Source organism: Pistacia vera, unplaced genomic scaffold (assembly GCF_008641045.1).
Source record: "Pistacia vera cultivar Batoury unplaced genomic scaffold, PisVer_v2 Contig357, whole genome shotgun sequence".
NCBI lineage: Eukaryota > Viridiplantae > Streptophyta > Magnoliopsida > Sapindales > Anacardiaceae > Pistacia > Pistacia vera.
This window is the reverse complement of record NW_022196176.1, coordinates 754067-826155: the sequence shown is the minus strand read 5'-3', so window position 1 is coordinate 826155 and position 72089 is coordinate 754067. Positions and strand designations below refer to the sequence as shown.

The 72089-nt window shown below is 38.2% G+C and overlaps 2 protein-coding genes and 1 non-coding gene across 3 annotated transcripts; 2 read left to right on the top strand and 1 right to left on the bottom strand.

The window, feature by feature from the left end:
• Positions 1-6228: 6228 nt before the first annotated feature.
• LOC116139702 lies at positions 6229-6334 on the bottom strand. The gene has a single exon (XR_004129504.1). It is a non-coding gene; the product is annotated as a small nucleolar RNA R71 (small nucleolar RNA).
• Positions 6335-29409: 23075 nt separating this feature from the next.
• Positions 29410-31019, top strand: LOC116139665 (uncharacterized protein At4g06744-like). The gene has a single exon (XM_031425329.1). It carries the CDS (start codon positions 29410-29412, stop codon positions 30964-30966), a length of 1557 nt encoding a protein of 518 aa, XP_031281189.1. The 3' UTR covers positions 30967-31019.
• A 30015-nt stretch (positions 31020-61034) lies between these two features.
• Positions 61035-62267, top strand: LOC116139664 (uncharacterized protein At4g06744-like). The gene has a single exon (XM_031425328.1). The coding sequence runs from the start codon at positions 61035-61037 to the stop codon at positions 62265-62267; it is 1233 nt and encodes a 410-aa protein (XP_031281188.1).
• Positions 62268-72089: the final 9822 nt, after the last annotated feature.

Genomic DNA, 72089 nt, shown 5'->3' with positions numbered 1-72089 from the left:
GAACAAAGGACGACGCAACCATTCTTGAAGACTCAAGATATTTATTACAGGACCCCTAGGTATTCCTCTAGGCTCAAGGAAATCGGTTGTAGTGGGGCCATGTACGACACGTTTTATATATGTTTAGAAGCATGCTAAGGTTGAATGTTGAATCAATGCCAAACAATGTATTCTAACAAAGATAATAATCTGATGAGACATTAATAAAAACCCTCAATTAAAGTATAGTAAGTCACATAAGCCTTCCATCACCATGGGTTTAATCAAACACTGTCATCAAAACCTTGTTCGCCAAAGCGAAGGGTACACTTCTGCCAGTGGGAGGTTGAAATTCATTGGAGTTTTCCTTAATGGTGATGGGTCGACTTTAAATGACGGTTTTGCTTGTTCGCCAAAGCGAAGGTTGATAAACACGTCATAGGCATAGTAAGCAGTACCATTTATGTGTATGTGGTGACATGAGTGTCACTTACTGATACTAAGATCAACTTGAGGACAATGGTTGGAGCTATGGATGTGTGATTAGCTTGTTGGCTTTTCACATTTGAGGTTGATAGTAGGAGCTATCAATTGGTGTAGATTAAGTTTATTGGCCTACTTAATCAACTCATTTGGCTTGTTCGCCAAAGCGAAGGTTTGAAATGGGCAGGAGGATCTTCCACTAGGAAAGTCAAGGGCTTTCTTGAGTGTAGTAGTGAGTGCTATTGACTTGAGTAAAATAGTGGAGCATCGTTTAATAAAAGACCATATTAAATAATAATGAACTTTATAATGACTTTATTTTTCTGCAATTGTAGATTCACCAAAATAAGCATTATGAACCTGCGACCGATAATGAGAAAGAAAATAGGTTGGATGGATCCAATTTGTCAGAATAGTATTGTAATCTTCGGATATACTCAAGTCAGAAAAGAAATTGTATATCCTTGAAAAGTCATACATGGTTGAGCCTGATCCTGATGCCACTCAGGAAGTAAAGGATAATTATCAAAAGTTCCTTGATGATGTGATAGCGTACAATGCTTGATCTTAGTATCGATGACACCTATGCTGCAAAAGCAGCATGAGAATATGGATGCTTCTTCATTATTCTACACCTCAAGGAGCTTTATGAAACAAATGCTTGACATGAGAGGTATAAGGTGTCGAAAGCACTGTTTGGGAGTCGTCTGACTGAGGGAGCCCAAGTTGGTCCTCATGTGCTCAAGATGATCGAGCACATAGGCTTGAGACTTGGGAGTGGCTTGGATGCAGAATACAAATGGATTTAATTTTGCAATCCTTGCCTGATCTTATGCTCGTTCATAATGAATTTCAATATGAACACGATAGAGAAAACCTTGTCAGAACTCTTGAACATGCTTAGGACTGCAGAGCGGACATAGAAAAAGTCCAAGCTTGTTTACTGGTTGTTGCTGGTAAACAAAGCGTAACAGCAAGGGTAAGGCCAAGGCCAAACCCAAGCCCAAGCCTAAGCCCAAAAGACAGGTTGCTCTTGGGCCTGAGAGTGGCATAGGGAAGGGCAAGGTAGTTGCTTCTTTTGTGGCAAGCCTGGCCACTGGAGGAAACACTGCAAGGCTTTCCTCGCAAGCAAGAAGAAGTCAGAGGCTACAACTTTAGGTATATGATTGAGATTAATTTCTCTCCCTAACATCTTGGGTCATTGACACAGGATGTGGTACTCACTTGTATGATGTGTAGGAACTAAGGTAGAGTAGAGTGCTCGCCAAGGGAGGGGGACCTACAGAGTTGGAAATGGAGACATGTGGGTGCATTGGCTGTAGTGTAGGGACTTATTGTTTACCTTTGCCTACGGGCTTGTATTAGAACTACATAACTGTTATCAAGTACCTTCTTTCTAGAAATATTATTCCAGTATCTACTTTGGATAATATAGGGTATCATTTTGAGATATCTAATGGATTGTTGTCCTTTAATTTGAATGGTATTTCTTTGGAATTGCAAGGTTATATAATGGCTTATATGTTCTTGATTTAAATAATAAGATATTCTCAATATTGAAACCAAGAAAACTAAACATAGCGATCAAAACGAGACATATCTTGGCACTGTAGATTGTGTCATGTTAATAAGACTCGTATGCAAAACTCAAAGGGATGGAGTTTTGGCCCTTTGACTTTCAGTCATTTGAGGTATGCGAGTCATGCTTGTTAGGCAAGATGACCAAGTCTCTTCTCGCAGGACAAGGTGAAAGGGCTACTGAGCTGTTAGGCATCATCCATAGTGATGTATGTGGTCCACTAACAGTTGAGGCCAGAGGTGGATATTCATACTTCATATACTTCATCACCAAATGTCCGTAGCCTAGTATTATTCTGAAGTAAGGGCACAGAAATACGGTAAGGCTATCATAGTGTTGAACGACCCTGTCGAAAGGGCAGTGACTGATCTCACTTGTCAAGGTTGTTTGGTGACAACCTAGTGCAACACATGGGTGCTTGCTGTAGGCGGATATACCACAGCAAGTTCACTGCACTGACCCACTAGAGGATTCCATATGGATGGTAACCCCAGTGTCTATGGAACAAATCCTCTAACGAATGGTGGTGATGTGATCCTTAGACTTGAGATCACCAGAGCGCCTCGTGCCACCGATTGTGAGTTACACTAGCCTAACGCAGTTCTTTTCAGAGCTGTCAATACGGTGGTGATTGGCTGCATCAAGGAGTGTATCAAGACTATGGTGGATTGACAGAGGATTTATCACTCCCGGGTACGGGAGAAAGTTATCTCACGGCGCAATTCAGTATATGGCAATGACACTAAAACTGTGGCCACAGTGGGATTGAGTTGTTGCTCTATCCAGTTTATAATACGGGTCATTGGTCCAGAAACTGAATAAATAATATCGAGAGTAACCGAAGGTTGACACTATTTCTATGCCTTCGTCTTGTCGAGATAACGTATGATGAAAGGATCGAATTGCACGGTAACTATATCATTGACAGGTAGCTACTTTGCTGAATCCAAATCTATCGGGTGGCCATGATGCCTTGCTAAGGGCCAATCTTGGTTTGTGTATTAGTGAGACGATTAATTGGTGTTAATCACGATACTATACACTGTCGGTATGATGAGGAGCCTATGGGTCACACACATAGAAGATAATTTAAGAGCCAAGAAGAGAGAAGGGAATTTTCATCTTTTTAGGCAAAAGGGTATTTTGGTAATTTCACAGTGCAATTAAATTTGCTAAGGTCATAGCCTTTATTTATTTGTTAGAAAAATTAAATAAGTGAAATTACGTTTAAATATGTGTTCGCACATATTTAAATATATTATCATTATTGTTAAATGTTAATATATATTAATTGATTTTAATTGAGATAATGATGGAAAATAAAATATCAAATTGGGAGTGTTTGGTAACATGGGGTGTTTGGGTTGGAGCCTAAGCCTATTCCATATGGGAATAGGGCAACTTGATTTACTATAAAAGAACAGTGTGTGTTAATTGAAAATTAATTGATTTCTCTTTAAAAAAAATTATACCCTTGATCTTGGCTCATGTAAATGATCCTTATATTATATTTTTGTTTTCGCTGCGTATATGGGACCGTTTACTAACACGTTCCACATCTTTTGTATCCTAAATTACAAAATTGCAAACAAAACCATGATACATATTTGCGGGAATATAAAAACCACTAATTTTTTTTTTTTTTTTTTGAGATATGTTGAGAGTTTATCTGATAATTATATTTACACATTCATATTACCGTTTCCATATATTTATAAAAAAATTGATTGTATATTGTTTCTGCAATTGGTTTAGACATTTTTCAGGGAATGTCGGAATTGAGATAGATTTTCAAAAAAGTTGAGACCAATCTGGATGATCTACATACTGCAAGAGACAAATTCGCAGAAGTCATTGACCAACTGATACAAATCATGGAATCTACCATGGATGTTATTTATAACCTAAACAAAAGAGAGTATGCATATGCACTAGAGGAACTAAACAACTATAAGAAAAATATAAAATAAAGTCTATATTGTCCAAACTCACTTCACAATATAAAAAAATGATGTATTTATTTCTTTTATAATAAAAGTATTATTCTCTATATTCAATTTTATCTTGATTTTGGTGTTGCTCATTAATTGATTGAAAATTGTTCTATATTCAATTTTATCTTGATTTTGGTGTTGCACATTAATTGATTGAAAATTGTTCTCCATCGTAACACGTTACTTTTGATTTAATTCTTCCATCTTCACACATTGGATGAGTACTAATGATAAGTTGCATAATTTGAGAGTTTTTAGGGTTGTTTTAATGTTAGTTTAGTTAACTTCTCATTTGTTTCCTTTGTTTTGATGTTTGTTTTTGTTAAGTTTGAGATATGAATGGTTACCTATTGATTTGGATAACTTTTGTGTTTTTCATGGTTTGATTGAGTAGATTGGAGTATTGGAATAAAATTGGGACTTAAAGCTTAAAGAAGTTGAATTACCTAACATTCTTGAAGGCCACGACCATGCCTTGGTAGTTTACCATGGCTATGGTGGTGGAACAAAGATAAAACAAAGAGACCAGAAAGCACCACGACCTAGGCTATGGTGACTTAAATTTGGCCACGGCCAGGGTTATGGCTGAAACTATTAGGGCTTTTTTATTCGTTTTTCTTCCTTTCTTCACTTAGCACTCTTTTGGGTATTTAAGTATAATTAAGATTAGTGGTCATGGGACGAATTTTGCATATTTTTGATAGGAGAAGACGCATTCTTAGGGCTTGAAGATTGAAGATCAGATTCAATAGTTTGATTTTTGTTTCTTTTCAAGTCTAAATATGCTTTCCTTCTTCTCTATTTATTTCTCTGTTCTTAGGATAGAGTAAATCCCTTTTGTTAGGGGAGGATGGAACCCTAATTATGTTTTGAACAATTTTTATTCTTAATACTAGATTTATGTTTATGAATTTGCGCAAGAGTTTAGGTTTAATGCTTTATGAATGTTGGATTGATTCAATTACCTTAATAATGTTTCGAATAAAGAAGTTAGGGTTTATTGCTTAATTCATATTCATAATTGTTTTGTTGGAATAACATTGCACAGTGTATTAAAACTAGAAGTAATCGAATAGAGATTCTAGGATTAATTTGTTGTCCATCTAATTCATAACCGAATAGGGCGACTTAGTCGTAAGGGATTGATAAATTTATGCTTCTTAATTTCAGAGTAATCGAATAGTGATCTATATTAAGTTGAATATTATGCCTGAATAAGGATAATTGGCCTTAGAAGAATCCTACCAATTCATAGCACACACGGGTATTAAGAGTAGTTGTCAAGCATAATTAGGGGGAAATCTTTACCCTAACTCCATTAATACTGCAAAGTTTTTCACATTGTTTATTTGTTTAATTTAGTTATTTTTAATCCATTAGCTTTACACTCTAAAATTTTATTTTCTCAAATAACGTGTAGGTAGTTTTAGGTAATTACGAATATTTACTTTGATCTCTGTGGGACAATTCTCAAACTCATCACTTTATTACTTGAACACAACTAGTGCATTTGCTAGAGTTGATTTAGTTGCATCAAGTTTTTGGCGCCGTTGCTGGGGATCATCCGATTGTCTATGATTATTTTAAGATTACCTATTACTTTGAGATTTTTTTTAATTTTGTTTGTTTTTATTGGAAACTAATAGGTGTTTCTGCTAGTGTATGACCAGAGCTTTTGGAAAGATTTTACTAGCATTTGATCTTGAGATAGAGCGCACTTTCACGCAAGAAAGAGAGCGATCAAAAGGGATATCATAGGTGATCAGGATAACCAAAATAATAGAACACCACAGCAACTCGCACATTGAACGAGTACTCTACCCCATCTCTAAATGGAGCGACATCGAGCATTCGACGACCAGTGATCAATGCCAACACCTTTGAGATAAAGCTAGCAATCATCCAGATGATTCAGCAGTCAGTGTAGCTTGGTGGTTTGGCACATGAAGATCCCAACTTACATATTGCAAATTTTTGGAGATTTGTGATACTTTTAAACACAATGGGGTTTTTGATGAAGCTATAAGACTAAGATTATTCTCATTTTCATTAAGAGACAAAGCTAAGAGTTGGTTGACCTCATTACCAGCAGGCTCGATTGGTTGACCTCATTACCAGCAGGCTCGATTGCGACCTGAGAGCAAATGACACAAAAATTCCTGAGTAGGTATTTTCCTCCTACATAGACTGCGCAATTGCGTAATGATATTACTATGTTTGTGCAGGTGGATACAGAGTCACTATACGAAGCATGGGAAAGGTTCAAGGACATGCTCCGAAGATGCCCCCACCATGAATTACCAGTTTGGCTACAAGTCCAAACGTTCTATAATGGTCTTAATAGTGAAGTTCGGAATATGATCAATGCTGCTGCAAGTGGTACTTTAGGTAAGAAGACACCAGAACAAGCTTATGAATTGCTGGAGGAAATGGCTTCAAACTCTTATCAATGGCCGATAGAGAGGTTGCCTGTGAGAAGAACGTCGGGTGTTCATAACATAGATGCTATCACGACTTTGGTAGCATAAATGCAGGTGTTAAATAAGAAGATTGATGGACTTCAAATGCAAAAACATGCAATAATGGCTTCTATGTGTGATTTTTGTGGCGAAGATCACCCTCACCATGAGTGTTAATCAGGTAACATGTTTGCTGTTAATTCTATGCTTGATCAAGCTAACTGTGCTTCAAATTTTCGCAGGCCTAATAATAATCCATACAGTGAAACATATAATCTAGGGTGGAGGAATCACCCAAATTTCTCTTGAAGTAACAACAATCAAGTGAAGCCTCCACCATCAAGTTTTCAATCTTAAGAGAAGAAATCAAATTTATAGGAGATGATGGCGAAGTTCTTGAGTACTACAGAGACAAGAATTCAAAACCAAGAGGCTTCCATCAAGAATTTAGAAGCTCAAATTGGCCAGTTGGCCAATATCATTTCGGGTAGACAGCAAGGGCATTTACCGAGTGACACAAAAAAGAACCCGAAGGAGCAATGTAAGGCCATAACCTTGAGGGATGGAAAGGTGATTGGGGAAGAAGCATCACAAAAGAAGGTGGAAAGTGAAGAGTTGAGTTACCGGTCTCCATTGAAGAAAAGAAAGCGAATTCAGAAAAAGAGATAGAGACTATGATAAAGGAAATTACAAGAGATAAAGGAAAAGGTATGTCAAATTATGATTCTATTGTTGCTGAAAAAGATGTATCTAAATTTCCTTATCCCGATAGAATTAGAAATGATAAACTGGATCAACAATTTTCAAAGTTTTTAGAGGTCTTTAAGAAATTATAAATAAATATTCCATTTACTGAAGCCTTAGCATAGATTCTTAGCTATGCAAAGTTCTTAAAAGACATCCTTTCTAACAAGCAAAAGATCAAGGAGCATGGGACAGTTATGCTCACTGAAGAATGCAGTGCCATTTCGCAAAATAAATTACCTCCTAAACTGAGAGATCCAAGGATTTTTACTGTACCTTGTGCATTAGGAGATTCATTCTTTGATAATGCATTGTGTGATTTAGGTGCTAGTATTAATTTAATGACTTTATCAATTTTCAGGAAGCTAGGACTTGGAGAAGTGAAAGAGACAAACATGTCGCTTCAGCTTGCTGATAGATCAATCAAACAGCCTAAAGGCATTGTTGAAGACATTTTGTTAAAGGTTGACAAGTTTATCTTTCCAGTGGACTTCATAGTTCTTGACATGGAAGAGGACCAGGTGGTACCTCTAATTTTGGGACGTTCATTTTTTGTGACAGCTTGTGCTCTAATAGACATGCAATAAGGAAAATTAATTCTGAGACTAAATGACGAAGAAATATTTTTTGATGTCCATAAAGCGATGAAAAATCCTACTGCATTTTATATTGAATCTTGTTTTCACTCTGACAACTTTGGTGAGATTGTAGGTGATCACAGAGAAGAAATTCTGTAGAAGGACTCTTTGGAGAGATGTCTAATGGAGTCGAGCACAACATAAGATGAAGACCCATGCTTGAGAGAAGAAGCTGAAGCTTTAGAAATGAATCTCTAACTGATAATAATATGGAGCTAAAGGAGGGATTGCATAAAACTCCTAATGAGGCTCCTAAACTTGAACTTAAACCTCTTCTTTTGCATTTAAAATATGCTTTTCTAGACAAAGATGCTTACCCTGTGATTATTTCTGCATCTTTGACAGATTTGGAGGAGAAGTCACTGCTAGACATTTTGAGGAAGCACAAGAAGGCTATGGGATGGACAATTGCTGATATCAAGGGAATAAGCCCTTCCATCTGCATGCATAAGATTCTCATGAAAGAGAATTTCAAGCCAACAATACAACCACAAAGGAGATAAAATCATGCCATGCAAGAAGTGGTACGAAAGGAAGTGGTAAAATTACTCGATCCAGATATTATTTATCTTATCTCTGATAGTAATTGGGTTAGTCCTATGCAAGTAGTACCTAAGAAAGGGGGAATGACTGTAGTGAAGAATGAAAATAATGAGTTTATCCCCACTAGGATGGTAACTAGATGGCGTGTGTGTATAGACTATAGAAGATTAAATTCTGCCACTAGAAGAGACCATTTCCCATTGCCATTTATTTATCAGATGTTAGAGAGATTAGCGGGTAATAAATTTTACAATTTTCTTGATGGCTATTCTGGTTATTATCACATTCCTATTGCTCCAAAGGACCAAGAGAAAACAACATTTACTTGTCCTTATGCCACTTCGCTTATTGACGTATACCATTTGGTTTATGTAATGCACCAACTACTTTCCAACATTGCATGATGGCAATTTTCTCTTACATGACTAAAAAATTTCTGGAAATTTTCATGGATGATTTTACGTTGTATGAACTAACCTTTGAATCTTGTTTCCAAAATCTTGCGTTAGTTTTATAGCGTTGTGAGGAATCAAATCTTGTGCTGAATTGGGAGAAGTGTCATTTTATGGTACGCAAGGGTATCGTGCTTGGACACAAGATCTCTGAGCGAGGGATTGAGGTTGATAAAGCAAAAGTGGAAGTGATTGAAAAATTATCTCCCCCAACGACGGTTCGAGCAATCAGAAGTTTCCTTGGCCATGGGGGATTTTATAGAAGATTTATTAAAGATTTCTCAAAAATTGCAAAACCTTTATCTAATCTTCTTGCCAAGGATGTAAAATTTAACTTTGATTATGAATGTTTGCAGGCCTTTAATTTGCTGAAAGAGAAGCTAGTGACAGCACTGATAGTGATCGCACCAGATTGGAACAACCCCTTTGAAATTATGTGTGACGTGAGTGACTATTCCATTGGTGCTACTCTCGGTCAGAGGAAAGACAAAATGTTTCAGGTCATATCCTATGCTAGTCATACCTTAAATGGTCCGCAATTGAACTACACAACAACCGAGAAAGAATTACTAGCAGTGGTCTTCGCATTCGAGAAGTTTAGATCCTACCTCATAGGCACGAAATCCATAGTCTACACAGATCACGTAGCTCTACGACATCTCTTTGCTAAGAAGGATGTTAAACCACGCCTTATCAGATGGGTCCTTCTACTTTAAGAGTTTGATTTGGAGATTAAAGATCGAAAGGGGATACAAAATCAAGTTGCTGATCATTTATCCCAGCTAGATAATTCAATCCTTGAAGAGCAAGATATTGGTGCAAAATTTCCTGATGAGCGAATTCTATCTCTTAACTCTTCTTTTTCTAAATCTCCATGGTTTGCTAATTTGGCTAATTTTCTTGCAGGAGGCTAGATCCCAAAGTATTTTACATTCCAGCAGAGGAAGAAATTTTTGGTTGATGTCAAATATTATTTGTGGGAAAACCCTTACTTGTACAAACTATGTGCAAATCAAGTTGTTCGAAAATGTGTGTCGGAAGAAGAGATTGGAGCTATTTTGAGTCATTGCCATGATAGAGAAGCCAGAGGGCATTTGTTGCAATCAGGTTTTTATTGGTCCACTGTGTTTCGAGATGCTCAAAGGTATGTATCCTCTTGTGATCGTTGCCAAAGAACAGATAAAATTTCTAAGAAAGATGAGATGCCTTTAAATAATATATTGGTATGTGAAAATTTTTATATTTGGGGTATTGATTTCATGGGACCCTTTCCATCATTGTATGGGAACGCTTTTATACTTGTGGCAGTAGATTACGTTTCTAAATGGGTCGAGGCAATTGCCACCAAAACTAATGATTTTAGAATTGTACTCGACCTTAGGCGGAATATTTTCACTAGATATGGAACTCCTAGGGCAATCATTAGTGATGGTGGGAAGCATTTTTGTAATCACCAATTTAATGCTCTCTTAAAGAAATATGGAGTCACACACAAGGTAGCCACTCCTTACCATGCTCAAACTATGGTCAAGTAGAGGTCTCTAATAGAGAGCTAAAACGGATTTTAGAAAAGACTGTTATTACCTCTATAAAGGGCGACAAAGTTAGATGATGCTTTATGGGCATATAGGACAGCCTTAAAAACACCTATAGGTATGTCACCTTATAGGTTAGTATTTGGAAAAGCATGTCACCTGCCGATAGAATTATAGCACAAAGCTTATTGGGCTACTAAATTTTTGAATTTCGATGTGCAAAGTGCAGGTGCTAAACGTCTTTTGTAGGTGAGTAAGCTAGATGAATTTTGTCATTAGGCATACGAGAGTGCTAGTTTGTACAAGGAGAAGACAAAGAAATGGCATGATAGGTACATTGTGAAAAAAGAGTTCAAGTCGGGACAGCAAGTTCTTCTTTAAAATAGTCGTATTCGTCTTTTCCTAGGAAAATTGAAATCAAGATGGACGGGTCCATATGAGGTAATTCAGGTAACACCTTTTGGAGCAATTGAGATCCGCCATGGAAAGACAGGTGAGATGTTTAAAGTTAATGGACACCTTTTGAAGCACTATGTTGGAGGATGGTTCAATCCAAACACCGCGTCCATCCAATTTCTTGAATGAAGAAAGCAGAGAAAGTCAAGCTAACGACTCTAAATTAGAACTATAATTTTTTTTTCTCTCTTCTACAATTATTTTATTTTTGTTTGATTTTGTTTTGTTATCGTCGGAACAAGGAACAAGTTTGGGGGAAGCTTAAGAGATAGAAGAAGAAGACAATTTTGAGTAGAATAGAACACATGCTACCATGTGTTATTTTACACAGTCGTGGCAATGTTAAAGGATAAAAAGCTTGCAGAGTCTAGCCTTCACCATGGGGTACCCCGTGTCATTTTACACAGCCGTGGCCATGTGAAAAAAAAAAAAAAAAAACTCTTCTTTTTCAGGGATGTTTCTATCTTTTATTTTCCATATTTTTTGTTTTGTTTTTGTTTTTTATGCATTGAGGACATTGCATTCTTTAAGTTTAGGGGAGTGGGCAGTTTGATTTGTGTTGCATTGTTGATGATTTATTTTTTTTGTTTGGTGTGTTTGTTTTTAGGAAGTGTTTAGTTTATTTGTGTGTTTTTGGTTTGCATTTTGTATTTGCTGCATGGTGGTTATTATGCTTGTGCTTTTGATACAATCCCGAGCGAAACTTTGTGATATCCCCCCCGCCCAAAAAAAAAAAAAAAAATGCTTTTTGTGATGAACTTTGTAATCATTTGGAGTGGTGGTAGTATCAAGTCATTAAAAGGATTCAAAACATGCTCATATCTTTAGGAATGCTGAAGAGTATGCGATTCTAGATGGTTGTGCAAATTCTGGTTTATTACTTGACTTTGTTGTGTACTAGTTGAGCCTTGTCCTCACTCCCTACACAAAAAAAAAAAAAAAAAAAAAAAAAAAAAAAAAAAAAAAAAAAAAAAAAAAAATTGTATGTTCAATCTTGAAATAAATTAACTATGCTTATTTGTTGTTTTTAAATGAACTACTCCACTATTTCAAGCTATTCAGTAACTAGGAGTATTCATGAGACCCATGTTTACTTTTGTGTCAAACGTGGCTTGAGTATGAGTGTGTAAAGCACTTTATATTTTGTGACATTGCTAAGTAACCAGAGGCATTCATCCACAGTGTGTGCATTCGTGTAAAAAGGTGATGTGACAATCTAAGGAAGCCTATGAAAAAAAAAGAGAGAGAGAGAGAAAAAAATAAGCAGGGATTAAGTATAAAGTCTTAGTGAGGCATGACTGCGTTGGGGAAAGATTAGAGTTGCCAATTAGTTGGGTGTGTGTTTGGGATGCATGGAATTATTTAAAGCATGTTTGCCTTCTTCCGTTGTGGAAATGTTGCGAATTCTTGATGATTGTTGAGTTTGTTTTTCTGATATTTCTTTACTCGGGGATGAGCAAAGGATATAGTTCACTACAAGCAAAATTGACATTTTGCAACCAATTTTTTAGCAACTAACCAGAATTAGTTGCAAAAAGGCTACATTTACCAACTAATTGACATTAGTCGAGCAAAGAGAATTAAAATTTTGGGGCCCACATGTTCCAACATTTGGCATCTAAAGTTAATTTTTGTGACTATTTTGTTAGTCATAGAACCGGTTGCTTTAGTGACTAATAAATTTAGTTGCAATTTTTTCCGGGTGATTTTTCCCTCCAAAAATTGATAATTTGCATCTAAATATGGCTTTTGCATCTACATTTTTTGTTGCAAAAAACAATTTTTTGCAACTACTAATTAGTTGCGAATAATAGGGATTTATTAGTAACTAATGATTAGTTATAGAAAAATGAAATTACCAAAATATCCATATTTGGACAGTAATTATAAGGGCCCCAAAGTATATACAGCAACTAAATTTGATTTAGTTGCTAATTTAACTTAAAAAATCATATTCCCCCAAAATTATTTGTTCCCGCCGGACCTCAATTATGGGCAACTAACACTAATTCTTACTGACTAAATTTTAGTTGCAAATCGACTTATTTCCAAATAAAATTATATTTCCAAATATCCCATATTGGACAGTAATTACAAGGCCCCAAAGTATATACAGCCGGTTGATTTTGTCTCATTTTTTTTTGTAGGGGTCAAATGATTTATTTAGGGTCTACTGTCACTTTTCATTCATGTAGGGACCAAATAAATGTTTTACATATACCCAGTTATCCAAAAGCCCCAAATAATTTTACCCTAAACCCTAATGATCACTCCGTCGCATCTTCTTCTCCATTTTTCCCTAAAATCTGGAATTCTCCCGTGTCCTTGTTAGTTCTGACTGTCGCCATCGAACCTCATTGTTCTCAATCTTTTCACGGCGGCTTCTGACCCTAAACGCTCTTACAACAATGTTCTTATAAACGACGATGTCAGAAGCGTTCGTTCTTTCTTAACATTGCAGTTACAGTTGCACTAAAAATCTTCATTCCAATGCAAATACGAAGTCTTGATTAATTAGAGAAAAAACTGTATCAAAGAACCACAACCACATCAGAAATGTGGATTCGATCGCAACTGCTCCACCGCCTAGATCGCCACTAACTCTTCTTCGATCCATGTGACGCTCATCCTCTTTGGTTAAATCCAATCTCTTTCTCTCCCAACCTTTGACTCCGAATCCATATCTTGGAGCTCCGAAATTTGTGTCCCTTCGAGACACTCTGATCTAAGCTACATCTCATTTATCTTTCCTCAAGCATGAACTATCGATTTAATTGACAGGGATGTGCTGATTTCGTTAACTTGAAACACAAGCTCGTCGATGTCGACGCGGGCATGTACGGATGCAGGCCCCATTGTTGAGTTGAGGGAGAGAATCGAGGGTTTTAGAGTCACTATTGAAGGGTCTATTGGTGTTGCAGAGTGGTTTAAAGAAAAGATGGAGGCTGCTGCGGCTAGGGAGGCTTTTGAATTGTTGCTTGACACATTTCAGTTTGTTTCTAAGGTAATTCATTACTGCGTTTTAGAGCTGAATATTATTCGTTGAATTAAACTCAATTATTGATTGCGTTGATATGGGGTTGGATTATAGCTAATTTCAGTTTTGGGTGTTGTACTTGTTGGCGACTAGGGATAAAGACGAAAGAAGCATGGATCTAGAAGTTACAGAATTGGGATTTGTGGAATAGATATTAAGTTCATGAGTTCAATTTGATTGATAGCATCTAGCTTATAATTCCAATATTTTATTGATTAATCAGGTTTTCATGTGAGTTTCATGAATTGCGTGAGATGGGTATGCGTTAATTACGGTATTTTTTATTTTGCATTGCTCACCATGTGCTGAGGAAATGAGTCAAAGAATGAGTTAAAAGTGGAAACATGAGTACTTATTAAGTGGCCGTGCTCGGGGTAGTTTGATGTTCTAATCAAATTTTAATGCTGAATTTAATTATTGGGGTTAAAATTAAGTGTTATGCTTCTAGCTAGAGATCTGGACATTATCAAACTGTAAAGAAACAAGAAATCCCCAAAATGTGGATCTTCCACCTGTACTACCTAAGAGAAAGAAGAAGCCTTTCATTCCAATAGAGAAGATGACGCAGGCTGCGTAACGGATCATCAATGTGAGTTTTCAGTTAAACAATTCACAGTTCCTAAAGTTAGGAAAGTTGAGTCTGTGGCTCTACCATACAATTCTGTATTAATGATAGGTTCATTTGATCCTGGAAGCAAATTTAACTTCCAAAAATATTAAACGATCATTAGAGGATGACTTCAAGATAGTGGTGGGAGTAAGGTAATACTCTTTTTATAATGTGTTTCTTATTATGCTATGTTCGCAGTTTTCTTGTACCACTCTTGCCTAATCAATTACATATAGTCTATGTTTCTGTCCTGACATTTTTTTTCCTTTTTTTTTTTTTTTTTGTTATGGCAGGCTGTCTTGTGGGCATCATTGTGTCTTTCTTGCTTGTAAACGTTAATGGTGAGTTTATCTCCTCGATAATGCCTTTTGAACTAAATGATTCTGACCTTTAAATGAACTAGAAGTTGATATAGTTCATTAACATATTTATTTTCATTTTCAGGATGGCAAGATTATGTGGCATCCTTAATCCTGTGATTGTAAGAAATTTTTCTCTGCAACCTATCATCTTGACTTACTGGAAGAGTTGAAATTCTGAATACTATAATTGGTTGCAGATAATCTTAGCTATTGGAATGGAGCTTCAATCCATTTTGACACAAATGGCTCTTGAAATTACCAAAAGACATGCGGTGGTGCAAGGGATGCCACTTGTACAGGGCTCAGACAAATACTTTTGGTTTGATCGGCTCATTTAGGGCTTCATCTCATTCACTTTGCTTTGTTTCAGGTACTGAATGACCTCCTCTTTGCAGATAGAAGATCTTTATAAATATGATTAGGTGAAATTGGAGAAGTAAGATCAAACAAGTGAACTAAATTACTTGCTGTAGACTTTTATGCAGGGTGTCTAGATTATGATAAACGGAAGCTTCATTTTATAACTTAAAGAACATTCAAAGGGTTGTCTTGCTCTTCATCCCATCTGTTTCTTGTAAGAGATCCATAAAGTGAAATAATTTGGTTTGGATACCTTACTATTAAATGCATCCATTCAATTGATGCGGCCTAGTGCTACATTCATCTTCGAGATGTTAATGCTTTTTGCTTAGTTAACTTTGAAGTAAGTCCTGGTATAAGTTAGCTATATCTAATACCTTTAATTTCTTCTAAAATTAAATATTGTTCCGAGCTGAGAACTACAAATATACATTTATTAAGTGCTTTTGGGCAAGTAAAAATTTGTTAAGTGCTTTTGGGCAAGTAAAAATAATAGAAGGCTTAATTGTTAGTAGTAATTTGATGAATCATCCGTTACAACAATTCTTAATTTTTAATAATTTTCTTATAAAAAGTGAAGATAACAAAGTTTGGTTATGAATTATATATTAATTTTAATATCTATAAGATTGTGAGGATAAGGCATGCTCAACGAAAAAAATAATTAAAGTTGTAAAGCTTGCTTTTCCTGCGTTCTACAAGTCTGATCTATCATTTAAGACTTTATAATGTCTAATATGGTGTTACTTGTTAAACTCCTTGTAATTCTTACCTAATCTCTTTAATTAATTAGCCAGTTGCATATTCTTTTTCTTTTTTATTGCTTGCCTCCATAGCCATCTTTGTCTCCATGACTTCTACGGAGAGTTGACGTTTTTTATATGTATTTAATTAGGTACCAAAGAGAGACCTCCTACATTAATAATTTAGAGTGTGGTATTTCTTTTCATATAAGAAAAATGACATATTCTTGATAAATTATAAAATTAAAACCTAATTATTGTTGTAAAAGGTTTTTGAGGATTTTAAAGTTGACTTGAAGACCGAGGCTAAGAAGACTGCGGGCACCACAGCTACTACAACCATAACAAAAAGGTATAAGTTACGTAAATTGTATTTAATTAATTTATTGATCGTTTAGACCCATTTACATTATCACTAGTACTATATTCTTTGCATGGATGAATGTGGTTTAATTGGGTTGAGCATTGTCTTGTGATAGAACATATTTATGATACTGAATTTATGTTTTGTTTGGGAACCTAGAAGGTCACAATGGATAGAAGATTAAACAGTTGGAGGACCAGCTAATCTTATTTGATCAACAAAAAGAGAAAATAAAAAGCTTGAACACCAAAAATTGGTCCTGTTAGAGATGATGAAGACGCTAACTATAACCCTTGAACTAGAGAAATCTGATAAAGCTCTAACTCGACAGCACTTGCCTTCTCGAATGATGAAGACTCGTCCTCATCAACTACAGCTATTCAAACCGGAACTGGTGACACTTGACGTGCTAACAGTATTGATGGTTATTGTGTGTTGTATGGACAAAGATATTTTGACATGGGGGTAGAACCACTTTTTAGGATGTGTTGCATATATGTGTTAGATGGTGTACATGGGGTGGGCATTTTTTGTAGTTATGCACAGATAGATAGGTAGAAAAAGGAAAATGTGGGTGCATGTTGTTCTTTTTGGTTATGCACATGTGATAGTGCATTTTGGATTTTTATTGCTCATCGTGCATAAAAATCCATGTATTGACTACATATATATGTATGAAAATATGATTTTGATTTAGTGATCAAATTTTAATATTGTGTCCATTTTGTTCATGTTGAATGTATATGTAGGTCAATAAGAAATGCTCTAAAAAAAAAAACATTCTGCAACTAATATTTTAGTAGCAAAAAGACATTAGCATAGTTTCATTCCGCTGGAGGTCAATATGAAATGCTCTAAAAAAACACATTCTGCAACTATGTTTTAGTAGCAAAAAGTAATAGTATAATTGTTTCCATATTCAGCATCTAAAAATAGTCGCGATAACATTTCGAAATCACATTCAGCGTCTCTAAAATGATTACAATTAACCACTAAATTTTTGTCACTAAAAGATAAATTCGGCCACTAATAAAATAGTCCAAAAAACCTATTGGATTCCATATCAGCGTCTAAAATGACTATAATTAACTACTAATTTGGTCACCAAAAGATACATTCAGCCATAATAAAATAGTTGCGAAAAACCGTTTGGATTCTACATTCGAGTCTAAAAGAGTTAAAGTAGCCACTAAATTTTGGTCACAAAAAGATACATTCGTCGACTAATAAATAGTTGCGAAAGCTTTGACGAAATTACCCTTACACCTTTGGCGACTAATTTGCGTGGGATTCGCGACAAATTATTGACACTAAAACCGACATTTTGCAACTAATTGATTAGTCGCTATATAATTTTACCAAATTACCCTTCAACTTTTAGCGTTTAAGTTGGGGACTATTTTGAACAACATTTGCGACTATTTTGATAGTCGCAAAAAAAAAAAACTTTTTGCGCTCTAACCACAATATAGACGCGCTATGAATCTGCGACCAGCTACTGCAACTAAGAGGCCGACTACCGAATTTAGACGCTAAAAATGTTTAGCGTCTAAATGTGACTTTCTAAGTCTAATTTTGCTAGACGCAGAAAGTCAGTTTTCTTGTAGGGTTTGGGGTAGTTGATAAGTTGCATAATTTGAGTGTTTTTAGGATGTTTTGATGTTAGTTTAGTTAACTTCTCATTTGTTTCCTTTGTTTGATGTTTGTTTTTGTAAGTTTGAGATATGAATGGTTACCTATGATTGGATAACTTTTGTGTTTTTCAGGGTTTGATTGAGTAGATTGGAGTATGGGAATGAAATTGGGACTTAAAGCTAAAGAAGTTGAGATTACCTAGATTCTTGAAGGCTACGACCATGCCTTGGTAGTTTACCATAGCCATGGTGGTGGAACAAAGATAAAACAAAGAGACCAGAAAGCACCCAGACCTAGGCTATGGTGACTTAAATTTGGCCACGGCTAGGGTTGTGGTAGAAACTATTAAGGCGTTTATCAGTTTTCTTTCTTTTTTCACTTAGGACTCTTTGGGTATTTAAGTACAATTGAGATTAGTGGTTAAGGGACGAATTTTGCATATTTTTGAGAGGAGAAGATGGATTCTTGGGGCTGAAGACTGAAGATCATATTTAAGAGTTGATTTTTGTTTCTTTTCTAGTCTGAATATGTTTTCCTTCTCCTATTTTTCTTTGTTCTTAGGATGGAGTAAATCCCTTTTGTTGGGGAGGATGGAACCCTAATTATTGTTGAATAATTTTTATTCTTAATACCCGTTATGTTATGAATTTGTGCAAGAGGTTAGGTTTAATGCTTTATGAATGTTGGATTGATTTAATTACCTTAATGATGTTTTGAATAGAGAAGTTAGGGTTTATTGCTTAACTCATATTTTAATTGTTTTGTTGGAATAACATTGCAAACGTTTAAAACTAGAAGTAACGAATAGAGATTCTAGGATTATTGTGGTCTATCTAAATCATAACGGAATAGGGTGATTAGTCGTAAGGGATTGATGAATTTTTGCTCTTAATTTCAGAGTAACCGAATAGGGATTGTATTAAGTTGAAATCATGCGAATAAGGATAATTGCCCTTAGAAGATCCTACCAATTCATAGCACAAACGGGTATTAAGAGTAGTTGCCAAGCATAATTAGGGGGAAATCTTTACCCTTACTCTATTAATACTGTAAAGTTTTTCAACTTGTTTATTTGTTTAATTTAGTTTTTTAATCCATTAGCTTTACACTCTAAAATTTCGTTTTCTCAAATAACGTGTAGGTAGTTTTAGGTAATTAGAATATTGCTTTGATCTTTGTGGGACGATACTAAAACTCATTACTTATACTTGAACACGGCTAGTGCACTTGCTGGAGTGGATTTAGTCACATCAATTAACAATAATTATATAAGTACATTACGTAAACATTCCAAGAATCTACCATTTTCAAGAAAAATGTATTAAGATGGAAATAGTCAGTTTTCAAACCTTAATTTGGAAAGAATTTATACTGTGAAAAAAATAGTCAATATCAAACCTGAAAATGAATCAATATAAATTTTAAGTTCAAATAATTGATCTTCATAATATTAATAATCATAAAGGTATAATATTAATTATGCTAACATAATATGTACATATATAAAAGTTATATTTACTTTAAAACTGTACATATATAGAAATTATTTTACAACCTATTCTAAAAATATTAAAAAACATACCCACGCAATATGCGGACCCAATATCTAGTGGCATATACTTTGAAATAAATAATAAATATGGATCTCGTTCATCAACTTAAAAGATATGATGAGATTCAAATAAAAAGTTGGATTATTAAGTAAGAATTGAACCAGAAAAATTTGAATCACTCTGACCCAATTAATGATCACTCCATATCCCCGATCCATTCAACCTTAAAATAGAAATATAATTGCTACATAAATTCGAAGAAGAAGAAGAAGAATTGAGCTCCTAAAGGCATAAGAAATATCCAAATACCACTCCGCAAGTGGAAAGTCAGGAATTGCCATTAAATAAATCGATAGGATATCTGTTGGCCACCCCTGGCTCCATCAGCTTTTTATAGGAATTTATGTTTTATCCCTATAAATTTAGTTTTTGAACACCGGCTTCCTTTATTTGTTGAAATTTACACCTTTAACCCTAAAATAGTAAAATGGGACTAATCTTTAGTCTACAACTAATTCATGAAACTAAAATATTTGTTTCAATTTCACTATTGGACTGTTTAGTTCCAAGTTAAACCAAGATATTTTTGGTACCGAAAACCAAAGACATTCTCCAAAATCATTTCTTCTAGATCTTCAATCCTTTTTCCAAGAGAAAAAGAGACAATTCTTGTTTTCTCAACTTTCTTGCATGTAAATATCCTAATTCAAAATTTCTTGCATTTACTTTTTAGCGTTGGTTTTATTTTTATTTTTTTGGTAATTCTATATTTCATTCATGAATTAATATATGGGGTTTTAATTTATTATTATTTAGGTTTTAGGCACATATTCTTGTTTTCAAAAATTAGGTTTGAATGAAACTTGAGTTTCATGCTCTTTTTCTAAAAAGTATATATATAAACTCTTATTTTCTAACATAAATTTTGTTAAACTTTAAATTTCGAAAAGAGTGATTAATATGATAATTGAAACTCCTTAAAAGATATTAATCAAAGAGAAACATATACACTAAGAAACATGTATAAATGCTCAACAGTAGTAATGAGTAGTATGGATATGTAAAAGTTTATCTTTAAGGGGTGTTTGGATCATATAAGTTTTATTATGGGGGGATATTATATTAACGGAAAGAAAGATCAACTTGAAGATTACTAGGAATGTTTGAAAATGTGTTTGATGATTCAATAAATTAATAAATAATATGTTTGACTAAATGATAAATGGTGAATATGCTATATAGATTACTAAATTGCCCTCCTTTTTAAATATTAATATAATAATATTTTTTATTATTATTTTTTGAATCATTTCTTTAACCCCTATATTTGAAATTTTGCTAAAACACTCCAACCATATAAAACTTTAATTTGTAACAAATCAACCCCACCACACCCAAGTGACACGATCCATCCCGACCCTCCATATCCCATAAGCTCTAGGTGCCACCATGAGATTCAAGTGACCGAGAAGTGCTATGTGGGAAAACTATGAAACTTGTTTATGAATTAAAACATCAAAAACTTCATCTAGCTAAAACATTTAAAGTACTTTTTTTTGTTTCTTACAAGTAAATATAAACTCATTTGCAAATAAACAAATGCAGTTGAAATTTTTACAAAATGAAACATATGGTGTCAAATTTTCCATATCTTTAGAACCCAGAACATGAAATAAATACATGATGAAGAAACATAAACTTTGCAACAGAAAATAAAACACAACTATGGATCATATGATGAAATGAAGTCGCGCTTGGCCCAACCTTGAGTGGGATCCACTCCTTGCATACTCTCTTCTTGACCTGCTAGGGGGGAAAGAAAAACATTTAAAAAAGAAGGGTGAGCTAGAAACGTCAGTGAGTGGGAATGGGTTAATATGCAACAAAACATTTCAATATACAAAAAAAAAAAAAAAAAAAAAAAAAAAAAAAAAAAAAAAAAAAAAACATTCATCCTTGTAGAATCTCATTTCCATAAACACATTTTATAATATAAATCATCTTTCATAACCAATGCTGAATCTCTCATTGCAAAACTTCTTTCTGAAAACTTTTATAGTAAACAAGAATACACTCATGCTTCTCTAAAAATATCATTTTTAAAAACATTCATATACAGGTAACATTTACATTTATAAATTTCCATTTAAAAAAAAATGACATACATTTATATATCCAAACCATTTCTCAATCACATCTGAAAACTCTCACCTAACTAGTATCCAGGGGTAAATTTGTCCAACTCGACAAGATCTAACATCACGCGGGTTGAACCACTATATCCATCCTGCTAGGCGGAATCGGTCACTGCTCAATCCTTCAACCCAGTGAGACCAAGCATCACTCAGGCCAGCACAATCATATCTTGTCTAACGATATCTGCCTCGCTCGAGCCTTCGACCCACTTGGGCCGATAAATCAAATCTTGTGTAGCGATATCTACCTCGTTCGGGCCTTCAACCCACTTGGGCTGGCAAATCAAATCCTGTGTAGCGATATCTGTCTCGCTCGGGCCTTCGACCCACTTAGGCTAGCAAATCATCAATCGTACGCATGCGTAGAATCAAATCAATATTATGAGAGGGATGGGTACTACGTAGGGTGGTTTGAAAACTATTAACATTTCATACATATTCTCAAAACATTTTTCTCATAAAATAAAATAATTTCATAACATCTCATGTAACGCAAAAATATAAATGCAAGTTCTGAAATGTTTTCAAATCTAACAATTTCAACCCATTTTCATTTCTTTTCAAATTATTGCCCAAAAGCATCAAAATTCCATCTTTCTCATGTCAATCAACAATTTCCAACAATAGCATTGTAATAAAGCTCATTTATATAAAGAAATCAAACATATTACACAATTTAAAACAATAAACAAGTATAAATCATGGTTGTCAAATTGCGTATCGTATCGTGTATTGAAAATCTAATTTTTTGAATCATATATCACATATCATGTCGTATCGTAGGATACATTTTTTTCAAAAAAAATTAATAAAATAATAAAAAATTTCTAAAATTTAATATCATTCCAAAGATTAATTAAAGAATTTTATGGTATTATTGGCTTTAAATTATGGTATTACGTAATCAAAATTAATCGCAAAATTAAGAATCTATATCATTTCCTCCAAACCATTCATATCATTTCCAAGATCAATGTCAATATCTATATCTTCATTTGTATTATTATTATCATGCAAAATGGGTAACACATGTTCCTCTTCACTTTCTTTATCCAAAATGGGTAAATTTAGGTAGGTTTTAGTTAACCGAGTTGGGTGACTCGGATTTAACCCGAATTTTTTTTGGGTCTTTGGCCTAAATTAATAAAGTCGTATCGATATTTTTAAAGATATGAATGGATACGTATCATATCGTAGGATACATATCAATGTATCGAAAGATTTAAGATACACTCTCTAATACATATCGTTGAGGACCCATAGCGAATTGTATCATAGGATATGTATCGCGTATCGTAAGATACTAATAACCATGGTATAAATAAGCATTTACAGATAACTTTGTTAAAATGAAAGTTAAGGGTTTAGATTTTTCCACTCACATTTTGGAGGTCGAACCTTAAGCCGAAAAAGATTGAAATCCTCTAACAATGTCCCCGCTTGCCTCCCTATATACAAAATCCAATAAATCCTCCATACATAAGTCCCCCTAAGGTAACACTTCAATATTAAAATCATTGGACACTTCACACACCAAAATATTAACCTAACTTCTTCTTTAACAAAACTGTCTCATAACTGAACACCGGTCGCTCTCGGATTTTTCATAAAACTTTCATTCATCAATTTAAGCCATAGTTTTAATGGGGAATTCTAGAGACACATGAGTTGTTCCCATAATTTTCTCAAGTCATTCTAGAATCAATAACTATTTAAAACACAATTTTCTTTCAACTCATTCAAATCTGCCAACTGTTTCCAGAATTGAGGTTACTGACTTATAAAATTCATAACAATTCAGCCCTTAATCTAAACCTCATGAAACTCTCCAGAATTAAACTAGACACATATAGGATTCACAAAATTTTAAAATCACTCAATTTGGATAAGAATAGATGCATCAAATCATTTTCCAAAAATACATGTTCTGCAGAAAACAAAAATTCCAGAATTTTCAGGGCACACTTCAAAAATCTATAAAAAATCCAATAATTCGAATTTTTGAGTGAAATAACTTTTCAAACACTCCTAAAGAAGTCTAAAACAACATATCCAGATTTGAGCTCCAACCGAAAACCCAGAGTTCAGATAAATTTTTTGAAAGTCTAAATGGTCAGGCTTCACAGTGTAAACTTCCATACCCAAAATCACATCCATAACAAATTGGGTTTAAGAACAACATATATGCTCTACCCACCTAAATTATTGCTATCAATCTCCACATTTCAGTTTTGTTTTCATGAATTTATACCAAATCATAGACAAAACAATCCAAAGAGAGTTCTTTAAACCAATTGAATCATAAATCACCAAAAAGGGAAATATCATGCTTTACTCACCTCCCATGTGCTTGATCTTTTCCACTCTCCGATCACCGGAGTTTTGCTTGCCAGCGGCCACTTTTCCAGCCACCTCCGCCGTCCTCTCCTCTTCTCTCTCTCTCTCTCTCTCTCTCTCTCTCTCTCTCTCTCTCTATTCTCGGTTTCATCTTTCTCTCCCTTCTTTCTTTTCTTCTTCCTCTCCTTCTCTTCTTCTTCTTTCTCTCCTTTTTCTTCTCTCTTTTTCCTCTGTTTTTCCTTCTTCTCCGTTTTCCTTTTCTTTGAATGGTCAGTATTCATCAAAATATCTAAAAATTTTCAATTTAGCCCCCACTTGTTTCGGCCATTTATTTTTCCCAGAACTTTCAGATTCTTACACTTTACTCCCCAGAATCACAAAATAAAATTTAATAAAATTTCATAAAAAAAGGGGGTATTGCACCAAGCCACTGTCGGCATCCAACCACCACCGTCTACCACCATCGACAGTCGATGGAATAGCACACGACTTGTTGTATATGGCCGACTATATGCCGGCAAAACAGAAAATGGCTGACTATATGCTGGCAAAGCCGAAAATGGCTGTGGATCACAAATCTATGGCCAAAAAATAGCTAGATCTATGGTCGTTTCACAGCCACACTAAATCTGGTCGTTTCCGATCATGGATTTGTGATCCATGGCCGGAAAAGGCTTTACCACGCAAAACCGGCCAGATCCCGCTGGTCATGGACCATTATGGTGACTAAAGTTGGAGGTCGGCAGTGGTGAGTCACGGCCAGCGATGATCTTGGGTGGCTGGGATTATTTTGTTAACTTTTAAATTTTTTGTGGTTGGGGTGTTTTAGCTAATTTCTCAAATGTAGGGGGTTGGGTAATTGTTATTTGGTAGACATTTGAGGGCAATTGTGTCCGAAATGGTTTTTAATTAAGGGCAAAATGGGTAGAAAAATCATATTACCTTGGTAATGTTTTAATAACACCCCTTAATAAGTTAATCGGATTACCCCCTACATTACCAACTGTAAAAACTATATGCCATAAAAAATTCCCATAATATTTTATTACTTGCAAACTAAATACCAGACTCTTGCAAATAAACGAAGATTACCTCCATTATTTTATTTACCCCAGATCCAAATGCCCCCTAAGAAATAAAATTGTATGAACTTGCCCTAGAGAGAAAGATATAAATACCCTACAAGATGGGGCAATCTAAGCTAAATGACACATGTAATTTGTAATATTATTGCATTTGGTGGGGGAGAGTTGATCTATAAGTAGGGATGGTAGAACCGGAACTTGCGGGTAAAACCAGAACTGAAACCGGAATCTACCCGGAACTGACACGGTGCGGGTGGGTTTCAGTTCCATTTTTTGGAACCGACACTCTGCGATTCCAATTCCGATTCCTACATGTGGAGGAGAATTGATCTATTAAGGACAATTAACATCTTCCATCAATGTCTATTTTGTCTCAATTGACTATTCTTCACATAATTTCAGCCATATAAAAATTTCAGATTTGTTGTTCTATTTCACAAAATTTCTCTCTTCTTTTTAAAGATACCTTAGCTGGAACGAATATGTGCATTAAAGTTTGAATTGACAATCACTTGGAAACACCTTAAACCCACATTAACAGGTCTCAATCAGACTTTCATAAGCGAAAACATCACAAATATTAATTGTTACACAAAATATTACTATCACACTTTTACCTAAAAGTTTCAAATTCGAGTTTGAATAAATTCCTAAAGATATCTCAAATCACTTAATCATTTCTTAAGACTAATATAGTACAGGCGTAATTATCATCTTTTCTTCTTTATATATGCGTTCATCTCTTTACAAAATTTCCAAGTACCAAAACTTTCATTCACTTTAGTCTCATTCTCTCTCTGTCTTCATGTGTAAATTATATGATAAAGAGTAAAAAATATTGTCAGAGCTTTGAAAAATCAAAGGCATACACTGCACTATTAAAGCTGACAGAAAGTAGGTTTGCATGTGAGGGGAGTTTGGCAGGACATTGAGTGTCCAGTTCTTTCATTTCTTAAGTACTGTTTTAACCATTTTCAATTGGCATTGTTTTAAGAGTACCGAATTGCAGAGATTCCTATCAAAGAAAATTTTTGTATGGCGTATAAGTTTTTTAGGTGGAGATAAGCCTTGTTTTTTGTCTTTGCCATGGCCAGGGGTTGTTGCTGCCCGTCCCTTAAGTAATAATTTAATCAAACATACACACCACGAGCTCCAATCATAGATTGTCTTCACTCTTCATGCAGAACATTGTAATCTTGTCTTTTGTTGATCATATATTCAAGTTGCAAACTAAGAGCAAACAACATGTTCCCACCCAAGGTTTAGTGAAATGCCAAGTTCCCACCCCTGGTTTCATAAATCCTAGATTCACACCCTTAAATTAACACCGTTCATTTCTTTTAACAATTAAAGGTTAAAATAGTCATTTAACAGATTTTAATATTTTCGTTTCTTCCAAAACCTCTCTCTCCCCCTCTATCCTCCACCTGACCACCGTAGCTTTTTGTTTCGCGCGATTGCTGCTCCCTGGCCGGATTCCAGCCGATTGAAGGCACCAACACCCCACCTAACACTACCGCCGACATCATTCCCCCACCCTCATCAAATCCCTATAACCCCCTGGCCGCACCAGCTCGTTGTTCGCCGACTGCCATAGTTGTTCTTACGTGACTACCGTGCACTTGGAAGCCTCGCCACCACCAGTTTTCACCTCAAATCAAACACAATTAACACCTGCTCCTAATTGCTTATTGTATTTGGTTGATTGTTGTGTGTAATCAGGTTGTTGGAGACAACCCCCCCTCATCAGATTTCTGCACTCCTAAGCCACGCCCACAACTAACACCAAATCTGTTTTTCTGGGAAAAAGAAAAAAGATTCTCTTTTTATACTATGAACTATGGGTCCTAGTTTGACATCGAGAAATCCAATTGCTTGATATGAGTTGTGTGTTGCTTGCTTTTTGAGGTAGAAGTAGAAGTGGCTAAGCTTTTGCTTTTTAAGGCCAAGGGATTTACCGTAGAGACTGCTCCATGCATGTATTTAATAAAAAAAATTAACTAATTAATAAGTTGATGAAAACAAAGCTTGGATGGAATAATAAATGAAATGTTTAGAACCTACAGTGGTCTTTGGCTGGATAAGTTCCAGTCGAAGGAATGGGCTTGGAGCCTTTCCTCCAGTCTTATCTCGGCTGCTTCACTGGTGACTTGTTGGTGGAGTTTGATGGAGATGAAGAACAACAAACATTACCAAAGGGAGAGAAGTTAGTAATGAAAGATGTCATGGTGATTGGTGAAGAAGTTGAAAGTTAAAGAATGGTGATTGGTGAAGAAGTTGAAAGTTAAAGAATGACTTCATTCGCACCACATCTTTTATATATACAAGATAATGCAATTACTTCCCTCTTAATTTTTACTTATCTTAGTTTTAAGTCATATTGAAACTTGAATCATTGGATATTGTTGTAATTGTAATGTGGAGGAGAGGAGTATACTGAGAAGAATTAGGATGAGTTTTGGGATGGTGGTGGCGGCGACGATGGTGGCCATGGCTTTTAGAGGATTTGGAGCTAGTGAGATGAAGAAGAAGAAGAAGAAGATGGTAGGGCAGTTTTGTAATAGTATCATTTGCATATGTTTTAAAATCTAATGGTCACTAACGGTGTTACTTTAAAGGTATGATTCTGAAATGTGTGAAACCAGGGGTAGGAACCTCTTATTTCGCCAAACTTTGGGCGGGAACAAGTCCTGTACTCTGCAAACTATTTGAGTTTGTCCAAGATGTCCGCCGCCCTGGCCAAGAGGTCCTATTCCCTGCTTTCTTACAAATTTGGAGTGGTGTTTATTTAAATCCACCTGAACTTTTTTTAATCCCTAAAATCAATTTAGTTATTTTATTTTATTCTAAAATTATTCCTAATATTTTTTTAACTTCTTTACTTTCTTGGTCTTTTCAATTTATCTTCTTTCTTAATCCTTTTAACTTCTCATTTATTTAATCGTAATTAATAAACAGCAAATTTGTTCAAAAACAATTCTTTCTTGAATTTTTTTCCTTTTTCATTCGTTTATTTTTTGGAAGAGAATGTCGGATGTACTTGTGATTCAGGAAAAGTTATGAAAACCCATAAAAAGAAAAACAAAACAAAGGTGGGAAAATATATTTCCTGTGCAAAATCATGACAAAAAATATGATTTTCAATATTGTTTTGATTTTCTTTTTAATCACAAGTTAAAAAAAAAAAAGTTGAAAAATATTAGGAAATTAGAGAAGTTGAAAAAGATTAGGAAAGGGGTATTTTTGGAATAAAAAAATTAATTAATTTTGGGACTTAAAAAGAGTTTGGGTGGAGCTTAAATAACACCACTCACAAATTTATTTCAAACACTTGATAAGAGTATATAACTTTATAATGTAAATCCAAAATTTTGGCTACCCAAGAAGTGAACTATTACGTTCTTGCTTAGATTCTATTTGTAGGATTTTACAAACTTTCTTTTATAACTCCGATATAGCAGCTCACAATTGGGCAAGCGAAACCCATTTGCGAATTGACTAATTGTGAATCGTCACATCAAAGCTCTGAAAGAAAGTTTATGAGATTGAGTTGTAAGTATAGTATTACCCTTTTACCTATGACCATAATTTTGAATATAAGGTAATTTTTTAAGTTTGTATTAAAAAAGTAATCCAGTGTTCAAATCTATTTTATCAAATAAATTATATAAAAACATAAACTTTTAGTTATATATACATTTGTTATTTGTTGTTTGTTGTTAATTAGTTTGTTAGTGGTTAGTAGTTAAGGGTATTGTTTAATCCACATACATTATTCCACATAAGGAACATGTTATTAGAACAAAAAATAACTAGCTCAAGCTTTTAGATAATTAATTGATTACTTTAACCTTTGATTCGAATCTAAAAGTTTCTCAATGGGTTGGCAGAATACCATATTTTCGTTTTTCTTTTTCTTTTTTCTAATCATCATCTATCTACCGGGCTGGCAGTAGTAGTACTGTATTATTGCCATTTTAATTATGTAAATCTAATGAATTGAATTAAAACCAGAGAGTTGAAGGACAGGCATGCATTGAAGCCATAGTTAAAGACAGCCATAAATTTTGGAACCTACCAAAAAGTTGGAGAAAGTAACATACAATAAAGGCAGAGTGAGTTCAGTGAGAAACACCAGTGCTAGTAAATTTGAGGTAGACGTCGTCTGATTTGCTCGTGAGCCTTTGACTGCCATCCACTCTTTGTCTACCACTCTCTATTCTATTTATATAGCTACAACTCTCAAAAATCCTGTAGAATAAAATTATGGCCTCCATTTGTCAGCTTTGTTCTTCACTAGTGCTATTCGCTCTCATTTTTCATTCATGTTTGCATCATAAGGTAATGGGTGATCATCAAACAAGAAGAGAAGGTTTGGAGATCATTATCGGTGGAGGTGGAGGTGGAGTTGGTCCCGCTCCCTCTCCTGGATATCAAAATTGTCCTCCTCCTCCTCCTCCCGTGCAGATTTGCCCGCCGCCATCACCGCCGCTGCCGCCACAGCCTCCATCACCGCTTCCACCGCCGCCATCGCCGCCACAGCCGCCGCCCCGGCAGAAATCGCCACCAAAGCCATCTCCGCCGCGGCGGTCATCTCCACCACCTCCGCTGCCACCAGTACCAGTTCCACCAAAGCTAAGACCACCGCCACCTCCATCTCCAATACCGACACCCACCCCAACCCCGTCCGGGCCGAATGCTCGACTCATGCGTGCTCGCGAAGTAATTCAAAGATTCAGGACTAGAATTGTTGATGATCCACAACATATTACAAATTCATGGAAAGGTAAAAATGTTTGCAAATACAAAGGCTTTGTATGTGATACTCGTCCTGACGTAAAACAGAGGGCGGTTGCGGGAGTAGACTTCAATGGCTATAATTTTAAGGGTCCGAGATTTAGCCTCTCTGATTTTCTTGAGCAGTTGGATGACTTGGCAATCTTCCACGTGAATTCCAATAACTTCACCCTTTCAATCCCAAAATTAACATCCAAGATTAAGTACTTGTACGAGCTAGATGTCAGCAACAACAAGTTATCCGGCGAGTTCCCAATGGAAGTTCTTAACTGCAAGAAATTAACCTTCTTGGACCTCAGGTTCAACTCATTTGTAGGAAAGGTTCCACCTGAAGTATTTAACCTGGATCTTGATGTCCTCTTCATCAATAACAACCACTTCTCGGAAAATCTTCCTTCGAATCTTGGCTCCACACGAGCTCTTTATCTCACTTTCGCCAACAACAAGTTCACCGGTCCCATTCCAAGCAGCATTGGCAAAGCAAAGAACCTGCTAGAAGTGCTTTTCCTGAACAACAAGTTCTCAGGTTGCTTGCCATATGAAATCGGCTTCCTGAGAAATGCCACTGTATTCGATGTCAGCACCAACGTGTTGACTGGCCCCATTCCGCACTCTTTTGGATGTTTGGCCAGTATGCAGAACCTCAATTTGGCTAATAACCAGTTTTACGGGCCGGTTCCGGAGATGGTCTGCAAGCTGCCGAAGCTCGCGAACTTGTCTTTGTCATATAACTATTTTACGCAGGTTGGACCTGAATGCAGGAAGTTGATAAGGAACAAGAAACTTGATATTCGGATGAACTGCATTTTGGATCTTACATTTCAGAGATCACCTGAAGAATGCCGTAAATTCTTCTCCAAGCGGAGGACCTGTCCAAACGAGAAGTCATTAAATTTGATTCCTTGTATGAAGAATCGTTATGCCAATCATACTGATACTTTGACGTCTGATCAAAAATCAACGGTTGAACTTGCACCTGCTCCATCACCTCGGACTTATGCTGCCCTTAAACCGCACCGCCTGTAATTTGCTAAGCCACCGGATCCTGAAGATGGACGCATTCTACTTCTAGAAGTTCATGTTTAGGCTTTGTCATTCATAGATATATATATATATATATATTTCTTTCCCTTTCATATACTATGTAGAATCAATGTAACTGGATAATTTGTAATCCAATAAATCAACTCGTGATTTCTTTTTTCCTCTGTTTCCATTTTAATTTATGAAGTTAAATATTACAAACAATTAATGAATGTCGGGCAGCATCTTAATGCAAGAAAATTAAATTAACTATGACAGGAATATAAAATTAAATGCATCACTTAAACAAGTATATGTTTAAGAGTTATATGAGATTGGTACAAACAATTTTGTTTTCATTAGAGAAGGTGTTTGGGATCGTGTATATGCACCTTAATTAATTATTTGAGACTTTAAAATTATTTATAGGGTAAAAGTTTTAACATGTATTCTAATAGAAACTAAAAAGAGACTTATCTCACCACTTCTTAAATAATATATTAAAGAATTTCGATGGGATCATCTATCAGGAGTAGCTGTTCTTCACCAATATTCCACTCTTTCACTTGCAAGTGGCCACTGGGATCAAACAATATTTAAAAAAAAAAAAAAAAAAAAGTGAGAAAAACAGGTAATGAACCGCAAAATCAAATGTGGTGATTCTTGGAAGTTGTGATGAGGAGGGACCAAAATGGACCTAAATCATGGGGACAGAACAAGTGCCAATCTTTTCAGCTTTAGTAAAGCATGACATTTTTAATAATATAATATTTTCTGTATCAAACACATTCTAAAAATATAAATTATCCGACTGAGTGCAAGAATGTTTTAGATTTTGATTTATCTATGTTAACTAGGTGATTTAGGTGGCATACATATATTTTCATAATTTAGCAGTGTTTTTTAGAATATGTGTAAAATCTTGTTATATAATACTAAATCAACGTTATAATTTAACCTAATAGATTTGAATGGTTTACTCTAAAATACATGGACCCTTATAAATCAGTACTTGAGGCCCAAAAATTTGTTGGAAGGACCAAGGATTTTAATGGTCTAATGTCTTCAATTGTATATTTTACAACTGGAATTCTTTCCCCTCATCTTGTATGAGTAAAATACCATACATTTCAATCAGTATCTTAAACATAACATTAATATGTAAATGATAAATTAATATATCACTAATTTGAAGGAAACAATATTTTAATTTATCTTCTTAATCTTGATTATATATGTTATATAACAGGAGTATATAATATCCTCTTAGGGGCTATTTGGTTGGGGGTTATCTCTCATTATTCTAGTAATGTCGTCTTATATTATTGACACTACTATGTTTGATTGTTAAGTAATATAAGATTTTAGTAATTTTTCAATATCAATAATAATAAATGTTGGTTATATAGGTGATAATCTAACCAAACACATTTGATATACGTCATAGATTAGGGCTAAACCAGAGGTTCACAAAAACTTTCAAATTTTATATAGAATTTTTAATTAGTCCCTATAAATTCACTTTATTATTTGGCCACCCCAAGTTTTGAACTTACCACCTTAAACCCTATAAATGTTTATTAGGGAAAGCAGTTAATATCTACCTAGTATTTGTGTTATGAGACACTAGATACGTAATAAGTGGTGTTTGGGCTAACTTGTGCACATCTCAAGTAATCTTTTTTTTTTTTTTTTTTTTTTTTGGTGATCGGGGTGTTCGAATCCGCTTGCACGTACCTCAACTAATCCTCCAGGGCCCTAAAGTTGATGACTATGTAAATCCCTTCAGTGATTACCATTATTAGCGTTTGGGAACTCGAATCTCAACTAATCTCCCGAGGCCCTAGAACTGCCAATCGGATAAAAGCTATAGTGGCCACCCCTATTAGTGTACGGGGAGACTCGAACGCAGAAGCTTATGAAACCTCCTTTTGCTCTTTTTCCATTGTAGCATCCAATGGTGGTTCATTATGCTTCATCAATATATAATCTAAAAGTACACTAAAGAAAGTTTGATAATCGCTTATCAACAATATAAGATTCTTACTTGTTGAAGCGATAAAAACTGTAATAACTAAAACCATGAGAACATTGTTTTATGTAAAGAGATGCATTACGTTATAATTTAGTTTGATCAGTTGAGTCAACCCTTCATTTAAGACGTGAAATTGGAATCTTTTTTCTTAAATCATTGATAAGAACTAAGAAGTCCAGTTTCATTCAAATTAAACACATTGACAGACAATTTTCATTCAAATTAAACACCTTGACAGACAATTTTTACGTATATTATAAGCAAAAAAGCAGTAAGAACTAGAATGAATAGTGCAGTAGCAATAAATGCGAGAATATTTACTTCAATAATCTCATCGTTTCGTTTTTTTTTTTTTTTTACTTCACAATAACTCGGGATTTAATCCCATAAAGATGATAAACCTTTCGCTTGTAAATTCAATGGGATGAATTCCATTTCGATGATATCGAATCGGATCAATAGCATGAATAACAATATCTGAGCTATCAAGTCGATTCAGCGTCGAGAATTGAATAGTATAACATAGGTAGATCTTTTATCCACACACCGAATACTAACTTTGATTCCAGATTCAATCAAAAGAATTCCTTTAGTTTATACTTTAACTATTTTATTTTTATTTATCATTCTTTGCCATTCTGTCTATTCTATAATCTACCGCCTTCCTTGTACAACCTCTTTATCATAAGGTTCACCTCTCCCCAATGAATCTATATTCACTTTATTAACGATTAACGTCGGGATCTATTATCATTTTTTGCATGTCCACGGAAATTTATAGTGGGCTCAAATTCTCCCAATTTATGTCCTACCATACGATATGTTATTTAAATAGGCAAATGCTCTCTTCCATTATGGATAGCAATAGTATGGCCGACCATTGTGGGTATAATGGTAGATGCCCGGGACCAAGTTATTATTATTTCTTTTTTCGCTTTTGTATTTTGTATTAAGCTTATCGATTTTTCTTAATAAATGATTCACTCGAAAAGGATTTTCATAACTAACTAATAGTTATAACTCTAAAATATTAATTAACTCCTATTTTTTTTCTTTTGTAAATTGTAAAAACGAAGAAAGAAATTCGATTTTCTCTCATATTTACTACGGCGGCGAAGAATCAAATTATCACTATATTTATTCCTTTTTCTACTTCTTCGTCCAAGTGCAGGATAACCCCAAGGGTTGCGAAGGGTCATGGTCGACAATGGGAGCGCAGTGAACATTATTTTCTTGGGAGCCTTCCGAGGAATGAGATTCACAGAAAGGAATCTGCGAGCGTGCCCTTCGCTACTCTATGGGTTCACAAGGGACAGCCTAGTTACCGAAGGTACTATAGACCTCCTCGTATGGGGGCTGAACCAAAGTTCAGAACTGTGATGGCCGAATTCCTAGTGGTGGACTGCCCGACCACATATAATGTCATCCTTGGAAGGCCAATCTTGGATGATTTAAGCGCAGTCACGTTAGTGCGCTACCAAGCAATAAGGTTTCTGACTCTTGGGGGAGTCTCGACAGTTAGGAGCTGCTCCAAAGAGTCATGGGAATGTTATAATCGGGCCATAAATGCCGTACAAAAATGGCCACATCCAAAGACCATGATCATCGCAGAATCCAAGCCAAGCCCCAGACCACTAGAAGACTCCATTGATCCTCGTAGTCACAAAGAAGAGTTCGCAGTGGGACCGACCGAGGAGGTAATTGGAGTAAGTGTTAGCGAGGAGAATTTGACTCGCATACTAAAGATCGACACCAGCTTGAGCAGAGTGATGGCCGATAAATTGGTCGAATTCCTGAAGAAGAACCTCTATGTGTTCGCGTGGGTGCATGATGATATGGTCGGGATCAGCTCTGAAATGATATGCCATAGGTTAAACCTCGACTTAGAGGCTCGACCTATAAGACAGAAAAGAAGGGCCATGAATGCAGAGCGCTCTTAAGCACTCAAAGATGAAGTCGACAAGCTCTTAGAAATCAACTTCATCAGAGAAGTTAGATACCTGGACTGGCTTGCCAACCCAGTCTTAGTCAAGAAGCCGAATGACAAGTGGCAGACTTGCATCGACTTCATGGATCTAAACAAAGACTGTCCAAAAGAAAACTTTCCACTACCCCGGATCGATTAGGTTGTACATGCGACGGCAGGAAACGCACTACTTAGTTTTATGGACGCGTACTAGGGATACAACCAAATCTCGATGTACCAGCCTGACGAAAAGTATACTTCTTTTATTACTGATCTTGGGCTTTATTGTTTCAGGGTTATGCCATTTGGCCTCAAGAACAGTGGCGCGACCTACCAGCGCTTGGTGAACAAGATGTTCACTAATCAAATCGACCACTCCATGGAAGTATACATTGACGATATACTCATCAAATCAAAGGTCGCCGAAAGTCATATTGAGCACCTGGGGGCAATGTTCGACATCCTAAGAAAGTATCAGATGAAGCTCAATCCATTGAAGTGTGCTTTCGAAATGAGCTCCGAAAAATTCTTAGGTTTCCTCGTTAACCAACAGGGCATAGAAGCTAACTTAGAGAAGATTTAGGCTTTGCTCGATATGAAAAAACCTGACTGGCATTAAACAGGTACAGAGTCTGACTAGACGTGTGGCCACGCTCAGCAGATTTGTTTCCCGAGCCACGGACAGGTGTTTACAGTTTTTTAAAACCTTGAAGGGGAAGAAAGTTTTCAAGTGGACTGAAGAGTGTGAGAAAGCCTTCCAAAAGCTGAAAGAACACCTCGGGCAACCCCCTTTGTTGTCAAAGCCTATCCAAGGTGAGTCGCTACTACTATATCTATCGATATCTAAACTGTCGTCAGTGCGGCGTTGGTATGCGAAGAGGGAGGAATACAATGGCCTGTGTACTATGTGAGCAAGAGGCTGCTCGACGTAGAGACAAGATACCCGGAGATGGAAAAGCTCGCCTACGCCCTTGTTATAGCCATTAGGAAATTAAGACCCTACTTCCAAGCACACTCTATCCATGTGCTGACAAACTTCCCGTTAAATAAGATAATATAGAAGCTCGAGGCATCAGGTAGATTGATATAGTGGACAATGGAGATGAGCCAGCATGACATTAAGTATGTCTCGAGGACATCAATCAAAGGTCAAGCAGTGGTGGATTTTATATCTGAGTTCTTTTATCAACCAGACATCGAGCCAAGATCGTCAAAAATAGATACATCGAAAGAGATCGAGCAATAGACACCTAAGAGCGAAAACTTATGGCTATGGACTCTGTATATAGATGGCTCCTCAAATGAGAAGGGAGCAGGAGCGGGCATCTTGCTCGAAAGTCTAAAGGGAGATCCAATCAGGGTCGCAGTAAGGTTCGGTTTTGACACCTCCAATAACGGAGTTAAATATGAGGCATTGCTAGCAAGTCTTCATCTCGCCAGAGAAATGGAGGCAGAGTCCATCAAGGTCTATAGTGACTCGCAGCTCATCATCCATCAGGTTACCAGGGAGTACCAGGCAAAGGAAGACAAGATGGCATCATACCTCCAACAAGTAAAGACTGAGCTTGGTCAGTTTAGATCATTCACTACCCACCAAATCCCAAAGGAAAGAAAGTCGCAGGCAGATGCATTAGCTCGCTTGGCCTCTACTATGAACAATGAGAATGTTAATCCAATCCCAGTCAAATTCCTCCAGAAATCAAGCATCTCCGCTTCGTAGGATCCAGTGTTAGCCACCGGTCAAAGGTATAGCTGGATGGATGCCACCATCACCTACTTGAAGGATGGCACACTACCAAAGGATAGAACCGAGCTAGAACACTCCGCACAAAAGTAGCACGATACATGCTCATCAACAATAAATTGTACAAAAGAGACTTCAACGTGCCATTGCTGCGATGTGTTGACCGCAAAGATGCAAATTATGTCCTAACGGAGATACATGAAAGCATTTGCAGAAACCACGCAGGGGTAGATCTCTAGCTTACAAGGTGCTCTGCCAGAGATACTATTGGCTGACGGTTTACGATGACGTGGCAAACTATGTCCGTAGATGTGACAAATACAGGAGATTTGTAGATATTTCGCGAGCTCCCCTGTAAGAATTAACCATTCTGACAAGCCCTTGGCCATTCGCGATCTAGGAAATTGACCTTATTGGCCTATTGCCTCAAGGAAAATGGGGCATTAAGTTTGATGTCGTCGTCATAGACTACTTTACCAAATGGGTGGAGGCCGAGCCATTAGTGACAATAACGTTGAACAAGCTGAAAGATTTTGTTTACAAAATCATCATTTGTCGGTTCGGAATCCCCCACACAATAATAACTGACAATGAAAAATAGTTCGACAACGAAGACTTCAGGACTTTCTGAGAATGGCTCGGCATAAAAAAGAGTTTCACAATTGTCTACCGACCTCAAGCCAACGGACAAGTTGAAGCTATGAATAAGGTGATCAAACACACCATAAGGATAAAGCTCGACGACCTTAAAGAAAGGTGGGCTGATGAGCTATTGGAAGCCCTATGTTTCTATAGGACAACTACCAAGAGCTCAATGGGCGAGACTCTGTTTTCCTTGTCTTATGGGTGTGAAGCAATGGTCCCAATTGAAGTGAGAGTTAGTTTGTTTCGGAGAGAAATCTTTGAGGAAGAAACTAACAAAGAGTTACTCCGCTTGAGGTTAGATCTGATTGAAGAACATTGGACTAAATCCTAGTTAAGGCTCGCCTCTTATCAACAGCGGGCCAGGCTGTACTTTAACACCAAGGTCAAAAACAGGGACTTTGAAGTGGGTGACCTAGTTCTGAGAAAGGTCGTCCAAAGTACCTAAAACCTGAACTTGGGGGCACTAGGACCTAGGTGAGAAGGTCCCTTCAGAATCTCCGAAAAGCTCCTCCTAGGATCTTTCCACCTAGAACGCTTCAATGGTGAAACGATAATGCAAGCTTGGAACGCCGAGCACCTGCAAAGGTATTACCAATAAGCAGCTTTGGTTTTATTTATTTCTGTTGACTACATTCGTTGTAAGGTTGTTTACAACCAAAACACTTTATCAATAAGAGAGGTATTATTCAGTACTTGCTTTGTTCATGATTTACATTTTAGAATTCGTCGACAATTAATTACCAATCGATAAATCATGACCTACACGATAAAAAAAAAAAAAAAAAAAAAAAAAAAGACTTGTGGAAAGGCAGCTTACTTCGAAAAAGCCACGCCAAAATCCAACTCTTTGAGGATAAAATATCCTAAATCGATGAAGTTAAACTTGAGTTTTAAATCAAGGAAAAAACGCATCGAAGGAAATCGGCTCTAAGCCGGAGACCAAAGAACTCAAAAGGGACAATTAAGTCTAAAATCAAATTTTATCGTTGCATCAGATTTCGTCGTATAATTCAGGGTTGAAAATCCCATGTCGACGAAGTTAAACTTGGAAATTTCCAAGAGAAAAACACGTCAGAAAAAATCGGTCCTAAGCCGGCGACGAAGGCCCGAAGAGGACGATGAGTCCAAATCGAGGCGAAATGTTGCATAAAGGTTTTTTTGCAAAAAATCGGAAAAGCTCCCAAAGAAGCTAACTACGCATGACTTAGAGCAAAATTCGGAAAGTCTGATTAAGACAAATTAAATGACTCCGCAGAAACTATTGCTCGAACAAGAGACGTTTAAAAATGTTATTTTATTGCTCGAACAAAATAAGAAAAAGACTAAAGGTCTTCAGGTCGATGGGGGAGCAGGGTCTTCATCCTCAACTTCATGTCCAGGAACCTCACTCGAAAAGACTGTGGTTTGAGGATTTGGGTCTTCGACCTTTAGCTTGAGACCAACCTCCTAACCATCTTCTCTGACCTCTTCCTGGCCCTCGTCGGCATCCCCGAAGTCATCCGAGTACACATAGGTCATCCCTTGGGCCTCGACCTTTATCCTTTCGACCTTCTTCTAATAGGCACACGGGAGGAAGGAAAAGTCGATTGTCGGATGAGCCTCTCATAACCTCTGCACGAGGAAGACCGATGTTTCCCAAGATCGGGTAGTGACGACTTTGTCCAGTTCTTCAATCCTAAGCCTGAGTTGCTCGGCCTCTACTTCGACATTTTTCCGACCTACAATTTCCCGGGTGAGGTCGAACGAAGCCAGCTCGAACTTGGCCTCCCAACTCGCTGTTGTTGTTTAGGCCGAAGAAAGCTCGAAGTTTAGCTTGTTGCTGGCTCCTTGTTTCTAAGCCAAACTCTGATCGGCCTCTACTGCCTTGGCTTCAGCCTTGTTCAGAGCAGCCTCGCTCGCCTGGAGTTTGTCGAGGAACTCTCATTCTTTAACCCCAACGGTCACAATTTCCTCCTTGAGGCATTCAAGCTCAGCTTGCCTTGCCTTCTTCTCTTTCTTCGCTACCTCGGCCCTAGCCAAAGCATCTTCCTTTACCATCTCCGTGAGCAACCATCCCTTGTGAATTCCTTCCAAGGCCTGGCCACATTCTTCATACAAGAGTCGGCTTGCCATGGCAACCTGAAAATGAAAAGGTGAGAAGCGAGCAAAAAAGAGTAATAGAATTTAGAAAAAAAGGAAGCGAGCAATCAATACCTTAGTCGTATAGCTACAGGTTAAGGCCAGTATCTGTGAGGGAACTGATTCCCTAACGGCCTCGAACATCCATGGGGTGACATAATCTCTGGCCACTGCGGCCCCAACACCGATATGGTCAGAGAATTGGTTGATCAGAGCATTGATCGTGGCCTCGTTCGCATCGTTCGTCCCCCTTGGCTTAGACAGGCCAGGTTTACTTCCCTTGGAGTAGTTGTCGCACCCGTCAAAGCGGGCTTCTTCTTGGTCGCGTTTTGGATGCGCTCTTCTGAAGGCTACCAGCATGCGTGGCGACCTGTTTGCTCGAACCCCCATAAGACTCGCTTACCTTTTTCTTCCCCAAGCCATCATGTTGCTCATGTGCTTTACCCTTTCCCGAGCCTCAGTTGGCTTGAACGTCTTCTTCCCTGGCCCTTTAAGAGGCCCAATGGCACTTTTCTTGCTGACCACCTTGGAAGCGGTCATGGGCTTCTTCGTGCTAGGGGCCTCCACCAGCTTGCCTCCAGCGCCCTTTGTGCCAGTGACATCCGCGAGCTGTTTTGTCACCAAGGCAGCCGATGCCTTCTAGGCAACCGCTGTTACTGCCGTTTTCTTTTAAGGCCCTTGGGTTTTTCAGCCCACATGTCTGCAAGGAAAAAAAAGGGAAAACATGTTAATGATCAATTCACACGGGAAATCAAACGCGAATAAGCAACAACTTACCTTTCTCCAAGAGCGGTAAAAATCTGGTCTCGTCCCTACCAAAGCTGTACGCCTTTAGGTGTGGAAGCATTAGAAGCTTATGGACGTTGCGCGAGCTATCTGAAAGATCGCTGAAACACTGTAGCCTCTGGAAGCTCGCTGCAAGGAGATAGTTTTGTTCAACGTTAACTGCAATGAAAAGAAAGTCGGTCAAATAATGAAACTAAGTTCGAAATTCATCCTCGCATACACGAGCAACCAAGGCCTTACTCGCTTCCAGATAAAAAACGCTGCTCGTCCCGATTTCGTAGAAGAAGAAGTGGTAGTCCCAGTGTAGGATGTTCTTCGGGACGTCGATCAGACCATTAAAAGTTACCTTCCTCACCTTGGAAAGGTAGTACGTTTAGTCTTGCCTTTTTTTGAGCCTGTACAAGTGCATAAGCTCCTCGATGGACAGCTCGCCTAGCTTAGGGATCATGTAAGCGATGTATACACTGGTAATGATCAAGTAAGAGTTGGCTGTCAGTTGAAGAGGGGCGATGTCGAACCTCTTTAACACTTTATCGATGAAGGGGTGCAGGGAGATGGATACCCTGCACCTGAGGAGAGTCTCAGAAGTAGCCACCCATCCGGTTGGAGGGCTCTTTTGAGAATGTTCCCCCAGGGCCATCAGGTTGAGCTGTGGTGCATAGGCCGCCCTGATACGCTCAAGATCCCCAAGGGTGATTGAGGATTAAGGATCTTTTTGTAGCCTATGAACTAGAAACTGTAGGGATTGAGCCAGTTGGATCGAAGCAGGGTCAGACAAGCCCGCAGCGTCGAGGTGCGAGCTTCTAGCAATGAACTCTTTAGATATCCCGGGGAACACGTCCCCTAATATTGCTAAACCAACTGGTAAGTCAAACATCTAGTCTATTGTGTGACTACTAGACAAAGACATGGTCAAAGCTAGACTCTGCGTACCTATAATAAAAAAAAAAAAAAAAAAAAAAAAAAAAAAGGGAACATATGTTATAGCTTGAACAACTCGGCGATCATTCCACATTCACTCCCATCTCAGGCACCTAGAGTAGCTCGCACAACACAACAAAGTCATGCAACCTACCTAGGACACCCGCAGCCACTACGGTTAAGCCCTTTTTAACACCCAAGACCGCCGAAAACACACCTCAAAAACCCTACTAAAATCTCAAAACAACCAATGTGGCCACTATAGTGGCCACCCTGTAGCCCAAAAGTCAGAAAATTAAGTAAAGAAGGGAAAAAAATCTTACCGGATTAAAGGACTACACTGAAAACTTGCAAGAAAGTCTACTGCGACAACGAGAGAGCAATGGCAAGAGAAAAGCAAAAAGGTGGAAGAATTCTCAGAATAGTTGTTCTGAATATTCGCCATCTTTTATAGTGGTTTTTGCATGGAAGACGAAAGGGCGAAGTTCGATCTCGACCATTGAATCACAATCGATCCTAGCCCTTCGTTCATCAAGCGATCTCAGGCGTTAGACATGGCCACATGTCAACCATCCACGAGGTGCAATGAACCATCGAATATGATAACCATCATCGCACGACGTCTCAACTTCGCGTGTGAATAGCTGTCTTCGACCACGTGCGATGAAACTTAATTGACAAAGGCTATTGCATTTAATGCGACACGACCACGCGAAAATTACATGTATACCCTAACTTTTTGTATTCTAAGTTTTAGCAAGTGGTGCAGGTAATAATGTCCAAGTGTGAAGAACGTCGACCAGACGTAAGATCGATCTCAATCGAGCATACTCTCAGAGACTCACTACTAAAGCCGAGCTTGGTGTCAGATCGAGCGATAGTCTCCAAACCCCGAAACGAGCATCGAACACTAGGGGGCAAATGTTGTGTGTGGTTTTTTCGCAAAGCTTGGGTGGACGCAAGGATATAACTCGACCCAGAAAGACCTCGGTGACTATGATTGATCAACCCAGCATAAGCTTGTCGAGCCATAGCTCAACCCAGCACAAGCTAGTCGTGAAGAACCCGAATAATCATTCAATCAATTCCCATATAACTTTAGATCTCAGATATTATGGGAACGATCAGATTAACAGCAATCTTAGAGCAATATTAGCGCCTAATAACGAGAATATCAGAGTTACAGTCGCAATCAATTGTAATCCCTTTATTTTCGCTCTTTCCTTTACGTAAATATTGTATATATATCCCCTAAAATAATGAGAAAGGGGATATCAAATTCTAGTTTAGAAGTTATATTGTAAGCTCTCACAGCAAATAAGTAAAACACAATGGACGTAGACTGTTAAACTTTGCTTAACCACTTTAAAAGTCCTTCTTACCATTTATTTTCTAGCATTTTGGCTTATTTGTAGCTGATTACCTGTAATCACACACACATCCATTTCGATCCCAATAAGGTTTATCGGATCTCTTTGGTTGTTGCAGATTTCTGCATCAACATATATATTTAAATAAATAAATAAAAATATTTTTTATAATTTTTTTAATATACTTATTGGTATCATCATTAGAAAAAGAAATACAAGTTTAATTATTTGCAGAACTATCAAGAATTTAATATGGTTGATTTGTTCCAAATTAATACTATCATAAAGAAGTTCTAGGTTATGTTATTTATTTATTTAATTTTTATTTTGGGTAAACTCAGATAATTGAATAAAAATAAATAAAAAAATAACAACCGAGGAAGGGGAGCCCTTCCCCCAAAAGAGCCTTGGACAAACCCAGGATCAAACTAACAAGAACAAATGCCATAACAAAGGAAAAACAATCCTCTACAAGCAAAGCCTTATAAAAAAGAAGGCCCAGACAAAACCCATAACTAACTATAAAGCATTTTCATATAAAGAAATGCTGCAAGCCCAAAAGCCTAAATAAACCCTCCAGCTCAAATGACACAAGCCCAAGGACTTCACGATCTAGTTAAAGGCCGGTCAGCAACAAGAGCCTAATCTCCTTCCAAAAACTCCAGAAGTTCACTGAAATAAACGGACCGGTCAGCAACAAGAGCCTAATCTCCTTCCAAAAAAAGCAATCCCAGCCTAAGAGATTAAAATGATGACTCGTAGACTTAAAGCCCCAACTTCCCCTTACATTCTCCTTTCTAATGACATCAGTCCACAAGTGGACTCTACTGCAAACGCCATAGACAATAGGCTGGAAGAAAATCACGCAAGTAACCCATTGAAAATGATGCCAGCTGCAGAAGAACCCTTTAGAGCAGGAAAGAATTTTCCTCTGAACTTTCCCGCCCCAAAAAAAGAAACACCCCAAAACCAACAAAGCGGCCTTCTTATGTTACCAATCCAAATTCCACCAAAAAAAAAAAAAAAAAAAAACCTGCCCATTTAAGCCTTTCTTCTGATTGAACGTAACACGGCAAAAGTACATGATAGCTCTTCTGAGTTGTTGTGGCCTAAATAAGGATTGAGGAGCTGAGCTCCTCTCCAAAAAAGTTAAAAAAGAAAATGACCCCAAGAGCTTGAGGCCCAACACCAGAAACTGCTCACATTGCAGTCGTATCCAAAACCCCAAATCAACCAAAGAAGAAGCAGCATCATAAAATCAATCATGATTAACAATACCAGTCTCAATGCACTTCATGGGCAGGTTCCACTCATCCATTATCTGACGCACTCTAGGTTTGTCTTTAAACTTTAGACTGTGAAGCCGAAGTCTAACTACTCCCGGCCAGTTTCCGTTCCAAAAAATCATGAAAACATTCTGTAAAATGAGAATTCTTTAATTAACTTGGAGTCCTTTCATGAAGAATGATTATTGGAATCTATACAAGATTGAATTTGATTTTAAGTTAAGTGAAAATAAGAGAGAACTATCAATTATGTTTATGTGGTTTTTCATTTGTTAGAGAATTAATTAAGGACGTATATTACTAATTTAGGGAGAAAGACTTTCTCGCCCAAGGTTTGGCGAAACAACACTTTCCCACCCATCAAGTTTCAAAATGACGCTTTTCTACCCTTCATTAAGTTTTGTTATTTTTTTCGTTAATATTTTACTAAAATGACAAAAATACCCTTAAATATTTTACTTTATAAATTTTTTATTATTTTTTAATTAGCTAAAAAGTCGAATATTAAAAAGTCAAAAAAGAAAAAATAGTTAACCTTACCTAAAAAGTTAAGAGTAATGTAATAGAATTGTTTAAAGTTAAATGATCTTAATATTTATTTATTTATAATGTCATCAACATCCCATCATTATTATTTATAATGCTTTTCATTTTTACTAATTAACATATAAAATTAATATTCCTAATTAATTAAATAAACAAAGAAAAAAATGTATCTTTATACTTGGACAGATAAATAATCGAATAAGAACTTTAATTTAACTAAATTTTAATTTATAATAAACTAATTAAGAAATAAATTATTTAAGGACATTTTCGCATTTTCAGTCATTTATTAACAGAAAACACTAACAGAACCTAACGAAGGGTGGGAAAGTGTCATTGTGAAACTTGACAGGTGGAAAAGTATTGTTTGTGTCGTTTCCTCAAACCTTGGGTGGGAAAATATAATTCTCCCACTAATTTACCATATAAACACCTAACAATGTCACTTAATAGATAACAATGTTTTAAAAATTATCATCGGTATTTACAATGACAGATTAAAATTTAAAGCAAAGTTGAGGGTTTTACCATTACCTGTTACCTTTCTACATTTTCTCAAAAGAGGAAGGAGCAAACACAGATTGAAGAGCTATGATTTGATAACGCGTAAAGGGTGAGACAGATCGAGATATAATATTGATATATCTTTTTGTATCCAGGTTGTTCTGTCGTGAAGATTTATTTTTACAATCGGGTGGGGAATAAAATAATCTGATCAAATCCTAAACACATCCTTTAATTTATATACATCTTGGGCGTGTTTGGTTAGGAGGAATGTCACATAACTCCAGTAATATCGTCTTATATTATTGATATTATTACGTTTGATTGTTAAGTAATATAACATTTCGATAATCTTCTAAAATCAATAATAATTACTGTTGGTTATATAGGCGGTAATCTGAATACTAATCTTAATTTTGTTATAATTGTACCTGTAACAAATAAAATTTTAAGACATTATTACCCTTGTTCTTAAAACAATTTACCCATAACACTCAGCCACCTTCCAATGACTGCCGGCCACCACCTTCGTTGTCACTACTACCGCCACCACTGGCTGCAGTCACCACCGTCAGTCGGCAATTACCAAATTGATGCATGATCGGGCTAGATCCGATTGGTTCGTGCGCCATTTAAGGGACTGACGGTCGCCGGCCAACGATGGTGGTCTACGACGGGGCTGTCCTCTTGCATGGCTCGAGTGTTTTTGTTAACTTTAAACTTTTATTGTGTGGTTGTTTTAGCTAAATTCACAAATGTATGAGTTAAAAAAATAATATAAAATAATAGTATTAAAAAAGAAGGGTAATCCAATAATTTATAAAACACATCGACCAATTTGTTCCTTCCAACCAAATATATCAATATAACATACCTATTAATCTATTCCAATCTAACGAGACACATTTTATACTCATCAATTTATTCCCAGTAATCTTCAAAATAATATATTTTCCCATTAATATAACATTTGTAATAATATAACATTCCTTGAACCGAACGCATCCTTATGATAATATTGCACAGAAAACCTTCCTATAAACTATAATATACAATTAACCAAATGATTCTTCTATTAACATATTGTTCATTTATATAAAATGTGTTTACTTTTCTAATCATACTATTCTATTTCTTACTTTTCCAATGTTCTGAAAACTAGACCGAACCAGCCGATTCGACCAGTCCGACCGGGTTTCAGACATATATCCAGTTCAATAAAGGATGAAGACCAGAATTTAACAATAAACCGTTTTAAACCATCATTAGATCGTGTCAGACTGTCGGGCCAACCATCCCAGATGAAAAACTAGTTCACCGAAAAAGCCCTAAATCAAATCTAATTTCATTCTCCTTTCCTGTAAATCTGTGTTTTTCATTGTTCAACATCCCTTCTTCTTTTTTTCATTTCTTCTTCTTTTTCTTCTTCACCACCCCTTCCCTCATCGTTGCCTCCCACCTCCCACCTTACCTCCTCACCGTCGTACCCACCTTCACCGTTTTGGCCACCCCTTATGTATTCAATCCACCTTCTTTTGGCCCCATTGTTTACATCTGTTGATGCGTGATTTTGACACTAATTAAACGCATGTGGAAAATGCTAAGCTAACTCAGAAGACACACATGTACATGGGATATTAAGCTGAATAAAGAGTAAAAAACGGTGTTTAAAGTGGTTCGGATGCTTAAGTAAGCGAATCCTACGTCCACTAATATCGTATTAATATATTTGAGATCAGGTCACGTTCAACGAGCTAATTTACAAGAGGTTACAAGAGAGAGAGAAAGAAAGTATTTATGCTATTCTAAGGTAAAATTAGCTAATCCCACAAATGGGAGAGGATCCCTTTATTTATAGTAGGATGAATTGAGGTAACGATTACTAAATCAGGGAGTGGGTCAGATTGCCGTGCAAATCCTTCCTAGCGTCCCGTTGCTCACCTGCTCAAGTGATTTACTCAACTGTTGCAGGGATTGGACACGTGGATCTCCTCTAGCCTTTCACCAGCCGGCACACACCTACTGCACTGGCAGGAGCGTGCAACGTGGCTTCACCTGAATGGTTGCTAGACTACCTAAGTTCTGACCACTTACGCTAACAGGGCTCTGCGTCAGCCCTACTTTTCCAGGCATAACAGAAGTCCCCTAGTTTTTAAGGTTTGAGAATCGAACCTTGGAAACTACATATTATGTTTTGATTTGATGTGTTTGACGAGATACTGGTCGATCTGACCTGGATGTAAAGAGGTCAAAGAAACGTTTCCACGTAGGCGACTTGACACGGCTTGCCCCTTAGGATCAGCTACCTATTTTTAGACCATGTATAGTGCCATAACGATGGCTAGTTTTTGAATAAGGTCTGCGACCTTATTACACTCAACAGAATCTTTGCCAAAGGGTTCTCGTCACTTTGCAACTGACGTAAGACAAAATTGAAGAGTCACATCCCTTCGTGACTGACATAAGACGAAGAATGTTATAAATAACGACCTCTTTAGAAGTTATCCGTTGCACTTTTGTAGCTGACACATTTAATGAAGTATCTTTTGCTCTGACAGACGTGTCTTGTGCGCAATAAGTGCTAGCCATGCGCATTAAATGCGAGCCATGCTGAAACGACATTCCTTCTCATAGCATTAAATGCGGAAGTAGGCGCATTCAATGTGGATGAGGGAAAACGTATCGTCGCTTGAGTGTTTCAATGGAAGGGGACGACGATTTGGTTTCTTGAAGTGTGACGGTCACTCTTCTTCGTTGATTTGTGACACATGGTCGCGATCAACTGTCAAATGAGTTTTCCGCCCAAACGTCGTTTGACTTCGAGAAACCAAAGCACCACTTCCTTCGTTATAAAACCTCAAGCCCACTTCAGGTAATGCCATAATATTCATCTTCTTAGAGAGAGCAAAAATTTCATGAGCTTTGATTCTTTGTCTATCAGACTGGTGCGCACTTGATATTCGAAGCAATAGGATTCATCTTCTCATTCCAAGAGGGAATGATGATTTCTCTAGCACTCATTTTTACTTCTTGCTTTCGATAGTTGCCATGTGATGATTGCCTGCTATTAGTTGATCGGAGATGAAATCTTGTCCTTGGGTTTGAGCCATTAATGGTGGCTCTAAAAGCATTCTGTTAGGGTTTTCTAGGGTTTAAGGAAGGAAGCTTTTTTACTTTCTCCTCCACGTCATCGTACGAAACAATGTACGAGGACTAAATGATTCCCTACATGTCGCTTTTGCAGACCGCAGTAGAATGGACCTCCCAAAGACCAAAGCCGAGGAAGGGACCAGTTCGCCTGTGCAGGATGCTCCTGCGGGTCCCCCTCAAGAGATCATGTCGATGATTACTTCGGAGGATCTTCAAAAGGTGGTAGACCAATAGCTTTCAGCGTGGAGGTCTTTCGAGATAGGGTACACACAGCTCGGAGTCCGCCACGAGGGATGGTAGCGATCTCCGAGAATATTTTCAAGAGTGGAGGGTTGATCCCTTTCCACCCTTTTGTTAGGTCGGTCCTTGATCACTTCGGGATCGCACCATTACAGCTCACGGCGAACGTGTACATGATAGCCGTGGCTATGTATATCGCGTGCAGCAAAAATGGATTAGGTGAGCTAACCGCACTAGAGCTCAATTGCTCATACATTCTAAAAAAGAGTAAGGACAAGGATTCTTACTATCTTTCCAAGCGACCTACCATTGAAGCGGGAATACATAGTTACCCGAGCAACGTAGGAGCATACAAGACGAAGTTCTTTTTCTTTCGTCATGATGACATTTGCCATTTTCAGGAGCCAAGTAGGTCCTCATTTCTTTTGAGTTTGCGAACTTACTTTTATTCTTTGCTAATGAGCTCTTTGTTTCTTTGTAGTTAACAAAACGACCAGGTTAACACTCCTCGAGGATCCAGACAGGATCACTACCTTCGGCTTTCTGCCAGAAGAGAATTGCGACGCACGATTGCTCGTGACAACCATAAATTTGTGGAGATATGGTTTCTTCAACTCCGAAGCGACCCTAGAGACAACACGAAGTAAGCTTCGTGACCTTAGATTATTTTTTAGTTTTTTCATGCAGTGAACTGTTTTGCTAACGATGTTTGCATACAGCGACCATGCCTCCAAAGGTGTCCAGATCGCCGCGACTTAGGCAAATTGTCTTTCCCTGATTTGGTGCCACCGGACCAGCTGGAGTGGCTCCAAGCGGTCCCCACGTCAGAGGGACATTGACGGGCGCTCCTCAGCCTTCGGCTGCTCATCTAAAATAGAAAACGATGGCCTAGAGGCCTAAGAAGAGAAATCAAATTCGGACCAAGGAGTCAGAGTCTGAAACCGAGGCTGTGGGCGTTTAACTTGAGAGGTCGCAGCCTTACCAAGCGTTTCGCTCGGGAAGGTCGCCCAGGGGCATGACCGGTATCTGTATTGTCCCCGAGGGTCCGCAGACAAGGCAAAAAGAGGCCGTAGTCCTGAGGAGAAGGTCAGGCAAAGAGCCAGCGGGGGGAACTCTACCTGCTACAAGCATAGACACACCCGTGCTGGACTCGATGGGACAACTTTCGGATCACCTATAGCCGATGGTTTTCACCCTGCTAGAGTGCGGGCTCGCGGAGGCATTCAAGCAGTTTGTGGCCTCCAACCCCATGGACCTGATGTCCACGTCCATTCAACACTTGAGCAAGGTAGAATGAGCTGTCATCGACGAGAACTTTACATTTATTCTTTTTAGTAGTAAGGAAACTAACGTGTTGCTCTCTTCGTTCACAGGCTCTGCTCTCCATGCAATTGTCCCTGCAAAAGGTCTAGCTGGGAGCTGCTGAAGGAATGGTCATGCTGAGAGAAGAGAACGTGTAACTGAAACGGGACTTAGAAGCCACTGACGCAGAGAAAGACTTATCCACCGTTTCAGTGAACCAGTTACTAAATGAAAGGAATGTTGCTCTTTGCACAGTGGATTTTCAGAGAGCTGAGCTGGAGAGGCACGGGGAGGAGATAAAGGAGCTCTAGAAGACAGTGGCCAGACTCACTAGGGAGGTTGGCAAGAAAGACCAGGAGTTGAAAATGACCTCCTAGAAGACCTTACTGGTATAGCGGGAAAAGGGCGAGCTATAGGAGACTACTGAGAAGCAACGATCGACACTTGAGTCCGAGCTCCAATTCACTCGAAATTACGTCACTTCACTAACCACGGAGATGCAGAAGTAGGATGCGGAGATCGAGAGGAGGGCTACAGAATGGACGATTCAGTCCATCTTCGCCCTTCGGCCGAAGAACCCTGTTATGGATCTGTCCGACCTCCCAGATGAGTATCAGGATGAACTTGCTTCCATGGCGCGGGTCGAGGATGAGGAAGCAGCTTGGGGACCTAATCTGGAAGATAAGCATCTGAAGTATGTCCCAGAGGAGCTCACACCCGATTAGGTAATCAGCGACCAGCTTGGGGATGTTGAGGTCGCCCCTCTGGGACCTAGGAATGAGGATCAATGATCTGCTTTTGTAGTCTTTTTCCTGCTCGCTTATGTACTTTCCCTTTTTATTAATAAATAAATACATGTCTTTTTTAATCTTTTGCGAGTACTTACAATTTCCGTACCTTACATGTCATACATGAGATCGTATTCTAACTGTTTACAAAAACATTGGAACAAGTCTATGCGAACAGAATTGTATACATAGGAAAATGATTACAAAAGAACAGAATTAAACACTGGTTATTTACAAGGATTAAGTAAAATCTTTACAAGGAAAAATTGAGTTCAGAATTACTGATAATGTGGTCGGAGATGTTCAACATTCCAAGCTCGTGGTACTTCAGAACTATTCAGCCTTTTGAGATGATAAGTCCCCGGTCTTTTCATTTTGGCGATGCAGTATGGGCCCTCCCAGTTCGGTCCCAAAACTCTCGCACTTGGTTCTTTGGTATCGAGAAGGACTTCTTTTAAAACGAGGTCATCGACTCGGAAATCTCTTCTTCTGACTTTAGAGTCGAAGAACCTTTTCGTACACTGATGATAGGCTGCTATTCTTAGCTGAGCCTTGCTGTGATGTTCTTCGACTAGATCCAGACTTGCGCGCATAAGCACCTCATTGTTTGTCTCGTTGAATAGGTCTCTCCGAAGTGAACCGATTCCTACCTCCACAAGGATCATTGCTTCGCAGCCATATGCTAGCGAAAAAGGGGTTTCTGAGGTAGAGATTCTTGGAGTTATCCTGTATGCCTACAGAACTTCAGGAAGGTCGTCGGCCCAATTTCCCTTGGCTGGGCCAAGTTTGGCCTTCAGAGTGTGCATGATGGTTTTGTTGACAGCTTCAACTTGACCATTTGCTTGCGATTTTGCGACCGAGGCAAACTTCTTATGGATGCCCAGCTCGTCGCAAAATTGTTTGAACTCCTTGTTATCTAACTGCTTCCTATTATCAGAGATAAGGGTATGAGGAATCCTATAGCGGCACATAGTATTTTTGAAGATGAAGTCCTTGAGCTTTTTCGTGGTGATCGCAGCCAATGGCTCTACTTCGACCTACTTAGTGAAGTAGTCTACCGCGACCACCGCATACTTGACTCCCCCTTTAACAATTGACATGGGTCTGATAAGATCAATTCCCCACATGGAGAATGGCTAGGGGCTGGACATGGTTATCAGTTGGTGGGAAGGAGCTCGCGATACGTTTTCAAACCGCTGACACTTGTCACACGTTTTAACAATGTTATAGGTGTCTTCTTAAGTCAAGGGCCAGTAATACCCTTGACGAACAACCTTGTTGGTGAGGGATCGTGCGACCATATGATTACTGCAAATTCCATCATGTATCTCCCTCATGATATAATCTGCTTATTCATCGGTTACACATCGGAGAAGAGGGGCGCTAAACTCTCGCTTATACAGTTGATCTCCTATGAGTGTGTAATGAGCAACTCTTGTTTGCAAGGTTCTTGCCTTGACCTTGTCATTGGGCAAGATCCCATCTCAGAGATACTGAATGATGGGGATCATCTAGGAGACTGATTCAGTTGCATTCACAGCCTGTTCGGGTGAACTGATACTGAGGGCCTCTATGAATCGAACAGGAATGCTCTTTGGCGCATCCGAATCCAGTGATGAGGCTATCTTTGCCAAGGTATCTGCAACAGAATTGCTGTCCCTAGGAATTTGCGTGATCTAAAGTGTTTAAATGCTCAAGTGCGGCCTTATCTTTCTTCAAATAGTCGATCATGTTTTCTTCCTTGGCTTGATATTCCCCCAAAATCTAGTTGACAACCAGCATGGAGTCGCTGTGAATGTAGGTCGCAGTGGATCCCATTTCTCTTGCCAACCACAATCTAGCGAGCAAAGCTTTATACTCGACCTCATTATTGGTTGCTTTGAACCCAAAACGAAAAATGCCATGAATGCGAGTCCCTTTGGGACTTAGGAGGAGAAGACCTGGTCCGGCCCGTTTCCTGTTTGATGATTCATCGACATATAGGCTACAGGTCGACAGGTTCTGAACAGTTTCCTGGGTGACTTCGCTGGCTTGTTGCTCGGATTCCTTTATCGACTGGTATGAGAATTATGAGTTGAAATCGGCAACAGTCTGCCCTTTGATAGTTGCTTTCGGTCTATACTGCAGATCGAACTGACTTAGTTTCATGGCCCACTTGAGCAATTTACTCGATGCCTTTGGCTTCTGGAGGACTTGCTTGAGCGGGTAACTTGTCATTACATGGATTGTGTGGGCGTGGAAGTAAGGTCGTAACTTTCTGGATGCGATCAGCAAGGCATAAGCCAATTGCTCCATTTTCGGATACCGCATCTAGCAGACACTTGCTCGCGTAGTAAACTGGCCATTGAATCCTGCTCTCTTCTCGAACTAAAGCTACACTGACTGCGCACTGCGAGACGGATAGATACAGAAGTAGAATTTCCTGCAGAAGAGGCTTGGACAGAAGAGGTGGTTTTTCGAGGTGCTCTTTGATGCTCTAGAATGCCTGTTCGTACTCGAAAGTCCACTCAAACTTCTTATTGGCTCTGAGAATGTTGAAGAATGGCAAACAGCGATCTGTTACCCTCTATATGAAGCAACTAAGCACCGCTATTCGCCCATTGAGACTTTGAACCTGTTTTCGGCTGGTCGGGCTTTTCATGTCGAGGAGAGCTTGGATTTTCTTGGGGTTGATCTCTATTCCCCGTTGGTTAACCATGTACCCTAGAAATTTTCCTGAGGATACTCCGAGTGAACATTTGAAAGGATTGAGCTTCATTCTGTACCTCCAGAGGATGTTAAACATCTGAATGAGATGCGCTATGTGATCTGAAGCGACATGCGACTTAACCAGCATGTCATCAATTAATATAAACTTCCATCGACTTTTCGATCTGCTCAGAGAACATTCGGTTAACCAAACACTGTAAGTCGCTCTAGCATTTTTCAGGCCGAAGGGCATAACTCTATAGCAATACAACCCCCGATCTGTAACAAAAGAGGTATGCTCTTCGTCTGACGCATACATCAGAATTTGATTGTATCTCGAGTATGCATCCATAAAACTCAGCAGTTCGTGCCCGAAGGTGGCATCAACGAGCTGGTCGATCCTGGGTAAGGGAAAACTTTCATTCAGGTAAGCTTTGTTGAGGTCGATGAAGTCGACACAGGTCTGCCATTTGCCATTGGGCTTCTTCACTAAAGTTGAGTTGGTAACCCAGCTTGGGTAGAGAGCTTCTCGAATGGACCCATTCTGAAGGAGATTATCTACCTTGATTTTCAAGGCAGCATATCGCTCTTCTTTTCTGGCAGACCGGCCTAGCTTCACTATCGATGTTCAGGGCATGGCAAATGATGTCCGGGCTGATCTCGACCATATCGGCATGCATCTATGCGAACACATCAATATTCTCTCTGAGGAAGCTAGTCAGGTCGTTAGCGAGTTGGGGGTTAAGATTGCTTCCAATCCTCAACACTCAGCTCAGCTCGTTCTAGTTGATTAACACTTCCGATAGATCCTTAACTAGCCCACTGGAAGGACATTCTTGGATACTAGGATCCATATTATCCTTGGCTAGGCTAGGCTGTGGTTCGATCCGACTGATCGCCATTGCCTGTTTGTGAATACCACGGGGGATGCCTTTCCCTTTGCACGCCATCTACACTGGCCTTACATAGTAGTCGCGAGATGCGCTCTGAGATCCGCTTACTTCCCCTATCCCTGTCGGGGTGGGGAACTTCATCTTAAGATGGTAGATCGAAGTGACTGCCTTGAAGCTTCTTAGTAAAAGTCGCCTTAAGATGCCATTGAAAGCGGAGGGGCAATCCACTACCAAGAATTTAGTAACCCTGGTCACCTCGTCGAAGTCACCCAGCATGACTGAAGCGAGATCATTCCCTTAGGGATCAAATGATCCTTTGTAAAACCATAAAGAGGGACTGAGGCAGGCTTCAGGTCGACCTCATCCAATTCCATTTTTTCGAAAGCTCACTGGAACAGGATATTCACAGCACTTCCGTTATCCACCAACATTCTGTAGACATCGCAGCTCCCTATTTAGGGCGTGATGACGAGAGCATCATCGTGGGGATGATGCAATCGGATTGCATCTTTTTTAGAGAAGGTGAGTTCCTTCTCTCTACGAACCTTCAATGGTCGTCGTGTCGTGTTCATCACATGGATAGGGTCGTGATGAGCTGTGCAAGCATATCTTTCTTAGGCACCTCGCAAGTTTCCTCCAAGGTATGATCCCCCAAAGATTATCCCCATGCTACAGATACCCTTGCGATCACGAAGCTTCTTACTCGGTTCCTCTCGATTTTTCTCTCTTACGAGAGCGGAGTCATCAACATACTCTTTGAAATGCCCCTACTTGATAAGATCTTCGATTGCCTGCTTGAGAGCTCGGCACTCATCGGTGTGATGCCCATTGTCCCGATGATAATGACAATATTTTTTACTGTTTCTAGTTAAAGAGGGATTTTTCATGGGCTTAGGCTCTTCAAGCAGGTTGGCCTCTTTTGACTTATCAAGAATGATCGAGACAAATACATTCAAAAGGGTATACTGATTTTTGTCACGATCGCGACGAGGAATTGGAGCATAAGACTTCTTGGGCTCAAACCGCTGTTTCTTTCCTTTTCGCTGATCATCATTAGCCCATCGATGATCAGCCCTCCTACTTTCCCCCTAACCTGGCGCACTGCCTGAAGCGCCGAGGTCATGGCAGTGGAATGCCGCCACAGAGTTCTCAATGCGGAGGTATTTCTCTGTAAGGTTGTAAAAGCGGGTGAGAGAAATATCGTCCTCTGATTGCAGCTGCTTCCCACAGATCTGTTTGTGGATGAACTTCTGCTATGATGAGAGTCCGAACGGACTATTCGGGATATGAGCTACTTTATGGAGCTCTCTATGGAACCTATCGATGTAAGATTGGAGGGTTTCATCCCTCTCTTGCCTTATGTTGCTGAGGTACCTCAAAGGCATTGAGAACTTCCTGTTTGCTTGGAAGTGTCTTAAGAATGTCGAGCTCATCTGATTCCACGAGCTGATTGATCCCGTAGGGAGCGACCTGAACCATCGCTTGGCATGAGATGTAAGAGTCATTGCCAAGCATCGGCATTTTGCCAAATCAGAAACTTGGTAAAGTTCCATCAGGTCATTGAATTCGTACAAATGATCTTATGGATCATAATTCCCATCGAACGCCCGCATATCGGGCATTTTGAATCTAGGAGAGGGGCGGCTAACACAACCGGAGAAAAGGGAGACACCTCTGCGACCTGCCCTCGCTCATTTTGTTGAGTTTTTAGCTGATCCAGAGCTCGCTGTAGCTCCTCAATTTCAGGCAGCGGAGCCATCTGAGGGTTGCTTTCCCAAATGCCGGTTCGACCCTCGCGATTGCGGTTGAGGAAAGTTCAGAGGTCGGATTCCTCCTCGCCTCGGCCGCCAGTTTCGGTCGCTCTTGACACACGCTAGCTAGAGTCGTGCGATGGTGATGAATAGTCTAGAGAACCTTCCTGACCTCCGCGGTGGTGCGAACCGACCCGTGATCGGTAGGAATTTCCGGCACGACGACGATCGGGGTTGTCATTTTGGCGATGGTGGAAATCTCCCTGCCTAGCACTTTTGTGGGAGTGCTTCGCGATGTGGCATGGGACAGCTCAGGCTGCAACCTATCACAAAGTCTTTGCGCCACAGGTATTCTTCTTAGGGTGTGGTTGGTGTTCGCTGGTCCCTCATAGCCTCTAGGCCTGTTGTTCGCCACCTGCTTTCCCTTCCTTTGATGAGCTGCAGTGCACGCGGCACAGGCTATTGCCCTTTTCTGTGCTTTCATGTGACTTACAGGCGTTTTCGACGGTGGCACCGCCTCATTTGATTCAGGTGGTGCAACCCGATCCAAACGGTCCAGCCTTTGGTTGACCGTTTGAAGAGTATTGTTGAACCTCTCTAGGTAGCTCATGATGGCTAGATCAAGCCGTGAGCTTGAAGGAATATCCCCCACAAGATTTTGCAAAACTCGGGGCACTTTGGAAGAAGTGACCTCTTGCACCTAGGGGATTCCTTCTTCACCATGATTGGTTCACTCAAGTTCGAATCTGTGAGTCATTTGCTGTTGGACCGATTCGTTAAAGATTCTCCTGATGAAGGACAAATACTGAATCAGGCCGTCCTTCTAGCGTCAAACTGTTGATGTATGATTTTGATACCAACTAAACGCACGTGGGAAATGCTGAGCTGACTCAAAAGACACACGTGTACAGGGGGTATTGAGCTGAATAAAGAGTGAAGAACGGTGTTTAAAGTGGCTCGGATGCTTAAGTAAGCGAATCCTATGTCCACTAATATTGTATTAATATATTTGAGATCAGGTCACGTTCAGCGAGCTGATTTACAAGAGGTTACAAGCGAGAGAGAGAGAGAGAGAGAGAGAGAGAGAGAAAGAGAAAGTATTTATGCTATTCTAGAGAAAAATTAGCTAATCCCACAAACGGGAGAGGATCCCTTTATTTATAGGAGGATGAATTGAGGTAATGATTACTAAATCAGGAAGTGGGTCAGATTGTCGTGCAAATCCTTCCTAGCATCCCGTTGCTCACCTACTCGAGTGATTTACTCAACTCTTGCAGGGATTGGACATGTGGATCTCCTCCAGCCTTTCACCAGCCTGGCGCACACCTACTGCACTGGCAGAAGCATGGCGCTTGCGTCAGCGTACGACATGGCTTCGCCTGAATGGCTACTAGACTTACTTAAGCTCTGACCACTTACGCTGATAGGGATCTACGTTAGCCCTACTTTTCCAGGCATAACAACACCCATCACCATCCGGAGATCTGTGGGTTTTCTGGTTTAGACATTTAGTTGTGTTTCATTTGGCTTGGTTTTGGAGACTGTGGAAGAGAAGTGAAGGGGCGGTTAGGTTTTGGAGATCTATTATAGATCTGTGGCTGGATTGTTTTTTGGTGAGAAAAAAGAAATAAGGGGAGGGGAGGGGAGTGGGTGGTGCTGGTGATGGTGATGGTAAGAGACGGGTGGTGAAGAAGATAAAGAAATAAAGAAGAAAAAAAATAATGGTGTGGCTGGGTTGTTTTTGGTGAGAAAAAATAAATAAGGGGAGGGGAGGGGTGGTGATGGTGATGGTGAGGGACATGTGGTGAAGATGGTGAGAAATAAAGAAAAAAAAAAGATAGTGGTGTGGCTGCGTTGTTTTTTGGTGAGAAGAAAGAAATAAAGGGAGGGGAGGGGGTGGTGATGCTGATGAGGGACAGGTGAAGATTCAAGAAGATGAAGAAATAAAAATAAAATAAAAAATGACGGTGAGGGAAACCCGTCGGTTCGACCGGTCCGATCGCTTAAACCGTAAACCAGTCACTTGACCGAGACACGTTCCGATCCAGTTTCAAGCGTTTTTTCTTTAACAATAAAAATAAATAATATACATATATATAGTGAGAAAAGTAAATGCTCAGCCCATAAATGAAATGTCACAAACTTGTCTAGGCTAGAAATGGGTTTAAACCCATGACAGCATCTTCTTCCACGGGCTTATGTTAGTCGGCACTTGAGGCCCAAAAAACTGTTCTGTCGGTAGCGAGAGATTTCCAAGTTAAGAATTCTTGTGCTTTGTACCATTTATCTTCAATAATGTTCAGATGGTAGTACACTTCAAGAGATATTTAAGTTGACAATTCTTGCGCTTTATCATATCATTATTAAGTACTGTATATGCTATTGAAATTTTTAATGTATTTCAATTACTCAATGAACCAGCTTTTTTATTAGAATCACAGCAGCATCAATTTTTGTTTCTTACTTCCGCCTCTTCACTCTAATGTCAGGAAAAAAAAAATCTGCTTGAAATTAGAGATAATACTAGTTACATACCGATAATAATATAATGTTGATTTATAAATCTACATCTACTACCAGAATTGGTGTATGCCCGACGACCGGAAGCCGATGCGAGTTTACTAACATTACGCCAAAGTGTCCACAGTGTCAGCAGTAATTTCCATTTGCCATACCCCAACATCACTCACGTTGAGGTATGAGTGTTGATTGGTATCCTACAGCTTTTCCTCTTATAATCGACAATATGCGGACGCCATGTAAACGTTGACACAGTATTTGCAATACACCAACGTCGTTGGCCTTGGGTCTGTCAACCTGATCATGGAACAGGATCATTGAACATTTGATAATATAATCACGATAAATTAATGTCTGTTGGAATACAAATATTAATAATCCACATTATAATTATGTTAAATTAATGTTGCTTTGGATACAAAACAAAAGTGGAGATAAAAGTTTGTCAACTTGCAGGTAAAAGAAAAGATGTGTACAAAGAGATATGGCGCGTACCTATTGGTTTCTAGAAAGAAAGAATTGATGGCCTTGACAAATATACGAAAATGGGGAAAAAAGTCTTATAGATTACGCATGCATAGACACTATACAGTAGTGGAGGGAAGGGCAAACCAAAAACAGGCACAATTTCTTAGGAGTTTTTCTACTAGCTGTGAAAGTGAAACCCTGACAAGGAAGAACTTAACAATTTCTACACTACTAACGACCAGTAAGAACTAAAGTTTTTCTAACAGAATGACAGAGACCAGGAAGAACTTAACTAACGACCAAGGCTGAAGAATTTTTCTTAGTTTTACTGGACACGTAAACAAGTTTGGCTCAAATATTGAACCAAACACATCAACAATCTTATAAAAGAAATGAAATAATTCTTCTCACTTGACTATCTCTGTCAACAAAAGCATTTTACCTCATAAAATGTTAAACGATTCGCCGTATAAATAAATAAATAACTTTTCAAAGATAAGAAGTGTAGATTGGTCATACTTCCAAGTATATTGAAACAACTCGGATTTTAAATCTTCCAGATTCATGAACCCACCATATTTGAATATGAACATCATAGCATCTTATTAATTTCTATATACATTTATAAAAAATTAAAAAATAATAAAAATAAAAGGTGTAAAGTAGTGAAACGGATATCAGCACCTGTAGGAACATAGGTTTTCCTAACTCAATACTTGTCTTGATGTAGGAATGATGTTGTATATAGTCATTCTTAATCTTGTTTAGGTTTTTTTGGATCCTATCCAAGAGCATATCCTATGATAAGATGTCTTTGTCTTTATATTCTTTTGTTTGATCCTCTCTTTTTATCTCCTATCCTTTGTCTGTTTAAGATAGATAAACAAGAGGATATTAGACTCTTAGTCTATTAAGCTTGTGTTTTTGTTTCTATCTCAAGGCTGTCATTAGGTAGGATGGCTGATTTTTTATGGTCTTTCTATACATTCTTTCTCTCTTTTAATGATACAATTTATTTTTAAAAAATTATATATATATATATATATATATATATATCCGAGTTTGGTCTTTAAACAAATCATATAGTAGACATCAAAAGTGCTTTCATAATAAGTACTTACTGCACCTCAATATTGCAATTGGATTTTTATCTCCTAATTCTTTAATGTCTATATTACTACTTACAAATTCAATGAAAGCAGGGTAGCACTACGCAGGCACTAAAGTTTCAAAAAAAGATGTTATTCTCCTTCCACTACTGTTTCTCTTTGGTTGGCGCACTGATTTCCTTTAATGTTTGATCATTGCTTTTGGAAAATAATGTGAACACATGCCTCAGCTTTGGACGGCGGACACATTATTAATTGGACAATCTACAATTCTTTTCGCAAGCAATGTTTGTGGACAACGAAAACCAATAAAACTTCTAGAGGAAATATTTCTTTTTCAGTTAATCTATGTCTTCTTCATGATAAATGTACTCAAGAAATGACCGTCAATAATGGTACTTTGTTAGATGTTATGGAGTCCAGTTCACCAAAAGTAAATTACAAAAACACAAAGAATTAAAATTATTCATATGATGAATAATATTGTAAAAGAAAGTACACATATTTTCTGTATTAAAACTTTTTAATAAGCATCCATATGGTTCTTTTTGTATTAGTTAACAAAGAAAAAAACTTTATTCAATGCTTTCTTAAAATGAATTCAAGCAGTAATGCCGAAAACTAATGGCAGAAGTGTGGTGGGGTTGGTAGTTTCTTTGCTTTGAAGGAATCAAGTGTCAGTATCCAAAGTTACAGGATGTAATTAGTATTACTCCTGAATTCAGTTATTGAAGCCCCGAAAATAAGTAACTAACATCACACAGAAAATAGTTTAATGTACATAATCAAGAGATTTATTATGTTCAAACTATAATAAACTTGAGTAACCTAACCCCAAGGCCTGATGGTCAAGAAGGTTTGTTTTTTTTATTGACTTTCTGTTTTTAAACCAACTTGGATTCACCTACAACATTTGTGGTTTACTTTAGAAGATTAGGTTTATAAAGTGTTTAATGTATCTCGAAGATTAGTTGAGATGATCATATTTGACCCAATGCTACACATAAATGCAAAGCAAGAACTCATGGATTTGGTTAATTAATATATATGATTTAATTAAAACATGTAGAATTTGACAATCTTGTCTTTGACCTACCACAATTTCCATCTATATATATATGCTATTTTATTGAGTAAGACTTTAACAACCACACAAATGATAGCCACTATTAAATACAGAGATCAAAATCTTTTCATAGTCACCCTCTTCCCCTCCCATCTCTCTTCTCTTCATTCATCAAATGGATACCGTCATCAACTTTCACTTCAAACGCTTCACTAAAACTCTAATCTTCCTCCTTCCTTGCTTTCTTTGTATATATTCTCAAACCTCTCTATTGCCCCCACTACCATTAATACCAGACCTCTTATCCTTCTTAGACCTCAGACTCGCGCTTATTTACCCCATTATCCAAACCTTCAAGGACACAATCACATCTGATCCCTTAGGCATCACCAGCACTTGGGTTGGATCTGATGTATGCAACTACACAGGTTTTTACTGTGATCACCCGCCTGACAATGAATCTGCCACCGCCCTTGCGTCCATCGATCTCAACAGCTTTGGCCTCGAAGCCCCAACTCTTGACGGCTTCCTCGACCGACTACCGGATCTTGCTCTCTTCCATGCCAATTCCAATAAATTTTCTGGCTTTTTGCCGGGAAAACTTGCGAAACTCCCATTTTTATACGAGCTAGACGTAAGTAACAATAAATTTTCCGGTCCTTTTCCTCAGGAAATTCTTCAGATGAGTGGCCTATCATTTTTAGATATTCGATATAATTTCTTTTCAGGGCCTGTCCCTCCCCAACTTTTCTTGTTAAAACTAGAAATACTCTTCCTGAATAACAATAATTTTGGTCAAACTCTCCCGGATACTCTGGGTTCTACACCGGCACGTTATATCACCTTGGCTAACAACAAATTCACCGGTCCAATACCAAGTAGCATCGGCAAGGCTTCTGCAACGTTACAGGAAGTTTTGTTCTTGAATAATCTACTCTCAGGCTGTCTCCCATATGAACTAGGGTTTCTGAAAGAAGCTACGGTTATTGATGCTAGTAACAATCTATTAACTGGTCCATTACCACGCTCGTTAGGGTGTTTGGGGAAGATAGAGCAGCTCAACTTTGCTGGAAATTTACTATACGGGCAGGTGCCTGAAGTGTTGTGTGCAGCGGGAAGTTTGGTGAAGTTATCTTTGTCAAATAATTATTTCACTCTAGTTGGACCGTTGTGTAAGAATCTGGTCGATAGTGGGGTTCTTGACGTGACAAGAAATTGTATTCCTAATCTTCCGAATCAGAGATCGGCGGCGGAGTGTGCATCTTTCTCTTCGCGGCCTAGGACTTGTCCGCGCCCCTCAACGTTTAATACAATTCCTTGCAAGGTTAAGCCAATGAGCAATCCTCAAACGAGAACGAAGAAAAATTCAGTTACTTATAGTGCTCTTGAGAGACACAGAGTACCTTGAGGCTTCTTTTTGTTATATTAGAATTTTTAACCAAAAATTTAGTAGTAAATAGAGAAAAAAACAAAAAATATTACAAGCATATTGTCCTTTTCTTTTCTTTTCCTTTTTTATTTCTTTTACCTTTTAGTCTTGACTTCACATCCATGATAGCTGGAGATTAAGTATCTAAATGTATATTAGATGATTAAAGGGCCCGAGATTTGAAAGATTATATCAATTTATGAAATTCAATAATGAACAAAAGATCAAAAACATGGTTGAAAAGTCAAGTTAGATGTATAAGCTGTTTATTTTGCTTGCCTTTTTTGTGGTGGCTGGTAGAAATTGGTCAAGCAGGGCCGCCACATATTCAAGACGCACCTAATGTCGGTGATGTAATATGGGCCAAGAAGCAAGAAAATTTGGCATATCAACCGATGATTGTGGAAGAAAAATGTGGATCATTTTGTTGATTGATGATATTCACTTGTCAATTGTTAGGGATTAAACCAAGATCTATATTTGCCTAACTTTTATCTTTCAAAGTCTAAAATTCAATTTTTGTCGTATCTCATTTTCTTCAGGCAAAGTTGTCTCCTTTAGAAATGGGCTTGAATCATGAGAACCTAGGATAAATCGAATGCAAAATAACGTTCAATGGGTAAAAAGTAAAATAGCATTTGGTTTAAGGAATATTGTATTATTGGAAATGTTATATTAATGGAAAAATAGATTACCTTGAAAATTATTGGGAATATTATATTAAACGTGTTTCATTAAATTGGTGGGTATAAATAATTAATGTGTTTGGTTAGGAGGAATAAAATATTATTGGGATAGACTTTTACTGAATTGCCCTTCCTTTTTAATATTATTATTTAGAGTATTACTTTTAACCCCCTACACTTGATAATTTAGCTAAAACACCTCAACCACAACAAAAGTTTAAAATTTAACAAAATAAGCAACCATCAAAGACGGTTGCCAGTCGCCAACAACAGTCGCTAGAACGATGCTCGACCGACAGGATCTGGCTGGGCGTTTTCATCCAAATCCATGTCAGGAAATGGCAAGAGCCATGGATCTGGCCAAAAACGATGGCCAGATCCATGGTCATTAATTTTCGATCAGCCATGGAATTGGCCGTCGTTTTCGACCAGGTCAGCACACAGTCGGCCAAATCCAGTTGATCGTGCGCCATTCTGATGATTGCCACAGCGGTCGGCGGTGGTCGATGACCGATAGTCCTCTTAAGTGGCTGACTTATTTTGGGTGGTATTCATGTAAATAGTGAGGGGCATTTATGTCCAAAAAATTAATTTATGAGGTTACAGAAGTCATTTCGCACATTTGAGCTAATTGTTATTTGGTAGACATATGAGGGCATTTGTGTCCAAAATGTTTATTAATTAAGGGTAAAACATGAACAAAATTTGGATTACCCTGGTAATAAAAAAACACCACCTTTTCGGCCAATAACCAGATTTATCCCCCATATTACCTACAGTAATCATTATTGGTATTGGAAAATTATTAGAATCTTTTATTACTTGACACCCAAACATGGAAATGATCGGATTAAAGATAGATTACTGGAGTTATCTTTTATTACCCCGAACCAATGCACATTTAATTGTACTTATTAATATAGACATAATAGTTTATTACAATCACAGCAGCGTCAATTAGGTTTAACTTGGATTGCTTAGTTCCTCTTCTTCCCTCTCCAATTCCTGTTATCTTCTCATAACCAACAAATACACAATAATATTTCTACATTAGTAATATTATAGATCCCAATTTTTCATTTTAATATTTTCTAACTCAAGGGTTTCGATATTTATTTGTAGGCAGCCATCATTGAATATATATTGATAGTATAATCACATGATAAATAAGTATTGTTGATGCAAAAATACATCAACTAGAGTGATCTGATCGACCTTGACGAGATTGAAACTAATGTGTGCGTGATTCTGGGTAACCAGCAATGTTTAAAAAGAAAAATGTAGTAAAGTAAATGGCACAGTGAGTTTTTAAAGTGGTTCGGCGAGTTACACTCTTGAGACTACGTCCACTGCTTTTTATATTTACTGTGAAAGCTTACAGTGATAATCCTAGAATAATTTGCTAACCCCTTTCTCATCGTTGATGGGGTTTTATATACAGATTTTGTACAAAGGAAAGATCGAAAATAAAAGGATTGCAATTAAGATTGAAATACAACTTCGATATTCTCACGATTGGGCGCTATGATCACGCCAAGATTGTTGTCGATCTAATCCCTCCCGAGATATCCGGGATCCAAAGTTATTTGTGAGTTGGTTGAACAACTGTAAGGATTGGTTGCGACTAGCTTATGCTAGGTCAAGCTACAACTCGACGAGCTCATGCTGGGTCAGACAATTGATTGAGTTAAATTGATTATGGATCGAGGTATAACCTTGCAATGCTCTAAGCTTGATGGAAAAATCGCACACAACATCTGCCCCCTAAAGTTCGATGCTCGTTTCGAGCTTTGAAGACTATTGCTCGACTTGGTATTAAGCTCAGACATCATCAGCTGCTTACTAAATACAGATTCGGTCAAGCTTTCTGAGTCGGACTCAGATCTAGTCAACGTATCTAACACTTGGCTTTTTTTTCTGCTGTGATATTCTTGACAAATTCAAAATTTGAAATGAAGGGTATATGTGTAACTTCTACGCGGTCATGTCGCATTAAATGCAATAGCCTTTGGCAGTTACTTTTTGTTGTGCGTGGGCAACAACAACTGACCATGCTTGAAGTTGAGGCGATGTGCGATGAAGGTTATGATTGCAATAGTTTGACGGTTAATTGCCTATCGTGGGTGATTGACACGTGGCCACGTCCGAGGGCCAAGATTGCTCGACGAATGAAGGGCTGAGATTCACTGCAGATCGATAGCTACGATCAAACCCCACAATTTTGTCTCACATGCAAGCCATTATAAAAGCGGGCAATCATTGTCAGAACTTCTTCACACTTTGTGAAAGTTGAGAAATTTTTGTGCTTACTCTGTTGTTGCTATTTCGCTTTCACGGTGCTCTTCTGGCGAGTTTCTTCCATCTTTATACTCTGGTAAGGTTACTTTCCTCTCCTTTGATTACTTTTATTCCTTCTTGCGGTTAAGGGTGGCCATTGTCGTGGTCACATTGAGCTTTTTAGAGCTTTGCTAGGGTTTTTGAGTGTCTCCAACGGTCTTGGGTTTAAGGAGGGTTTATAGTGGTGGCTGCCGAAACCCTGGTTGGTCACGTATATCTGTCATCCGATGTGAGCTACCCTCGGTGCGTAAACTGAGAGAAAAGTGTGGATAGGTCGCCAAGTTTTGGAGCTCTAACACATGTTTGCTTCTATTTCAAGTACCTAAAGGCAAGTCGTCATGTCTTCGTCAGGCAGCCATACCATTGATCCGATGTTTGATTCCCCAGTGGGTTTGGCAGTTCTTGGGGGCATAGTCCCCGAGGCTTCTGAGGAGGTCGTTACATGGATCTCGGGCCCCGATGCGGGCTCTTTTAGCCATGCCTCTATGGAGGTCGCTCAACTAAAGAAGTCTACAGCTCATAGGCCGCGCAAGGAGCCACAATCCTCGATTGATGCAGAGGATCTTAGGCGCATAAATGAAACTTATGCGCCTGGACATAACTTGAGGGCTCTAGGAGGCTTCTCCTGAAAGAATCCCCCTACGGGTTGCGTGGCAGTTAGTAAGACTTCGACCCCTACGTGTGTGAAGAGTGTTTCCAAGCTCGATTATTAGGCTAATCGAATTTCTTTGTTTTGTAGTAAACGTCAAGCAAAATTTTCTCCCTGCGGTGAGCTTAGCGTGGCTTCAGCACTTCAACAATCTTTTCGAAAGGGAGCGTGATGTTAACAAGATCATCTCACTTCTTTGGCTGAGGGCACACAACTTTTGTGCGAACGAACCCATATTCAACACTGTTCTCGAAAAAGGTAAGTGCTTGCTTGCTCGTCTTTCTTCTTTTATTTTTTTTAGGTCACTAATTGTTTGCTTCTTCTTTTGTAGAAATGTGGGAAGAGAAACCAAAAGCCCTGAAGAATAAGACAGTGGCTTTCGGAGCTGCCAAGAAACTATCGATCGCTCCAGTGAAGAAGCAGCTCATTAATGCTGTTGGAATGGTCAGGTAGGGTGCCTCGTGCTCGGTCTTCAAACAAAGCAGTGGTGAGCTTAGGGAATGCCCAAATGCCAAGAAGCCTACAACTACCCCCAAGGCAGTCAGGGAGAAAGGTGCCCCCAAGTCCTAAAAGGGCTCGGCGAAGAAGACCTCTGAGCCAACTGGAAGCTAGGGGAAGCAGAAGGCGCCTAAGCAGCATGATGGCTTAAGCAAAGAAAAAGTGTCAAGGCAGCATGAGGCTCTAGCAAGAAGAAGTCGACCGAGCCGTATTGGAGCTTGGGAAAACAAAAGGTCGCTGAGTAACAAGGTGGCCCTAAGAAGTCCGTGGCTGAGGACTTAGCCAAGAAGAAATCTGTTCCCACAGGCGAAGCTGTCATTCCCGTAGGAAGTAAGTCAAGCTTGCCTTAGCAGAGAGACAAAGTGACGAATGAGGCAGCTCGAGTTGCACTCGATAAAATGATTTATGAGCTCCTAGAGCATATCGATGTTGGGGCCTCGGCAGTCAAGGATGTTGTCAACCTGTAAACTTATGCAGGCATCAGAGACTCGTCTCCTTCCTAGCTATTGAATTGGGTATGCAACTATAGGACCAAGGTATCAGTAGTTCGCCTTTTTTTCCTTTTTTTATAAACGCTTCTCTTTATTCCTCGCCAACTCTCATCATTTTTTTAGGCTTGCTTAGTGACCAAGCTCTTCTATGATGAGAGGTATCCCACATTGGTGAGTATTCATCAAGGGTGGTAAGAAGCAGAGGTGCTCAAGGAGGATGTCTTGGTTAGGATCAAGGTAGCGAAGAAGGAGAAGAACTCGAAACAGGCCGAGCTTGAACAGCTTAAAGAGGAAATGGTGGCCTTTAGGGTCAAGGAAAGGGAATTCCTCGACAAAATTTAGGTGATTAAGGCCGCTCGGGCAAAGGTTAAAGCAAAAGTGGTCGAGGCTGAGAAGAGTTTAGCACAACAACGAGGTGCCAACAATAAGCTGAACTCCGAGCTCACCTCGGCTCAGAAATTTGCCTCAAATTGGGATGCTAAGTTCAAAAAGGTCTCACTCGATCTTGCCCAAGAGGCGAAAGGTCTCTAAGAGGCTGAGGCTAAAATTGAGCAGTTTAGGCTTGAAGTCGGGGAGCTGAACTCGGCCCTCATGAACCGAGCTTGGGAGACATTAGTCTTCTTGGTGTAGAAGTTGTGGGAAGCTCATCCCTCGATTGACTTCTCCTTTCTTCCATGGGCTTATCAGAGGGAGGTCAACAAGATGAAAACCGAGGCTTAAGAGATGGCCTATGTCTACTCGAACGACTCTGAACCTAAGGAAGTAGTTAAGAAGGGAGAGGAAAATGTTGAAATCAAGTAAGAGGTCGAGGATCCGACTCTTCTGGCTACTCTCTCACCTATAGCCGCCGACCTTTCTCTGTTCAAGATTCTACAAGACATCTCGACTCCTACCTCGAAGAGGTTGCCAAAACTCTTGCTAACTGTAATAACTACTTCTTACTCAAATACTCATAAAAATATACATAATAAAATACATGTATAATAACATAAGTAGTTGGGCCCAAAATTTTCTTTTATTAAACATATACATTCTTTATACAAAATTAGTATCATAAACAAAAACTATCAAAAAACTATGTAGACAGTGTAGCCATTCCTCCTCGCATGTCGACGTCCATCCGACCGTGTCCTCACCTAAATCCTGCAAAAACATAGAAAGACAACGAGGTGAGCACAAATAATGCTCAGTAAGTAAACCCTCTAGTCATCTGTCCCCGTAACTCTCTCTCTCTAAGTCTTTCCTTACAATTCTCATTTACTCTCTTTTTTATACTTCTCTCTGTTTTCTCTTTCTGTTTCTCTCTCTCTATTTCTCTTTCTTAGAACTCTTTTCTACTAACTTTCTTTAGTAAGTCACGGCCCCATCTTACCGGTTGGCAACGACCGAACTCAATCCCGCTCTCCGTGCTTCTACTCGTTCTTAGCCGATCGACTCGGTTATGCATGGATTCAGAACCCTGGCATGTAGTGCTAATCTCTCTCTGGGATATCTCGGTATAGCCCTCATCCGCATGCACTCTCACGGGCTACACCACTTCTCTCTCTCATACTCATGCTGCTCTCTCAATGCGGCGTACATGCGGGATACTCACCTACATTACTCACGGTTCCCCTGCACAACCTACTCTATTCTCTTTTTCTCTCTTTTCTCTTAATAAACTCACACTCAAAGTTCTCTACTCTTTTTCTACTCTTATCTAATGCATAATTAATGCATATGGATAATTCATGCTCATTAATGCACTCGAATAAAGGTGGAAAAGCAACCCCCTGGCCCGACCCGACCCGACCCGCCCGCGCGGTTGCTGCAACTGGCAGGTCGATCCTGACCCGCCCGATGACATTGGCAGTTCGAGTTAGGCCTGCCAATATAGAGAATTGGCTGGCCCAACCTGGACCGCCAACCCTAACCGCCAGTTAGGCGCAAGTTGGGCTGGTTAACCCGCTTTTTGATTTTTTTTTTTAAATTTTATTTTATTTAAGTTTAAATGTTTAATTAACTTTTCAAATGAGTAATTAACATTTATAAATGTAATTGTTTTTAGTTAATTGTTAATTTCTTTTCAAATATCAATAATTAAATTAAATTAATTTTTTTTTTTTTGTTAACATTCCAATATTATTCAATTTTAATACATTAAATTGTAATTAAAAGAATTAAATTTATTCATTTATTAAAAATAAAATAGAAATTACAATAATTATTGCCTCGTTAAAAACCTCACCAAAAAAACCCAATAGACAAAAACTTGTAGGAAAAAAGAGTGCAATAATTGACATTTAATTTACAAGTTACAATTTACAAAACAACTAATTTTGGGGTTCACTAGGACCTCCCTCATCCGTATCATCTATATTACAAAATTGAAATGATTCTATTAAGTATCGTCAACAACCTCGATTGACCTTGATGGCGCGACCTTTTCCCAATCTCGAAGACATGTGAGGACTTCAATCATTTGAGGACTTCAATCATTTGGGTGTAAGTTTATATCTCCTTTCATTTAAAATTCTTCCACTTGCACTAAATGTTTGTTCGGATGAGACGGTTGAGACAGGAACAGCGAAAACATCCAAGGCAAGTCTTGAAATACCGGAAAAATATATTTTCTGCTCTTCATAGTCTAAAAGTCAATGTTGGCTCTCTGTTGTGGATCTACTGGTAACATTTAGGGGTTTCCAAATATTGTTGAGTCATTACTCTGCGACTGCATGAAGACAATACATTAGTTGTTGTTGTTGTTGTTGGTGGTGGTGGTGGCCTCTGAAATGGAGGTTGTGGTTCGGATTCGGGTCCTCTTTGGCATATTCATGCACCCCAAGAGTAGAAGTCTCATTTGTTTCTTCCGATGCAGTTTCCGGATGTTTCGCCTCTTTGCGGGTTCCCATACCTTTTTCATACTAGAAATACTTCGAAAAGTGTATTTTTTACCTCTCCTATTTGATTGGCATAACTTCGGTTTGTAAATTTTCACATATTTTGTCAAAACCATTTTCTAACCTTGCTAATTTAATTCGAGATCAATATAGCACTTAATAATAAAATCAAGGAAGGGTTCCCAATATTTTTAAAAAAAAAAAATTTCATTGCCTTTATTGGTGCATTTAAATTTCATTGTCTTTGTTTTTTATATAACTCGGAAATTTTTATAATTGTATGTATTACCAATGGACTAGTAGGATAATACACACCGAATTTGTAAGTAGATTGGTAAAAAATTTTAAGAAAAGAATAAATTTACTTAGCTATTTGCCAATCATTTTCTACCAATAATGAGGACCTCTCTTATTTGCTACAATAACTAATTTATTAGCATAAGTAAACATGAATCAAGCATTAAATAAGTACTATTCCATCTACGCATGTCTATGCAAAGTTCTAGGAGACATATTTGATTTTATCAAGCGTCTTGAAATTCAGCATTTCTTTTATTACTACTATAATCCAAGCTAAACATCTCAAATTCTATTAATATTTTCTTTAATTGTTTTTATACCACTTTTCACAATTAAATAATAACATGCGCATGCACAACGTTGGTGAAAAAACTTCAAATTTATATAAGGATAATTACTTTGAAATAATCTATAGCTTTACTATTAGACTTGCATTATCTAAAGTTAAACTTATCACTTACTAACATCATAATCTTCTAAAACTTCAATAATTTTATTAAAATTTGTTCACCACTATGATCAACATCCATTAATCTAAATCAATAAAGATATTATTTACATTCATTATCAATAATGACTAGTCACACAATATAATCTTGTTTAGCTCTACCACCAAATATCGGCAGTTAGACCATAGTACATGACAGTATTATTTTATTTTTTAATTCTAATTTTATTTTTTAAACAATTTATTAAACATTCTTTCTAGTTGAAGTTTTAGAATAACTTTTAAATCCTGAAAAAATGAATTTTGAACAATCTTTCAAATATTATCTTCCCATATTAAGGTTATCGTTGCAGCAATATATAAATCTAATGCCCTTATACAGCAATAACTATACGCCAATTAGTACCCATATTAGTTATTTGAGTTTGATTGCTTTCTCTATTTCCATGTTGATTAATATGTTTATTAGCATGCCTCTTTAAAGTACTAGTACCATTACCTGAATCAGCTTTATAAATATTTCCACAGTATTTGCATCTCACTTTCTTGACTTGAACGCCATTTTCTGTCTCGTAAAACTTGTCGAAATGTGCCCAAACGTCTGAAGTGTGTCTGTCTTCGCTTCCGACGGCAGTTGATGCTCCCGCCTCAGCTTGAGATGAAGTTGGACGAGCACGACGATTACGAGGATGACTTCTAGAACCATCTTGAGCTTTTGGAATTTGGGGCATAGTTTGAGGTGTATCGGATTCTGAGAATGGGAAAGCGGGACTATTTGAATCTCCTCCTACATTTATGTTAGTAAAATCAGCAGGACTAGGACTAGGATAGTAGTTTCCGTCATCATTGTAATTGATGGGAGAGAAATATCTATCCATTGTAGTTGAAAAAAAAAAATTGATGTAGAAGAAATTAAAATTAAAGAAAGAGAATTGGAATTTGGAAATTGGAATTTGGAAAATTGGAAATATGAATTGAAAATTGCAAAAACTAATAAAAATTAAAATACGAGCAAATTGATAATAAAGAGATTAAGAGAATAAATGAATAATTGAGAGATTAGAGATTAGAGAATATGAGAGAATGAGAGAATTTGAGTTGTGAGAAAAATGTGAGAGTTTAGGGCCAATTTATAGGAAAAAATGGGAAAGAAAAATGATGAAAAAGACCCCTCCAACGGCTATATTTCAAGGATAAATGGGTAATTTGTAAAATAAAATAAAAAATTTTATTTTATTTTATTTTTTCGGCCAACCCGACCGGTTGGCCGGGTTGTCGGGTCTCTTGCAAAAGAGACAAAACAACAACCCGTCGGGTTGCCACCCGGGGGTTGCTGCCAAGTTAGGGTAAACTCGGACCGCCATCTTGGCGGTCTGGGTTTAACCCGCATTTTTACGGGCCGGGTTAGGGTTGACCCGCCTAACCCAGCCTAAATTTTCCACCTCTACTCATGAAATGCACAAATGCAATGTTGCATCAAGATAGTCATTCTGTACAGGTTACACTTAAGAAG

Bases quoted from the DNA above. Each gene is read 5' to 3' on its own strand.
- LOC116139665 (XM_031425329.1), top strand. From the start codon at position 29,410: ATGGCCTCCATTTGTCAGCTTTGTTCTTCACTAGTGCTATTCGCTCTC.
- LOC116139664 (XM_031425328.1), top strand. From the start codon at position 61,035: ATGGATACCGTCATCAACTTTCACTTCAAACGCTTCACTAAAACTCTA.